At 34.5% G+C, this 72,089-nt stretch overlaps 6 protein-coding genes across 7 annotated transcripts in view; 3 read left to right on the forward strand and 3 right to left on the reverse strand.

Moving 5' to 3' along the window:
- The first annotated feature begins 16,132 nt into the window (after window positions 1-16,132).
- On the forward strand, window positions 16,133-22,569 carry LOC105166445 (alpha/beta-Hydrolases superfamily protein). The gene is made up of 3 exons (XM_088882434.1): window positions 16,133-16,479; window positions 17,033-17,203; window positions 21,987-22,569. The coding sequence occupies exons 1-3, from the start codon at window positions 16,271-16,273 to the stop codon at window positions 22,411-22,413; spliced, it is 807 nt and encodes a 268-aa protein (XP_088738560.1). The 5' UTR covers window positions 16,133-16,270; the 3' UTR covers window positions 22,414-22,569.
- A 9,851-nt stretch (window positions 22,570-32,420) lies between these two features.
- On the forward strand, window positions 32,421-33,965 carry LOC105166504 (pathogen-related protein). Its single transcript, XM_011085883.3, has 4 exons — window positions 32,421-32,615; window positions 32,705-32,837; window positions 33,135-33,436; window positions 33,734-33,965. The coding sequence occupies exons 1-4, from the start codon at window positions 32,478-32,480 to the stop codon at window positions 33,863-33,865; spliced, it is 705 nt and encodes a 234-aa protein (XP_011084185.1). The 5' UTR covers window positions 32,421-32,477; the 3' UTR covers window positions 33,866-33,965.
- A 2,265-nt stretch (window positions 33,966-36,230) lies between these two features.
- On the reverse strand, window positions 36,231-37,937 carry LOC105166447 (Protein kinase superfamily protein). The gene has a single exon (XM_011085798.3). It carries the CDS (start codon window positions 37,710-37,712, stop codon window positions 36,360-36,362), a length of 1,353 nt encoding a protein of 450 aa, XP_011084100.2. The 5' UTR covers window positions 37,713-37,937; the 3' UTR covers window positions 36,231-36,359.
- An 8,762-nt stretch (window positions 37,938-46,699) lies between these two features.
- LOC105166448 (blue copper protein) lies at window positions 46,700-48,922 on the forward strand. Its single transcript, XM_011085799.3, has 3 exons — window positions 46,700-47,168; window positions 47,302-47,745; window positions 48,349-48,922. The coding sequence occupies exons 1-3, from the start codon at window positions 46,985-46,987 to the stop codon at window positions 48,801-48,803; spliced, it is 1,083 nt and encodes a 360-aa protein (XP_011084101.1). The 5' UTR covers window positions 46,700-46,984; the 3' UTR covers window positions 48,804-48,922.
- Window positions 48,923-55,386: 6,464 nt separating this feature from the next.
- On the reverse strand, window positions 55,387-57,609 carry LOC105166449 (uncharacterized). The gene is made up of 4 exons (XM_088882347.1): window positions 56,933-57,609; window positions 56,741-56,855; window positions 56,530-56,644; window positions 55,387-56,393 (listed from the first exon to the last, which is right to left on the reverse strand). Exons 1-4 carry the CDS (start codon window positions 57,031-57,033, stop codon window positions 55,468-55,470), a joined length of 1,257 nt encoding a protein of 418 aa, XP_088738473.1. The 5' UTR covers window positions 57,034-57,609; the 3' UTR covers window positions 55,387-55,467.
- An 11,377-nt stretch (window positions 57,610-68,986) lies between these two features.
- The window catches only part of ARP6 (actin-related protein 6), a 4,211-nt gene continuing 1,108 nt past the window's right edge, over window positions 68,987-72,089 (reverse strand). For both annotated transcript variants that reach the window (XM_020695500.2, XM_020695499.2), the window contains exons 2-9: window positions 72,072-72,089; window positions 70,758-70,974; window positions 70,616-70,679; window positions 70,282-70,366; window positions 70,126-70,176; window positions 69,988-70,050; window positions 69,759-69,904; window positions 68,987-69,310 (exon numbers count right to left, since the gene is read on the reverse strand). The exon at window positions 72,072-72,089 is cut by the window's right edge and continues 760 nt beyond it. In XM_020695500.2, coding sequence (XP_020551159.1) covers window positions 69,775-69,904; window positions 69,988-70,050; window positions 70,126-70,176; window positions 70,282-70,366; window positions 70,616-70,679; window positions 70,758-70,974; window positions 72,072-72,089 — 628 coding nt within the window. In that variant the 3' untranslated portion in view covers window positions 68,987-69,310; window positions 69,759-69,774. The remainder of the gene's footprint in view (window positions 69,311-69,758; window positions 69,905-69,987; window positions 70,051-70,125; window positions 70,177-70,281; window positions 70,367-70,615; window positions 70,680-70,757; window positions 70,975-72,071) is intronic.

Raw genomic sequence — 72,089 nt, forward strand, 5'->3', positions numbered from 1 at the left:
ATTGAATTATGATACATTGAACAAAGACTGCATAAGTTTTTTAGAATCCTTAGAGAAAAGCTACAAAAGGACGTAAGCCATCATTCTTAAATCTCGAGTTAGATTAAGAGATCTATATGGAAGAACCTGAAGATTTTGTCGTTCCTGGCCAAGGTAAAAAAAGGTCTACGAAGTTGTTGTATAGGCTTAAACAAGCTCCTAAATAATGGCATGAAAAATGTTACAAAACAATATTGAAAAATGATTTCGAGGTCAATGAGTGTAATAAATGTGTCTATGTTAAAGGCACTTCTAGTTTCTTTGTCATAGTATGTCTATATGTTGATGACAGGTTGACATAGAGAAAATAATAATGTTTTGGCTACCAAGAAAGCATTGATAAAAATATTTGGATATGAAAGACATAAGGCTTAATTGACGCAGTATTAACGATTAAGATCTCTAAAACGACGGATAAACTTGTATCTTAGCGTTATTGTGTTGAGCTTGTACTTAAAAAAATCAATATTTATGACAATCCACCTGCTAAGACTCCTATGGATTGAAATCTACACTTAACAAAGAACCAAGGTGAACATGAATGTCAAGTTGAATATTCAAGAACGATTGGTAGATTAATGGAAATCTTGAAATACACTTATTATGATAATGCCTATTCAGTCAAAAAACTAATGACAAATTGGATATTTGACACTAAAAACACTAAGTCCTCAAATGGTTATGTATTTACCATTGGAAGTGGTGCAGTGTCTTGAAAGTTCTCAAAATAAACTTGTATAGCTCGTTTCAATATAGAATGAGAGTTTAAAGTTTTAAATAAAGTTGTAGAATAAGTTGATTGGCTTCATAATTTATGGGAGGACATTCCTTATTGGACAAAGCAAGTGCCTGCAATTGTAATATATTGTGATAGTCAGTCGACTATAGGAATGGCACAAAGCAAGAGTATAATGACAAATCTAAACATATACATTGAGAATATAATACCATAAGACAGTAAATCTCTAATGGAATCATATTTATTGACTATATCAAGTCAAAAGAATCTAGTTGATTCATTAAAGAAAGACCTTTATAGAGATCAAGTATACTGTTTATTAAGCGGAATAGGATTAAAATCCGACAATTAAATCCTTATAGCGGTAACCTAACCTTGTTGGTTGGAGCTCCCAAGATCTTGGTTCAATGGGACAACTAAGTTATAAATATTGTAAAAAGCACTTAGAGTTTTACTCCTTCCTGTTCTTATGACGTTTTAGTATTGTTAGCTATAAAGGGTAGAGGGTATGCTATAAACTCTTAAATGATTCCTATACTCAGTCAAGTAAAGCATACGAGATCACCTATATAAGTTTGAAGACCGGCTGCTTCAAATGAAAAATACTTATGAATCCAAGATGATGCCCAAGGCCAAAATGGATTCAACCGTGAGAACCATAGATAGTGAAGAAGGTATTGTGGGGATATTATTGTCTTGGTTTACACCAACGGTTGAACAGTTCAAGACATCATGTTCATTGATTAGCTAGATAATCCCTACAATATTCCTCTGAGGAAGGTTCAAAGCGACAAGCTACCTATCCCGATGCAACGACGTCTTGTTTGAAACTCTCTTAAGTCTCTGCATGTCCATATGCATTTTTTTTTCATTTATGTGGGGGATTGTTGGAAAATGATGTATGATAAATAAAGAATAAATTTATTTAACAAATTTATTTCTATTAGATTAGAACGTGACAGATTAATCACGATGTGTGAGTCATAACAAGCTCATGATATGTGGATGATGGTTGATGGCGCTTAATCATCATGCGGCCGTGTTTAGTCAACCAAATAGGTATGTCATTTGGTGAAATAATGTGTTCATTGGATGAAACCCTTTGGTTGAAACGATACATTTATTTATGTAAAGTGGTATATCCTTTAGGTAAAATGATGTGTTATTCGGATGAAAAGTCATAATCTTTCGAATGCATCTTTTCTGAACGGATATGTCCATTCAATAATACTTTGCAACTTCAATAAATATATCCTCCCATTTCATTTCATTGATTAAAATTCATTTTATATAGCATTCTTAAGCAATTAAAAGCATTTTGCAAGTACAATTTTAGTAAGAGAGTTTCAAAATATTTTTTTGGTTCGTTGTGAGACGTTGTATCTTGGGAGACAAATTGCCGTTTCTATTAGCACCAAACCAGGGCAGCAATCGCCTTAAAAATAAAGAGTCTAATTCTTACCTCGACTTCATAATACACAAACACCGCATACTCCTAATTCTCCCCAACAATTTTACCTGTATAAAAAATTTATTATGCCCAACACCCTCACATCTTATAAAATAAGTATATATATATATAAAATCTTAAATCCAAACACTTCACCAATTTCTTTCTAAAATAAAATCCTACATTTCATAAGCTCCTAAAATATCTTGTAAGATATAATTAGAGCTTATAAATTGTTTTAAATACAATTGGCCAAACGCCGTATAAGGCAGCCAACATTTAATTAGAAGCGATTTGTATTTATTAATAAGCGTTGGGCAGACTGTGAGGGGTGATGATGGTAAGGAAAGGATAGGATTGTCGGGGAGGGGATATGGACTTGGCGGTAGCAAAGGGGTGGAGGCTGGGCGTACGGATAGAGAGAAAATTACAAAGAGAATATTATGTGGCCGGAAGATGGAGATGATGATATGCGGATCAAAACCCTAATCTTTTAAGCTTTAATTACTTAGTTTCCATTTACTTTTAATTATTTAATTGGATAAGTTATTCAATATATTTTTATAAAGTATTTATTTTTTATTATAAGGTCCAATTTTTATCTTAATTCTGGTATAAATTATTATTCCTCTTGAATAATTCAATCAAATTAAATTGTTGGGTGATAAATGACAATGGCGCTTTAGAATTCATAAATATGACGTCTATTTTAGTATAGAATTCGGATTACGCCATAAAAATACACTTCGAATTTTCCTGTAATGTGTTCTACAGAACAATACATTGTTGGAATCATATCAAGAAGGCGATGGTTGACTTAGATTGATTGTAAGGATTAAGTACTTGAGGTCGTTAGAAATAACAGCTAAAATTGTACTTGGGGCATGAAAAACAATTATTTATAAATTTCTTTCAATTGTATCATTTTACGTGAATCACATATATAAAGATAATGTAATAATTACTATGAGTATATCTATATTAGGGTTTTGGAGATTGTGCAGTAAAATTGTAACGACTTAAATTGATAATTCAAATTTAGAATTGACCTCATTGGGTTAAGCTCTTAACAGGACCTTTCTGTGATTTTGCATTATCTTTTTTTATTTTTTATGATTTTTTTATTATTAATTTTTGGATTCTATATTACTATTATGTATGAGATTCTTAGGGCTCAACCTTTTATACTTAGCAACAATAATTTTGATACTCCTGCACTGTGAGAGAATAAATAATCAAGCGTTTCAAACAATGATTGGACAGAATAAATACATCAATTTTTCGACAATTAAAAACAATTATATGTATAATTAAATATAATACAAAGTATTTTATAACTATTATATTATTTTTGCTTATTTATATTGATTAGTAAATAAAAATATAATATTTTAAAGTATTGTTTGCTTTAAACAATTGGGCATAATACATCTCGCGCCATGTGTTATTCGAAAATAATAATTTATCCTCTTGTATTATTTAAAAAATAATGATAACAATAATTTATTCTATTGTTTTATTAAAAAAGAATAAAATATCCTTCACGTGTGTGGTGTAATGCACGTGCCTATTTCTTTTTTTTTTTAATTCTTTATTTAAAATTTTATTTTACAACCGTTAGTTTTCAAATATGCATAGCATGTAATATTTTTTCAATGAAAAAATCAACAAAAAGATGGCCATATATGATAAAGTGCAAATTTTATAAAGTTGAGATGGTAAATTGACAAAAAAAAAATTCAATTACAAAGTATAAAAATGGGCATAATTCGAATGATAAAATATAATTTACCTTTAATAGTTAGAATTTGTACAGATCTCAAATGAAGAGTATTACACAATGATTTGCAATTTTTACCCTTAAGATTTATTTTTTATTAATTGGAATTATATATCTCAATAATGGCACAAAAATAATCCGCTTAGTAACACGAAAACAAACAAAAATCAAAAGATATACAGAAAGATAATATAATCAACAAAAAAATCACAAGTTTTTCCATAAAACTATATATTCGTCAAAGACATTTGGTAGAAAAAAAACTTAATAATTAAATTATAATTATTCATAAACCATATAATAATATTATATTAGAACTTCAATAAATAAATATTATTCATTATATTTTTCAAAAATAATTCAAAGTTTGTAAAATATCTATAATTTTCATAAGAAATTTTATTTTTAAAATAAAAAAATATTAATTGTCCACACGCAACGCGCGTGCACCTTACTTGTATTTGGAAAAAAAAAAAAAAAAGAAAGAAAGAATTGGGACTGATCCTGACCCGATCCAACAGTTGGGTCTGAAAGATTGGGCTTGGGTCCAAAGACCCAGTTTGGTAGGAAACTGGCAGACTGGGTACATCTTCTTCCTCTCAATAACATACAAAAATTGTGTAGTTTGTATAGCAAAATACAAAAAAGTAAATAGATTATAAATTAGTAACTTAGGAAAAGAGACTCGCTTGTCAGAAAAGTGAACCTGTATCACATTGTAATGCAAGTTTCGTGTTTTTGAATTTATTGAAATAGGAAAAATATTATAAATAATTTTGAATTTAATCGAATATCTTGTGGTGTCGAATCTCTATTTGGAACCATTGATTCTTCATTTCACGAATGCGATATTTGATTTTGGTAACTTTGGAGGTGGAGTTCGATGATTTGATATCTTTCGATGTTGACTTGGGTCTTCAAAATTAATTCGAGGGTCTTTTGACTTATTCCTAGATTAAATGCTATAAACTTGGAATGCTTGACTTGAAGTTTGAGTATTCCTTGGTAGATTGGACACTTTGATATTTCCTCAAGCTGAATTTATGTCATGCTATGATGCATGGATATGTGGCAACACAGACACGATACTACACGGATACGGCGAGACAAAAAATGTAAAATGATTAGGACATGACATGACACTGACACGGCTATATATAATATATTTTTACTATATATATTCTTGATTTTTCATAAAATTAAAATATGTAATATAAAAAAATATTAAGATATAATATAAAATAATCATGTCTTACATCTGCTTTACTCGAGTGCGGCTTAAAAAATATACGTAATCAATTTATTTTTAAAAAAAGGCAATGAAAAATTTGTAATAATTTAAATTAGTTAAATTATCGTGAATATCTCTCCAATTTTTAGTAATTTTATCATAATATTTTTAATTCAAGAGGAGTGAATTATTTCTTTTTCCTTTTTTTACTAAACCTAAAACTAATTTCTTTCTTAAAGGCAACACAAAACTTTTTGAAATTATTAAAAAAAAATTCAAAAACTTGTCGAATTCTCCAACAGGCATCTACATGGCGTGTTCGATGCCGTGTTCCTTTTTTAATTTTCTTTTTATAATTTTTGGACACATCGATGCCGTATCCGATACGTGCCCGAGGTGTGTCCATGTCCGACATTGCATCGAGTAATTTTTCGAAGTGTCCATACATTATAAGTATCTTGACAATGTTAATTCGCGGATCTTTTGATTTTTTCACCAATCAAATGTTGACTTTGGAGGATTTCCGTGATGAATGCCTTGATTTTGCTTTGAACGCCATGGATTTTTCTTGATTTGCGCTTGAGAGGATTTTGAGACTTCTTGAATGCTCTCTTGCTTCTTTCTGTAATTGTCCCTTCAATTCTGCCTTGAGTGACCTCTTAACTCGTCTTCACTTTTGTCCTGTCTTATTTTTGTTGTAATTAACCCTTATTTTTATTGTATAATATCATATAAATCATTTCTGAGAAAAAAAAAAAGAACAAGTGATGGAAAAAAGATTAACTTCGAAAAGAAATGGTCTCCATTCCCAGAAAATGTTGAAGAAGGAACGAAACCAAAGAGAAGGATTGACATCCTTAAAAAAATTAAAGTACTGAAGAATGAAAGATTGACATTCTCATAAAAACAAGTACTAAAGAAAAAAAGAAATCAAAGGAGTAAAAGCTTTACTTACCAAATCGACGCGGATGTAGCGAATCACTGAAATGGCCCTTACCAACCATGTAACAGAGATAGGCGAGGGACAAAGTAGTACTTTACGCTTACCTACCTATCGCAGATTGTATAAGTATAAATGTCCATCCATCATTAAGAAAAGGGAGGAGAAAAAATAACAGAAAAGGAAATCTGTCCTATATTCTAGTATAATTATGCTAAAGTGCATAACCGACTAATAAAAGTTTAATCAATCTCATTTTTGTATCATCAATTTGGCGCCGTCTGTGAAAACAGCCTGGATTGTTGAGATGCAAACTGGATTATTTTGTGGGCCAAGTGTTATTTTCCGATAGCCCAAACACACTTGTCTCTGCTTTTAAACTGTTGTTGGGTCATCAATTCTTTCTCAAAATCAGGGGTTGATGTTCTCTTTTAATATCAAAAGTAGCCCACATGGATTTATTGCACCACGGACCACACCAAATCCACATGGGTTTCTTTCCTTTCCCTGTCATTCTGGTTTGGAAATAGGGTAATCGGTACCTGTGTTTGTATAATTCAGTAAAAAAACTCTATTTCATTTATTTTTTATTGCACGAGGAATTTCGACTAAATCTTTTAGTTTTCTAGGAAACTTTTTATTTTGCTATTTAATAATATATTTATTTCATACTTTTAGTTATAAATATGTAAATTCTTATATATGTCATATAATGATAATTGATTTAATATTGCGCTAAATTAGTAATGTTATATGTACTTATCAATGAAAATAAAGAAGCAAATAATATTTTTTGTCCCGTAACTTATGGTCATTTCACTTTTGGTACCATTAGTTAAGAAGTTCTTATTTGATTCCATAATTTTATAAAAGTTGCAATTTTGATCCCATTGACATCTCCCAATGAAAAAAGTTTGTGGCCGTTAAGTGCATGAGACCAAAAGTGAGAATTTAGTAATTAGTGGGACCAAAAGTATAATTTTTTAAAATTTATGGGACCAAAAATGAGAACTTAGTAATCAGTGGGACCAAAAGTGTAAATGTCTTAATGGCCATGTGCCATTTTCCGTCAAAATATCTAATGAAAAGATGCCTTGAAACAAAAAGTTTTGTTTTTTAGAAGTTACAGAACCAAAAGTGAGAATCTCATAGTCACGTGGACCAAAAGTGGAGACTATAAATTACGAGACAGAAAGTGTTATTTTTCGTAAATAAAGGCATTTTTATAACACATAATTTAAATATAATCACAATATTCTTGTTTAGTTTCAAAAGCAACTTATTGAAATAATAACTTCGAATATATAATTTTATTATATGAAAATAAATTATTGTTGTTGTTACAAATGGTAGGAAAATAAGACAGATATGATTGAATCAAAAAGAGAAAGATAATATTTTCAAATTTTATTTTTATGACTATTATCTTGTTTATAGTATTACGAGAATGTATTTTTTTAAAGGTTCTTAATATTTATTTAGGAAAATTACGTCTAATTTTTTTTTTGACGTGATTGAATTAATTCTAAAAGAATAAATTAATTAAATTAATTTATGAAGAATATAAAATAATTTGATCATCATCAGGATCAGTCCATTTGATGGATGACTCAAATTTAATTAATTGGATTAATTAAATTTAAGCTTAACCTTTTAAATAAGTATTAGATTAATTTAAATAAAACTTTGATTAATTAATTAGTTGTTGTGTTTGTCTCAATTGGACTTGATTAGTTAATAAATTAAATTTATTAATCAAGTGTTGTTAGGATCATATCTTTTTAATTGGATTAAATAGACAATCTAATGAGTTGAAAATTAATTGAATTAATCAAATAGTCTTTGAATTTTAGTTGAATTTAATTTAATTTATTGGATAAATTAAACAAACCCGATTCGTCACCAACATAAAGACTGAGTCAAATGTGAAAAGTTGGTGACCGAAAGGACTGTTGGAGAGACCCACTCGACCACATTGGGAAATTGCAATTTCAAGAATTGGAGAAGTTGAATTGCACTAAGAGTATATTATGTAGCGCACAGCACGCCTGCGCACTGGGCAGGCTCGTGCCTGCATGGCGAGCCGGTCGTTGGCGATCGACCGACTGCTTTATGCCGTTTTTCTTTTAAAAAAAAATAAATTTTTATGATTTTTGGTTCATTGAAAAAATTTAATTTTAGCTAATTTTATTTTGATTGAATTGAATTTTTTTGAAATTAAATCCGCCTTAGATTAATTTACAAATGTATTCTGAACAAAAAAACAACATATTTTGTACATTTAATGTATGGTTAGATATTCATTTTTTCATTGTAGTTATTAATGTGTATTTTTTGCACATAATTGTGTTTTAATTAATGATATTGAATATCATGGTTTAATGCGTTTTGATGTATTATTTATGAGCATGTTTATATTATATTTAATGTAATTATGTTTTAATTGTTTATTTGATAAACAATGGATGATTTCAAAGCCCAATGGACCCGTGTGGATGGTTTTATTTTATTGTTAGGTGATGCTTGCGTTTCTCTTTATTTTTTGAATCTCTATTATTTTTAGCTTTGAACACTAAACAAATATAAAACAAGTTTGGAATAAAACAATTTTATATTTTTCACCTTTTGTACTCCCCCAACTTAAGATTGGAGTTTTGGTTTTTACTTGTAATGAATATAGTTAGGGTTGAGGCTTTTAATTTTTCTCTTTGAAATAAATGTAAACCATGAAGACGGAGGCCCATGAAGAGGTCTATAGAGATGAGGCCCATTGGATGGAGCCCGTGATGGAGAACGCAAAGATCAAAGAAAGACTACAAAGGTCTATTAGCTTGATAACGGGTCTGGAATTTTTTAGAGCCGTGAATCTACTACGGGTCTCTCTATTAGAACCATTTGTCTATTGCAAGCTTAGTGGAACGCATAGGTACATAATTGTGATCATTCAATAGGAGCGTCATACACCAAAAACAGGGCCCTTTCTGTAGACCCTATTCTTGGAATGCGGCTTAACCAAAATCATAACAATAATATGTTCACTAAATGATAACCTTACAATCAGAACACTTACAAGCCCTAATCATTCAACCCCCTTTTCAACCACCTCGATTTCTTTCCTAGGCCGGCTAAATCCTGAGTTGTTCAATTTAGCACCTATATTTGGAAGAAAGAGTTTAAATTACGTAAGCAAAAGTTTAGTGAGACCACGAGCGGGTGCACGTGGAAGAAAATAGTCAATAATTGAAAAATCGATTAAAATATTTCAAACATATCATAATGACTGGCAACAATATCAATCAAGCCTGTAAAGACCATGTCAAGTAATGACCGAATCACATGAGCACCACCTTCTGTCTCCCGAAAGACCTTTTACTATCTTATCATCAATGCGGGGAGGGGCCCCACCGCATAGAACTGACCATGTCTAGGTACATGGCGGCGCCAATCACACACAGGCAACCTCCAGTCTGCCTGTGAAAGGACATCTAAGTGAGAACTGAACGGTGAAGCCTTAATTGGTAGCGCAATGTTACCCCAATGTGCCCTGCGAACTGTCCAGTCCTGGGCCCATTAACCTCTTAGAAAGAACCACCTGAACAAATACAGAAAGCCATTCGAACAGTCTTATATAAAGGAAACTATTTCAAGACCACATGCATATCAAGTATTACAATGAACTGAACAATATCAAGATAAATTGGACCTTTTGGATACTCATATGGACTCTAGAGGTGGCTCTCAATGGACATTCATAACAAATACCAGAATACCAAATGATGATAATAATAATCCTATTGTAGCACTTAGCTCCATAAAGTTCCTAAGGCCCATTCAAATCCAGGTAGATAGTCAAATATCATATTCATTTTTGTTTATCAATGAACAATTTCAAGAAATATTTTACCCAAGTTCGTGACAAGAAAAGACCACTTTTGATACGTATATATATAACCTTGCACAATAACGTATAATATTCCTCCAACTTTGCAAATAACTTTATAATTTTAAATGGAACTCATCCACGTTACTACTGTTGGACTTATCCTGAAGTAATTGAACTGATGGTTCATCTGAAACCCTATCCTATTATTTTAATATATTTAAAACCATGAGCATGATAGCCAAAATAACAACCTAGGCTCTGATACTACCTTGTCGCACCTGCATCCTTTCTTTAAGCCATATTCTTAGGATGCGATAAACATTCAGGATAGGTATGGGAACCGTGATGATTATATTATTCAGATCCCTGCTACTAATGCTCTACCAAGCTTTTCGTCTAACTACTCTTTATGCTTCTATATGGCCTAGCTGGAGGTAGGGCTGGGATTTCCCATTCTTGATTATTGCTATTTAGATGTTGCTACATTGTATAATGTCCCCTTGAATCAATTGGTTCCTTATTTGTTTAATATGTTAACTTGGTTTTTCATTTTAGTGAGAAATATGGGGGAAACCCCTTCTACCTCTGAATTTCATTCCTTCTTCCTACTTGAGAGTAGGTCCTGGCCTTTTCTGCTTCAACTCCTGAGAAAAAGCTCAGTTTCTGCAAATTGAATCCTTAGTGAAGGAGCGAAAACGTAAACATTTCTTCATCTCATCCGCTATACAGTGGTTATTCCCTCTTATTTGGATCATCAACTCTCTTGAGCATTTTAAAGTATTCCGCCTATAATCTCCTTATTGCCTTTCAAAATTCGCTAAACTGCTTGAATGCTTTTACTCATGATCCTCGTAACTTGGCTGATCCTACCATCTCCATTGTTATGACTTGAGCCCTAAAATCATTTTTCTTAAATGTATAGTAAAATTATATTTAACCATCTTCAAGTTAATCTAATTACAAAAACACCACCTATCCTTTGCAAAATTAAAATTACAAAGACGACAAAACCTTACATAAACAACCCCATAAGTACATTACTCCAATACTCGAGAAAGTGTACATATAGTTAACAAAAAAGAAAGTAGAAAAAATTTGTATAATTAAATCTAACGTATCGGGTATTAATGTAGTTTATTCTTAAAAACATAGTATTAAACACATTAAACTCCACAGCTTCTTCGAATTAGAAAATGCGATTTTCAGCTTATATGATGATTATTATTTATTAAAATATGAATAATGTGTACATCGATCGAAAACGTGGTGGGGCCCAAGAGCAATAATAGAGAAAAGGTAGTTGTTGTAAGTTTGGCAACGGCAGCAATCAAAGAAAGAGGACAAAAGGCACCTTTTTGGTCTCTACATTGAAGAATACAAAGAATCACAAGTCTGAACATAATTTACAACACTTTCCCCCTCTGCCCCCTTTTCTCTATGTGGTTCTGTTTTCTTCTGGCCGACCCCCTCTTTATTATTATCCCCAACTCTCTCTCTCTCTCCTCTCTCTCTCTCTCTCTCTATATATATATATATATATATATGTATATTTGATTATGTCTATGTAATTTGCATTTTAGTAATTATTAAGTGATGAAGAGAATCAGGTTATGTTTGGATTAAATAATTTGAATTTGAAAAATAAATTTACAAGAATGATTTCACATGGCTTCACGTTAAAAGAATTTAAAATTTATAAATATTGAAAACAATAATTCAAATTTAAAGATGGAACATTTGAAATTCTTTAGAATTTAAATTATTCATATAATTTCAAAAAATAATTTCAAATCCGTACATTCAGTCTCTGAGAATATTTTATCGGACGGATTCTTGAGAATAATGTGCTAGTTATAACTATGCATACTCGACGCGTGTGCAGGACACAAAAAAAATAATATTTATATGTTTAATTATATTGATGTATTCATACGGAAAAATATATCATGTATTTTTGAAGTTTCAGTATTGCTTGTTAACTTTCATTGTATGTACCGATATTATGGTGTAGTTGCTTTATCTACAAATTGCGCACAATATTTTTGTTAAAAATATATACATACACCAAAAATGTACGTCCAATATCTGTGGATAATAATAATAATAAATAAAATAAATAAATAATAATGAAAAAATGATGTCATTTATTGAAGAAATTTTACAAAGAACGAAAGCAAAAATAAATTTCAAGAATGTAATTAATGTATAGAATATGATGTTTAAAACTACATATTTTTAAATTTAAGGAAGCTCGGGTTCTACGTTTTCATTTAATTCTTAAAAAGAAAAGGACATTTAAGACAAAACACTTCATTACCAAACTTGGTTATTTTGGGCTTCTCGCATTTAATTAACAGTACGTAACTACACATATATTATTTCCGTATGTATAAGGAAATATTTATTTAGAATAAAAGAAAAATATGGGGACGAAGGACGAAGATATAAAAGACTTTAAGGAACAGTCCAACGGTTCGGACAATGATGATTTTGTGTCCGATCATAAATATGTGGATGAATACGTCGGGCGAGTGTCTTAAAAAAAAAAAAAATGAAATGAAATGAGAACAGAACGATACTTAATGTGGGAAAGGCGCCCAACTAATGTGTGTGTGGTCCTGATATAGCATTGGTCAAGGCCAATAAATGATCCTAACTACCCTCAGTGCCACTGCTTCCTTTTGCTTCCACAAAGTCGTCACTTCAATTCCTTCATTAAATGTTGCCAGTTTCGTGGTATAATACTCTTTCTAATTAGTTGACAAATAAACACGACTTCTGCCCCCTTTTTTTTTAATATAATTATAGTTGTATTTTAATAAATTGAATAATATATTAATTTAATTTATATATATCAAAAAATGATTATACAAAAGTGCAGGATTTGAACATATAGTTTTGGACTTGTTCATGGGACCTTAATTTTAACTACTAAATCAGACATCATTGATAAGATGACACTGTTTTTAGGAGAAGGGGGTTTAATGCGATTTTTACTCCCCTGTGATATTATAAATAAATAAATTACCTCATTTATAAAAAAAAAACTAGCAATTTATCTTTTTGGATTTTTTAAAATAAAGTAATTTACGTTCCCGTCTAAGGAGATAAAAATTGCTGCATTAAAAAACATAGGAAGGTAATTTGTTATTTTTTTCATAAAGGATAATATGCTCGTGATTTGCAATAACGCGAGTTTTTCACTTTTTTTTTTTGTCTCAAATTCCTCATTTTTATATAAAATGATAATTCATTCCAACATACCATATGATTTAAGATCACTAAATCTTAGTAATTAATATTTTTTCAAAATAATATATATATATTTTATTATAATATCTTATGTTATTCCAAGTCAACTTTCATACTTAACTCCATCTCAATTATTTTCCACCTAATTATTTATTATGTCTTTAGAATTTTTTAATTATTTCATTAACTTTTAAGATAAGATTAGCTTTGAGATTTAGCACTTACATAATCAATTATAAAATCATGATTCCAAACACCATAATCACTTTTTCAAAATTAATTATTCTAAATCAAAATTTAAATTTAATTCCAAAATGTCAATAAGGGGGTAAACCTCGATTCCAGTTAAATTAATTATAAATTGTTAATCCGAACGTTACAATTATTTTTTAAAAAAATATTATTTTTAATTAAATTTAAATTTAATTTATAAAATATTTAATAAACGGGTAGAGATCCATTCCAGACGCAAACAATTAACCATAGGGAACGTTTGTGTTAACACATCAAACAAGACAATGCATTTGGAATCTTTATTTCAATCAGAAAAGCAGAAAAATGGAGCATTCGTTGCGGACAAAGAGGATATTTTCTTTCTCTTCAGCTGACAATTACTTCGCCCATCAAACAAAGGCACTATGCTCTCTCTACACAATGGTTGAGGTCAAAATTGTGCCGAGTGTCCGATCTAATGATTCGAGTATAAGACTTTTTTATTTGAGATATCGTATTTGAATTTTGGGTCTGTGAATATAAAACAAAATGGTAAGCTTGAAAAAAGCGCAAGTCAAATGCAAAAATTTGCAACTGATTAAAGATTTACTTAGCTGTTCGAGTACACTCAAATGTGTTTGTATAGTTTAAATATTTATTTTTTTATTTAATTATATATAAATAAAGAAAAAATTAAAACAAGTAACTTGTTATAATTACTGATGTTTTTCCTAAATAGTTTTTATTAACTTTTATTTAAATGTGAATGAATAGAATATTTTTAATAGAAAAAAATTTAACAAGAAATGGTCATTTTGTATAAAAATAAATATGCTTGGGGATTTTTTGGTCGGTATATATGTTATCAACAGAAGGTGATTACTCCAACCCCTCATACTTAATAAATAATATATATACATGTATATGTATATATGTATTTTTTCATTAATAATATTATTGATGCAGGAAAATAGATTTTTACGACGGGTTAATGAAATAATTGTCCGAGATTTTAATTTTCAAAGGGAACGTGTCTGTCCCAGCAAGTCCCATCGGATATTATTCTCGAAGATTTTCGATAAAATACAAATTGGTTGGAAGTAACTTTCGACGGATCGTTACATTCGTCAAAAACTACATCCTACAAATTAATAATGAAATCAGAGTATCGAAACGAATTTTTGGACGGATTCCATATTAACACTTGAAATTATTTTAATTGTAATTGATCATCCAATGCATGGCAAAATGACATTATTAAGAAGCATATGAGAAGTCCGTATCCCTCTTCAAATTAAGATTTTGCCAACCTTGCAACTTATCTTATTCAACATGACAAGTATTGACTTAGAAAGCATCTTATTAAGCTTATTTAAATATCTTATAAACTCTTACAATATTTCATAATATGTGCTAAAACTTGTAACATATTACATTTCATTTTTACATAAATGTTTGAAATATTTAATGTAATAGTTGATTAAGATAATGAAGCTTATAAATTGTTACTGATTTCACTTTCGTAATTAATATCAATGGGTAAATAATAACAAAATCAAACAGATTGACGTGAGCAGCGAAATACCAACTTTATAGATCTTTTGTAGGGCCTGAATTATAAATTGATCTCATCTGATATGCTTTGCACATCGAACGATTCTCAAAATTATTCGTCCGTCAAGAGAATTAGTCAACTAGTATCTTCTTCAGCGTCCACACTCTCAATTCTCAAAATTATTTTGTGGGTTTTTCACTAGATAATAAATAATATTTCGAGATGTATGATCTCCTGTATTTTTATGTGACTCAAAGAACATCACCACTTATATTATGTGGGCTCTCTATTTATAATAAAGTCACATTTTATAACCCACTTCAAACTCTTTTTTGACTCAGTCATTTTATTAGCAAATCATAAGATAAATTTGGGCCATGTTCTTATTTATATATGTGCATAAACAATCAATAGTTAAGAAACATCTACCAAAATTGTACTAATAAGTTATAAAATTTTCTTACCTTTTCTTTTAAAAAAATATAAACTCATGATATCTATACTATTATACGGAGAACTTTATTGTCGTACTAACTTTTAAGTATTTTAAATTTACCTTTTAATTTAATCCATCCCTTCAACAAAATATAGTTATAATAGCATGTAATTTCAATATTTTTTCAATAAACCAAAAATTCCAACTTTTTTCACTCTCACCTCACATCACGTTTCTTTTTTCTTTTCTCGTAAACTTCTTTCTTCTCAGATTTCTTTCTTTTTTTTTTCTCATCCCGTCATACCATGTTTGTTTCTTTTTCACAAGTTTCTTGGTCTCTTCATCCCACACCACTATTTTGCTTTTAATATGATCGTTGGGACTGCGTGCAGCAGGGGATAATTCAAGAAATTAAAATAGAATATTGCAAACTTGAAAACATACTACAAAGCTCACCTAAATATTAAATTCCTGAATATACTTTCACAAAAAATAAAAAATAAAAATAAAAAATTCCTGAATATACTGTTGAAAATTTAGACCAAAAAAAAAAAAAAAGGTATAATTTAAACTTAGCCTTCATCATCAGTTGCTTTCTATATAAGGGGAACGAAGACCACAGGATAACGGCACAAAACTAGCCAGCAACTAGTAGTAAATTAGCTTCAACACTATTGCTATTTATCCTTTTCTCTTGTCCTCTTCTTCCGCAGCTGCAAAAGCACAAAAACACAAGAAAGAAAGCAAGCAAGATGGTGATGAGAAAGGATCTGGGAACAGCCATGAACGCCAGAATTCTTGGTTCAGGCCAGGAAACAATAGTTCTGGCGCATGGCTACGGCGGCGACCAGTCGGTCTGGGACGAGATATTGCCCGACTTGACCGCTCGTTACACTGTTGTTCTTTTCGACTGGTGTTTTTCTGGTGCCGTCAAAGATCCAACGCTCTACGATCCGGTCAGGTACCTAAGCTCTATTAGTTCCGCGGCGAGGTTCAGTTTGTGTTTTTTCCTTGAAAGTCTGCAGTTTACCATTATGACAGTACTAATAATACTGCCGCAATAACTTCTGTTTCTGTAGTGGAAATACGTTATAAGTTAAGCACTGTTTTTGTAGTGGAAATACGCAGTAATAAAAGTTGGGAGTATTTAAAAATAAAAGTTAAAAGAAAGAATGAGTTGGAGTATTTACAGTTTTACTAATAAGTTACAGGAGTCGGTAAGAAGCTGCTTATAGTTTTTGACTTAAATCAGCTTAATTTAAGCAGTTCAGAGGTAGGAAACCTTTAATAGAGAGGCTTTTGCGTATAACCATTCTGTAATGCAAGTATAAAAGTGAAAAAAATGTTGAAGTTGGGGTGTCTGAAAATATTACAATCTTACTAAGATGCGAGAGTCGGTAGAAAGCTGTTTATGACTTTTGATTTCAACCAACTTAATTTAAGTAGCAAAAGGAGCGGCTTATGGGAATAATCATTGAATAATTTAAGTTGTAAAAATGGTGTGGTTGGTGCAGGTATTCTTCATATGATGGTTTTGCAGAGGACTTGATCTGTATAGCTGAAGAGATGAAGTTGAAAACATGTGTGTTTGTTGGGCACTCCATGTCTGGTATGATTGGATGCATTGCTTCCATAAAGAGGCCTCAACTCTTCAGCAGGATGGTACTGGTTGGACCTTCTCCCAGGTCAAATTTCTATATCCTTCTATCTACTATGCTTTTACTTCAACTTAGTCTCCCGCCAGCTCATCTCACTACAAAAAATTGAGTTTTCTCTACACTATAAATGATAAAGACTTAAAAATCATAATCGATCAATACTATAAATCACAGTTAAATAAAATCAAAGAAAAAAGTTAAAATTTTACAACGATTGATAAATAGTCTCCATGGCTGTCATGATTTTGGCCATGGCTAATGTTTTGACTACATTTACAAAAACAACGGCCAATGACCGTTGCAAAAGCCGTGTGGTTGCTTTGTATTTGCCACGATATTTTTTTTTCTTTTTTGGGCTGTAGTAATTAACCGCAGCACAAAATTATATTTTTTTTAGTGTTTTCAGTGTCTGAAATTTTAAGCTGCCAGAGAGAATAATTATTTAATCAACAAGATTCGAACTGGAACCACTTGTTTGACCTGACTTGGATCTTAAACGACAAAAACTATCGGCTTGAAAAATTAGACTTCTGGTGTTAATTTGGGTGTGGAGGAAAATTCGAAAGAAGAAAATTTGAATTGATGTCACTCCCACGTGTTTTGTATGCGATTCTATTTTTAAATTATGAATTTGAATTAAAAAAAGAATACGTATATATTAATAGCTCATCGATGAAGTTTGTGTGGCACGAGAGTGAAACAGAACATACACATCATATATATTTTTCTCAAATTGAATTTATTAACTCAATATAAAATAAGTAAAAAAATAAATATATATGTGTGTATATGCGTGCATGTCATGTCCGGGAAGCATCCAAATTTATTTCCGTTGGTTGGCTTGTTTTCTGCATTTCAAAATATTTTAATTATTTTAAAATATTTTTCATACATTTAATACTACGTAGAGACAATATTTGAGAATGTCCAAAATATTGAGATTAATAGCGGAAATAATACTTTTTTGACCTATAATTTACATCTTTTTTTATTTTTGATCTCATTGGCTCATGGAATTGTCACTTTTTGCCCCTTAACTTATAAAAAGTGGCACTTTTGGCCCCTGACGCCTTTTTGTCAAATATTTTAACAAAAAATATCACATGCTTAGCACGTAACCATGTGGATTTTTATACTTTTTTGGTTCCATTAGTTACAAAATTCTCACTTTTGGTCCTATTAGTTACGAAATTCTCATTTTCTGTCCCATACTTAACGGCCATTAGGCCTTTCCCGTCAAATATCTAATGGGGTCATGCACAAAAAGTGTTAGTTTTTAAAATTGCGGGACCAAAAGTGCGAATCCCGTAATCGATGGGATCAAAAGTGAAAAAACCCTATACCCAACAAAAAATATTATTTTCCCATATTACTAATCCCCTACTTATAAGACTGGAATTGCAATTTTTCCTAATAAAGCTATGAATTGGTGTGTTTTATTTATTAATTTACATACGTACTATCAATAAAACATTCCATAGCTCATTTACTTCTATATATACTATTGTATTATTTTGATATATAAATATTAACTTTGTTCATATTGATTCACAATAAAATTTTATAACAAAAACTATTCATTAAAAAATATACTAAAAAAAAGAATTTTAATTCTGTAAATATATTACATATAAAAAGACGCCACTTATACGAATTTTCACATGAAATGTTTTATTATATTACCATCTCCATGGTTACTTTTTTTTGTGTATATATTTAATTACATGTATAAAATCTTTTTAATCATTAATTGTATAGATGAATAATATAATTTCATAATGCTTTGATGACACTACTAACAACTACAAATCAATAAAAAAAATAATTATCAATTCATTTAAATAAAAAAATGTATACCATTTGATACCACTAACAATAAAAAAATAAAGCTATCATTTTATGAAATAAAATATACATTGATTTGCCACTATTAGCAAAAATATCATCAACTAATTAAAATATATTCTCATTTATATACGAATATTTCCACAAAGTTGAAAACGCACATTTTCCACTGAAAATTAAAAAATGAAAACAAAACCAAACATGGCACACCGAGGGTTTATAAACTTTGAGCTTCAACTCCATGAACTAGTAAAAGTCATTTGTTTTTTTTAATTAATATATCGATTTAGTCGTTACGTTAATATAATTAAAAATAATAATAAATTATAAAAATTTAATAATACACAAAAAATAAGATAAATATTCAGGAATTCGAACCCATAAATTTAAACTTGTTCGTAGGACATCAATCTTAATATGAACTGCCACGGTTATTCACCTGAATTCATGACAACAATTATACTATTAAGGAGATGATAAATACATTTTCAATAAGGTATTGAACAAGTATAGGAATAAAACTCCTCACAAGTTAGGATAAATTACATTTTGAGCTCATCTAAAGTTTGGTATAATTATGAATATCCTCTAAATTACATCGAAGAGAATGTTCAACACGTTGATGTTGGTTCTTTGCCTACACCTAGAGTTGTACATAGTTCGTCCCAAGGAGGAAATTATGACGGGGACCAAATTCGATCAAAGTTGAACTAATCATATAGTAAACATAAGACACTTTTCGTATAATTGATGTACAGTTAATAAAAAGTGACCAATCACATAGCAAGCAATGTAATTAATTTGGTCCGTCCAAATTTAATTTGGGCAAGAATTTTCCATTCGAAGGTTTGGTTGTTCGCCTGTTACAGCAATAAATAAGTTGGATTTAGAACATTATGAGACAATTCAGTTCACAACTGGTGTGGGTATTCAAGCATCATAAGGACTTTTTCCTAATATGAAGGACACACCTCTGCTATACAAATTTTCATCCGTATAGTAGACCTTGGGTGGCCAAATACAAAGCAGATAACACTGAAAGCATCTAGGTAGTAAGCGCACTCCAAGATGTGTGTTCTCCTATTTCAACATGCCCAGATCTCCTAATAGCCTAGTTGCTAGTGATGAGTCCTCAGAACTTGGTAGGAAACAACAAGATGAGTTATTTATCATTATAATAGTTGTTAAGTAGAAGTACACTGATGTATGTAGCTAAGACGCGCGTTCTAATAGACTGTCAGATATGAACGTCCTTCCAACATAACTTGATTAACTCAGTATCTTACTGATCAGAGATCCAAAATTTTAATTTAATAGAACTCTTAAATTCTAAAAATTTCAAAAGGAGTATTTGGGAGTTAACTCCAATCCATTTCTATTATAAATAAGTTCGAATGCATACCATCCCCTTATGATATAAGAAATGTACAAAATATCTCTCTGTAAAATAAATGTTAAATTATTCTCCTGTATTATAAAAATAAAGTAATTTAGTCCCCTGGTAGTGTATTATACAGGCTTTAGATGCGATTTTGATTGATTTTTAAGAAAAAAAATTTATTTTATATTTAGATATAATATATACTAGTGTTATTATATATAATATTTATAATTAATATATGTTTTTATGTTAATAAAATAAAATAAAATAGAAAACACCAAACCCACCCCCTTCCCCCCACTCGCCCCCCACCTTTCCCCCCTTCCTTCCTCGTTGCTACCCTCGTCCGGAGCCTCCCCAGCCAACCTGTTGTCTCCCCTTTCACCCTTCGATTTGTTGGCCCTCCCCGTCCAGTCCAGTCCCCGTTGGTCTCGCCTTCTTTCGTCCAGCTCCCTCCTCTCTCTCTCTCCCTATATATATATATATTCATATATATGATTTTAACTAATAAAAATATTTCATACCTATATTTTTAATTAAATTTTATGTAATACATATTATGTAAATATATGCTTTTAATCTGGCTAGTAGATTAGATTTAGTAGAATCTGAACTATTAATCAGATCCAAAGGCTATTAATAAGAATATAAATGTAATTTTATAACTAAAAATTAAAAAATTAAAATATTTAAAAATTGCTCTTGAATGGCACGAAACTACGTTGGGGGCTTTCTTACTTTATTATGAAAAAAATAAGGGGATAATTTACTATTTTTTCTTTACAAAAGGATAATTTGCTTATTTCATCTATCATAGGGATGGTTTGTATTTAACTCGTTATACTTCTAACATTTTCCAAATCGAAAAAGTTGGGTGTTATTGGATACCCTTGACAGGAGATTACCTACATAGGTAGGTGATGTGTGTTGACCATCTCTCCAATTAACACTTGAGAACATTAGGAGTTGTCCAGGACCAAAAAAAGAACACAACTAAGAGAATCGGAAGTGTTAGAAATTTAGAGTGTGGATATCGCTGCGCTGGTTTACCAAACAATTTAATAGCTCATGACATCATGCTCGGTGATCAGTCGAGAGGTATCAGAATATTCCACTTACAAAGGTTCAAAGCCATTCCATTTCCTAATTAGTCCCATTAATTCGTTACGAAATTCTTATTAATAACCCCATAAAAAATTCACGTTTAGACATTTCATCATATTTTATTAGTATTTTAGATAACGACCAGGTGCATAGCGTGTATTTTCCTCCAAATACTGAGGGAATCTAAAGAAATGATCAAAAGTGAGAAATTTTTGAACTTAAAGGACCATCAATTAATAAGAATCCCATTATCAACAGAACGAAAGTGTACCGATCCTAAAATACGTACAAAACGTAAAATGCAATTTCCCCTATATATATTTCAAGTAATGGTAAATTTCATTTTGCAACATTACATCTATATATATTTTATGAAGGATGCGACATATAATTTTTATAAACATAATAGCAACGCATTTACTTTGGTCATATATATATTTATTGATAAAAAAATATATTGAGTAATAACTTGTGGTACAGGTTTTTAAACATGGAAGAGTATGAAGGGGGTTTCTCCATGTCACAAATAGAGCAACTGTTTTCAAGCATAGAATCCAACTTTGAGGAGTGGGCTTCTTGCTTTGCTTCTCTTGTGGTGGATGCAAGTGACCCTCTTTCCATAGTCAAGTTTGGGAATTGTCTGAAAAGAATGAGGCCTGAAGTTGCACTGTCCTTGGCCAAGACTGTGTTCTTGAGTGACTACAGAGACATTCTTGACAAAGTTGTGATCCCTTGTGATATCATCCATACCAGAAACGACATTGTTGTCCCAAACTCCGTCCCAAAGTACATGCAGACCAAAATCAAGGGGAAATGCGAGGTCAACATTATTGATACAGAGGGTCACTTTCCTCAGCTCACAGCACGCGCCCAATTTGTCGAGGTGCTTGCTAGAATTTTAGGGTAAAGTTAGGTTTTGTTTCAGTTTGCAACATGCATGTTTTTGTTTGATTTGCTTCTTTCTTTCTTTCTTTTTTTTCTTTAATTGGTTGTAAAATAATCAATGCTATTTGAGTATTAACGTTGTGGATGATTGGAATATAAATACTTTAGCCGGGCTTAATTTCGATCTATTTGATTGAAATAATTAATAAAATGAGAATAGAACTCTAATGAACTTGTTAATGAGGCCTAGCTCATTTGATGAAATTGAAGCCCCATAATCTTAGAGGTCATGGGTTCGAATTTTGTGGGTATTGTTTTACTGCATAATAAGTATCGTCTACTATAAGAGTAGGTACAAGAATGATTGTAATCAAGTTATTTCAATTAATAATAGTCCATCACTTCAAAAAAACAAAAATCCAATGAACTCAAAATCACGCTTCAACATATACAGCACAACAACATATATATATATATATATATATATGACGAGGGTGATTTATCATTAGACAAATATGCCCCTCATACCGGATATTAATAGGGAATGTCTTCTAGAAGGATTACAAATCCCACTAAATGCTCTTAAGGAGGGATTTTAGACCGCAATAATCATGGGGTATCAATTAGCTATAATGTGGGGCGCATAACTTAAGCTAAGCGATTAAATGTCAGCATTTACCAATTGTATCTTAAAGAGGGATATAAAGGTCACGGATGGAGCTCATTACAGGGTAATGTCTACCTGCTTTCAATAATATACTCACTTATACGCATATCCTTTGAATTAGAACTGACTTGAGCGTCGGAGAGCCTTCGTCGGGAACATACCCGACTGATTTAACCGTTTCTTGTGTTATCAGGAAATTCACTGTTCGAGGGACTGAGCCGGATCGCGGGTCGAGAACATCGATCTACAACTGAATTGGATAGTATCCCTTTGATCAGTGCAATATATATATATATTTGTTTTTTGAATAAAAGTTAAGATAGCTTTTGTTGTAGCGAAAAGTTTACATTACAATGGGAAGTTGTGGATCTATAAGTGATATGATTTCACATCTGTTGAATTTGGCACAAAACATCAAAGTTGATACAGCCATTAAAACAGGGGAATGGAAGAATCCCTGAAATCTGATTTAGTAAAAGTTGGAGAAGATGATAACCGCTGGGTTCGAACCCATGCTTAAATACAAACAAGCCAACTAATCCCAAACTACCAGTAACTAACTAACCACCTCACCCATGACATGGACCAATGAGAAGTTGAATAAATGACGAGTGCGCCACATCAGTTATACAACAATAGAGCAACAAAAACAGAATACAAAATTGCATTTCTAAAATGCGACTTGTCTATCCAGCATCAAACACATAGCCATCTTCATCTTCAACTAGCTGACGTTGTGGAAGAATAGCAGCAGCAGCAGAAACACCTCCAAGCTCAGCAGAAAGATCAGTGGTGGCAGCAGCAGAAACACCTCCAAGCTCAACAGCCCCCCCACAAGTGGGACGGGGATGCAAAGCAGCAAGGCCCAACTTGTCAAGTAGAAAAGCAAACGTCTTCAGCGGTAGAGATTTAGTGAAAAGATCGGCAAGTTGCAAAGAACTACGAATGTGCATAGGAGCCAGGAAACCATCCTTGTAAGCTGAACGAACCACATGACAGTCAATCTCGATATGCTTCGTGCGCTCATGGAAGACGGGGTTAGCCATGATGTGCAAAGCCGCCTGATTATCACAAAATAAACGAACAGGAAGATGCAAAGAAATATCGAAGTCAGATAACAAATAAGACAGCCATTTTAGTTCACAAACTGTAGCAGCCATGCTCCGATATTCCGCTTCGGCAGTGGAACGAGAAACAGTAGATTGTTTCTTGGTCTTCCACGAGACTAAAGCAGCACCCAAGAAAATACAATATCCAGTAAGCGAGCGACGAGTATCAGTACAAGACGCCCAGTCGGCGTCGCAATAAGCAGTCAATTCAAAGTTGCAAGCAGCAGGAAAGAAGAGACCTTAGAAGGTCCACCCTTGAGATACCGAACCACATGCAACGCTGCGTTCCAGTGAGCTACACACGGATGATTGAGGAATTGACTCAATTGTTGCACCGAATGCGATATGTCGGGGCGAGTAAAACCCAAGTATAACAAGCGACCAATCAGACGACGATACTGGTCAGGTTGTTGAAGCCGTGCACCAGAATCATTAGTGAGTTTGAGGCCCAAAGGAAACGGTGTACTAACGGATTTAGCAGACGACATTCCAGTGTCACTTATGATGTCACGAACATATTTCGTCTGAGCTAGATAGAGACCATCAGAGCCTCGCGCAATCTCAAGGCCGAGAAAATACCGTGCATCACCAAGATCTTTAATGGTGAAAAGTGCATGCAAGTAGTCCTTCACAGATTGAATCAGCGCCAAAGAGGGAGCTGTAACCACAATATCGTCGACGTAGACGAGGAGAGCAAGAAGACCATCATCTGTCCTCTTTGTGAAAAGACAACGATCGAAGGCAGATTGCGTGAAACCAAACTCCGTGAGCTTAAGTGTGAGCTCGACATTCCACTGTCGAGAGGCTTGCTTCAAGCCGTAAATGGATCGTTCCAGTTTGCACACTAATCCCAGTTGAACAGAGTAGCCTTCGGGCGGATCCATATACAAGTCTTCCTCCAAATAGCCGTGTAAAAAAGCGTTATTGACATCCATCTGTTGCAAAGGCCAGTTATGAGCAGCAGCTATGGATAGAAACACACGAACTGTGACTGGCTTGGCGACAGGCGAAAAGTTGTCCATATAATCCACCCCCGCAATTTGAGTGAAACCTTTTGCCACCAAGCGTGCTTTGTAGCGCTCCACAGAACCATCCGCACGGAGCTTTGTTTTGAATACCCATTTGCAGCCAATGGGCTTTTTCCCAGCCGGCAAAGGAGTAAGAATCCAAGTGTGATTATCCTCCAAGGCAGCAAGCTCGGCCTTCATAGCATCAATCCACTCCTGATGTTGCGTAGCTTCTTGAAACGACTTGGGTTCCTGCAAAATTGACAAAGGAGCTACAAAAGATGTATATGCAACATTACAAGGATGAACAAGATGAGGGTTAGATGTGACAGATACAAAATCCTCAAGCCATATAGGCTTGCGGGTAACTCTGTTAGAACGACGAACTACAGGAGTGGGTGATCTTGTAGGTGTAGGAACAGGAGTTAAGGTGGGATTGGGAGCATGAGAAGTAGTTTCAGACATAGTATGTTGAGGAATATCCAAAGAGGATTGAAAGGGAACAGTAGCATCTAATGAAACCATGGGTAAAGGTAGGGGAGAAACAGACTCTGCAGGCACCTTAGAGAACGGAAAAACATCTTCATAAAATTGCACATCTCTAGAAAACAAAACAGAGTGGGATTCTATATCAAATAGCTTGTAAGCCTTTTGATGCATCGAGTATCCAATGAGAATACATTTCAAGGCTCTAGGATGAAATTTTGATTTGTGGGGATTGATATTGGTAGCAAAACATAGTGAACCGAAAGTGCGTAAATGATCAAACTGGGGAGGATGTCCATATAACAATTCGAACGGTGTTTTCCATTCCAACAATCTGCTTGGGGTTCTATTAATCAGAAATGTGGCAGTAAGAATCGCATCACCCCAGAATTTTATAGGAAGAGATGCTTGGAAAAGAAGGGCTCTAGCTACATTTAATAAATGTCTATGTTTCCTCTCGACACGGCCGTTTTGTTGAGGAGAATATGTGCAAGAAGATTGATGAATGATACCCAATTCGGAACAGAGGGATTGACACTCATGATTTATGAACTCTGACCCGTTGTCAGAACGCAAGGTTTTAATTCTCCTATCAAACTGGTTAGAAACTAAGGAACAAAAACGTTTCAATGTTGCAGGAACTTGAGATTTCTGTTTGAGGATGAATGTCCAAAGGCACCTTGAGTAGTCGTCTAATATGGTTAAGACATACGTTCCCCCCAATAGGTTGAATGCAGTGTAAGGACCCCATATGTCCATGTGAACGAGTTCAAACGGAATACAAGAATGAGACACGCTAGTGGGAAAAGGAAGACGAGTTTGCATTGCTTTATGACACACTTCACAAAGAGTTTGAGTAGCATCAGTATCAATGTCAACTAGATGTTTAATGGCTTGTAATGAGGCATGTCCTAGGCGTTTATGCCACAAGCTCGAAGTGCAATTTACAGAAGCGAGATTATTTCCAACAACAGTTACAGTAGAGGTGAATGAAGGAGATTGTTGTCTAAAAGTATAGAGGTTCTTGAAGAGATGGGCTACGACCTTGCTTGTCTTATTTTCCAGGTCCTGCAAGAAGCAATTTTCCTTAGTAAAATGAAGTTGGTAAAGTGTATGGTTGCAAAGCTGACTAACAGAAATTAGATTGACCGAAAACTGTGGAACAAAGAAGACATTGTGCAATGTGATATCGTCATTCAATTGGACAATACCCACATATTGAACAGATTTCTTGGAACCGTCTGGTAAGTAGATAAAATGAGGATTAACAGGTTTGGTAAAGGAATGAAATAATGCAATGTTAGCGCATACATGATTGGTAGCTCCCGTGTCAATAATCCAAGTATTCAAATCGATGCAAGAGGGCTTAGCAATGTTACCTGCAAACTCTTCTTCAAATTGTGCGAAGTTTGCGTGAGTGGTAATGGGGTCTGAAGAAACATTCACCTTCTTTAGCAGCTTAAGCAACTGACTCATCATTTCTGTAGCATTGCCTTGCATATCATCACTTTTGACATCAACAGAAGCTGCAAAAGAACGCCCCTTTTTCTTTCGATCATTGAGTGAATTGTACCAATCAGGTACTCCATGTAATTGGAAGCAAGTTTCTTGCCCATGCCCCGGTTTGTGACAGTGAGAACACATCAAGTTCCGTTTGTCTATGATAAGCTTCTTTTTCTGTGCATATCTGTCATCCTCCTTTTTGCTCCCTTTCGAAATAAACTGATACGCCATATTGCTGGAATTCATGTCAATTGAAGTATGGATGGCCTTTTGTTGCTCAACACTGAAAATCATCGAAAACGCCTTCTCCACACTAGGCAGTGGATCAAGCATGAGGATTTGGTTTCGTTCATTATTGAAGACTTCATGAAGACCCATTAAAAATTGCATCAACTGTGTTGACGAAGCAAGTGAGTCGACTTCCTCGTTAATTCCACAACTGCAGCCTCCACATTTGCACTTTGGTGGAGGCGCCAAACAGTTAAGCTCATTCCAGAGCTTTGTCATCTTGTTCAAGTATGCGGTAAGACTCAAATCTTGTTGTGCCGCTGAACATAACTCCCTCTGTAATTGATAGATTAGAGGTCCATTACTCCGTCCATACCTTGCCTGGATTGCAAGCCAAAGTTCTCGTGATGTATTGCAGTACATAAAAGATTCCACTATGTCTTTAGACATAGAATTCCATAGCCAAGAGGTAACCGTCAAATCGACACGCCTCCATTGCTCGAAAGTCGTCGAACCAGGAACTGGTTTAGGGAAAGAGCCATCTATGAAGCCAAGCTTCATCTTAGTCCCCAAGGAAACATAGACCGCTCGCCGCCATATTAAGAAATTACTACCATCTAAAGGAGATGAAGTTAGTGATAGTTGTGAATGTTCAGAAGGATGGATGAATAACACATCCCTCTCGTACTGCGACGCCACTTCTTCAGCTCTCTGTCCCATTGTTGATGAAGCTATCTCATCTGCCATAGCTCGAGAGATGAAGGTAAATCAGCGCAGCGAATTACACAGAGACCTCACGAATGAGGCTCTGATACCATGTTGAATTTGGCACAAAACATCAAAGTTGATACAGCCATTAAAACAGGGGAATGGAAGAATCCCTGAAATCTGATTTAGTAAAAGTTGGAGAAGATGATAACCGCTGGGTTCGAACCCATGCTTAAATACAAACAAGCCAACTAATCCCAAACTACCAGTAACTAACTAACCACCTCACCCATGACATGGACCAATGAGAAGTTGAATAAATGACGAGTGCGCCACATCAGTTATACAACAATAGAGCAACAAAAACAGAATACAAAATTGCATTTCTAAAATGCGACTTGTCTATCCAGCATCAAACACATAGCGATCTTCATCTTCAACTAGCTGACGTTGTGGAAGAATAGCAGCAGCAGCAGAAACACCTCCAAGCTCAGCAGAAAGATCAGTGGTGGCAGCAGTAGAAACACCTCCAAGCTCAACAACATCTTGCAGTAGAAAAGAGTACAAAAAGCTGGGACATGTATACCATACAAAATTAGCCAAAGAAGACGTTGCCCCGTATTTGACAAGGATATCAGCTACACCATTTGCCTCCCAGGCCAACAGCAAAAGGTGATGCGAGCTTCCGCAAGATTAGTCAATGTCTTCCAAGAATCCTATACCAGGATGAGTTTCTTCTGTGGAGGCCTCATCCTGCACATATACTTAATCTTAATGTCCAAGTATCCCACATAATCCATGGAGTTACATGGAAAAGCAAGGAGAAAATATCTTGCGCACAATCTTGGGAAAAATTTATCTTTCATCTCATAAAAACCGGATGAATTGCAGTTATAGAGCATTGCTTAAATAGTTACAGAAAGAAAGAAGAAGAAGAAAATAACTAACAAAACTAACTAGCAGCTGACTAACAATTCTAGGAGACGTCAACAACTTAAGTGAAAATGCGACAAGGTAGAAAATGTAAAGGCAAAAATTGGACTATAATTGAGAACAACTTGTTTCTTCTTCATCTTCAGAGTCTGCTGCAGCTTAATCTGCCAACATTCTTCATCCCCCCCTCAAGAAGGATTTGGGGAAGGGATATCAAACCCATCTTGGACAATAGACTCGAGAACTGAGAACCAGGAAGAGACTTTGTGAAGATGTCAGTGAGCTGGTTGGAGCTGGAAGTGTGAAGGGGAAGGATAAAACCAGTTTTGAATTTCTCATGAACTAGACAACAATCGATTTCAAGGCGCTTTGTGCCTTTGTGGAAGATAGGATTGATGAAAATATGAAGTGCAACTTGATTGTCGCAGTATAGTGAAATAGGAAGAGGAACAGGGACCTGTAAATCGTGCATCAAATATGAAATCCACTGTAGTTCACAGACAGTGGTGACCAAGCTTCTATATTCCACCTCTGCAGTTGAGCGAGCAATAATTGTTTATTTCTTGGTCTTCCAAGAGATCAAGGTTTTTCCCAAAAAGATGCAGTAGAGTGTGAGGAACGACGAGAATCAACACAACTAGGCCAATCCACGTCCCAATAAGCCGTAAGAGTCAGAGAATTGGACGTTGGGAAAAATAGACCACACTCTGGACATCCCTTCAAATATCGAGCCAAATGAAGTGCAACATTCTTATGAACAGAGCAAGGGGCATGGACAAATTGGCTGAGTTGTTGAGCCCCAAAGGCAATATCAGGACATGTGAAGGAGAGGTAGAGACGACGACCTAGTCTGTAAGGCTCTAGATCAGATAGAGCTGGAGTATAATGTGCGGACTGTTTTAGAAGATGTTGGTCGTGCTGAAAAAAGACCTGAATCAAGGATGATGTGTCTAATGAATTTGTGTTGGATGATACAAGTCCCTACAGTAGAACGAGCAATTTTCAGACCAAGAAAATACTTGGCATGGCCAAGGTCCTTAAGTGTAAGCATATCATGTAAAAATTGTTTGACTTCTGCAATCTTCTATTCTGAGGAACATGTGATCAAAGCATCATCCACATAAACTATTAAGGCAAGCATACTTGTGTTAGTTTGCTGTGTGAATAAGCAATGGTCTTGATGATTGGAGAAAACCAAAAGATAGTAACTTATTTGTGAATTCCAAATTCCATTGGCTAGAAGCTTGTTTCAAACTGTAGAGAGATCATTTCAGTTTGCAAACTTTATTAGGTTCAACATAATAGCCATCAAGAGCATGCACATATATATATATATATATACATATCTTTATCAAGAAAACATGGAGAAATGCATTATTAATACCAACTTGATGGATGGGCCAAGTTATAACTAGAATGCAACAGCTAAGAAAGTACATACGGTGAATGCAACAGTTATAACTATTCGTTGTCAAATCATACTCAATTTATTTTTCTTATTTCATATATAATAAATATATATTTAATAAATAATTTTTGCACATTAGTGTGGGGATAAAATTTTGTAAAGGATGTTCTTTTTGGACTATTTCATAACATATTTGATGAATTTAATTAAAATTTTTAAATTAAAAAGTGTTGTATAAATCGTAAGCTATTCCATACAATTATATGCCATTTAGAGTAAATTTGTTTTAATGGTTAAAAAAATAAGATATTTTAAATACAATAGTAATACGCGTAAAAGAATTGAATACATTTGAGTTGGATGGTAAATTACTATCAATCAAAGTATGTTCTTTACGAGTACAAGTTTAGTTCGAACGCATATATTGACAAATATTTAATCATCACAGACTCATGTTCCCGTCATCCCTTAATGTTATAAGTTTGCCACATATGAAGTACAATTTAAAGAAGCATAATTAATGCATTCAAGTATGCGCCTAAGAACCATCACGACGGTCCTATCGCGGTCCACATGGGTGGCGTGATCAAGCTGTACTATCCCCCTTACTAGTACTATGACGTCCATGGTCTGAATGAACTCCCAAATGAGGTGCTGATGACCTATTTCGCCCACCATCCACCACATGCATTGTCTGTCCCACTGCATCCCAGCTACCAACATGGGTATGCGACTGTACAGAAGGTCAGGGTATTGGAATCCGAGATGACAATGCGGGCTATGGAATCCAAAATGATAATGGGGGCACCTCGATCACCTCTTTGGTAACTACACACTGCGTTAATGCTGCCTTCGAAATTCATTTTATTCTTATTTAATTTTATTCCTATATACCAATCATAGTGGCAAACAAATATATCGACAATAATAATTTATTGACAAAACATTGTCATTATATATATATCACTAATTATCTTTAATGATAAACTTAGACATATTTCTTCTGTCACTAATTCTAAGTAACGACAATTTTCTCAAAATAATAGTCAATACTATTAAACTAATAAAATTTTATCAATAAATATGTATAACTATTGACAACCTTAAATTGTCACCTCATTTTTATTGTGGATAGTCTTCCCCTTTTTGGAGTGGGAGTTGCCAAGATGGATTTTGTAAATGTTCCGGAGGCTGCGGAATCATTCAACTCACCTGTTCAATAATTTCGAATTTTCCATTATATATGAGGGAAATATTATTTTTCCTGCTTTAGTTGACTATTATTAAGAAAAATAATATTTTTTTTATCCCATAACATATATCCTATTCATTTTCTATTATTAGTCGAGGAATTCTAATATTTTATCCTATAAACTTTTAAAAAGTCTCACTTTTAATCCTATGACAGCAGTCCATTAATTAATCGAAAGCCACGTACTTACCATCCAACCCAAAAAGTCAACAACTTGCATAGCAAGTGGGCTTTTTTGTCGGGATTAAACGTAATTTACTTTTTTGTGATATATATGTAAAATGAGTATATAAATCCTTATTAAAATAAAATTAGCAAATTAGTCCCTGTGTATAAAAAAATAAGCAAATTACCCCCAATCAATAGTTTAGATAGAGAGTTAATTTATTTTATTTTCGAAAACACAGGGGGTAATCTGTTATTTTATTTTTTATAGGGTTTTTTTTTCTCATTTCTCATATCACAGGGGAGTAAATTGCAATTTTTTTCCTTTTTCATCGTGTAGCTAATAGAAAATATGAACTATTTTTTTAAACTTGTGAGATCAAAAGTGAGAATCCCATAATTAATGAAATTAAAAGTGAGAATACCATAATTAATAAGACAAAAAAATATACGGACCCTAAATTATGGGAACGAAAAATCCAATTTCCCCACTATTATTATAATATGGACAAAATACAAGTTAGCTGGATGGATATTTTGGTTGTAGATGTATAAGAACCTTTGAATGAAAGCCTTTGCCTCAGCCATTCTGAGAACTATCGTCCTACTTAGCAGAAAACATGGCAACTCCCACTACTGTTAGTAAAGACAAATACAGATCCTACTTGAGTGAAGAGGAGCTCAAGAACACAAAATGGCGTGCTGGCCCTCCTAATTACGACCTCGTAAATAAGCTCTTTGAAGAAGGGCGAACCAAAGTATATATATATATGGAAACAGTTTTATTACATTCTCGTCATCATCTATTCTTAAAGTTTTCATCCTATTAGTGTTGGTTTTGTGGCAGATATGGGCTGCTGGATCACTGGAAGACCAAGTGCAGAATCTTGTCAAGACATGGGAAATGGAATCCATCCACAAGGCCAATCCAGATGACTACAAAACAGTTGATGCTAAGAAGTATGTTGTAGGCATCAATGGTAATACTAGAAGAAATTATTTAACATTTAATTGCCATGATTAAAAATAAATAGCCGTATTAAATTATCGTTGACTACGGCCACATAATGGTTGTTGGCCGTAGTTTTCATGGATGTGGCTTCGATTTTTGTTTAACCATGATTAATAATAAATATTTATCATGATTTAAGTTCATAGCCAGTAGTAAATTTTCTCTTTGGGTGTTTTTATGTTGTTCTCGAATTCTGTCGAGTTAGTTAAGAAAGTGAGAATGGTTGGACCATGAAGATGAATTACTTTGTATGTTAAAACTGCAGGCAAAAGGTACTTTACATTGGAGGAAGCGAGAAGGATAGGTGGAGGGTACAATGTTTTCTTACAGACATCTCTGCCACCAGCATTAAGGTCATATGATCCTGATCGAGAGACGTACGAATCGTCCCAAGCTGCTTTTAAAACAGTATTCCCTCGAGGATTCGCTCTTGAAGTTCTTCAAGTTTATTCGGGGCCTCCGGTGATTGCCTACAAGTTCAGGCACTGGGGTTACATGGAGGGCCCTTTCCAAGGACATGCTCCCACCGGGGAATTGGTTGAATTCTTCGGAACATCCATTATTCAGGTAGCCTTAGCCTTACTTCAATCTTGTAATGATGTCTTCTTGTCTTGCTCTTCAATTTTTGCCTTCTTTATGGATAAAATAGATTGATACCCTTGAGGTTAGGTTTAAATATACGAATACCCTTATTTTTTATAAAATTACAGATATATCATCTATGCATCTTAGCGGGTGTTTGTTTAAATTTTTGTCTCTGGAAAGACGGTGTACTTGTAATTACAACTACATTTTTTAAAAAAGACAAAGAGTGTTTATGATGGTGAATCTAAATATGGTTGGTTTGGTGTATTGTGTGAACAGATGGAGGATTCCAAGGTTGTGAAGGTTGAGTTCTTTTTTGACCGTGGAGAACTACTGGCACAGCTTATCAAGGGGGAAAAAATGGGTGAATGTGGAAGCAATGTGGCCTCAGCTTGCCCTTTCATGGCTTAACCATCATTATTTTTAGTTTTCTGTTGTTTTTACATGTACGTTTCCTTCTTCTTATGTAAGTTTGGAATAATTCTGAATGGGTAAAAAGCAATTTATTAAATGCGATTATTAGTAGTTGTTTCTATTTTTACATGTTGTTTTGTTGAATTTATCTTAACTATCTTCTCATCTCAATTATAAGCTTTTTTTTTAAATATATGGACATGCGTATCTTTAAACAATTAACTTAATAAAATAATATATGCTTTTGATAATGTATCACAATCAACCCCTAAGTTAATAACAAATACAATTATTAATTCTATTAATTCATATAAAAATGTATTAATTTGATCATTCCATTACCATTAAATAAGTTCGTCAGTGTATTCGCACGAAAATCTATATTATATATAAAAAGATGGTAAATTATTTTTTTAGTCTTATAAAATAAGAAAAGAATTTATTTTGGCATCACATGTATAGCAGGTGTCTCTTTTAGTACCATAAAACTAATAATCACGTATTTTTTTTTCAAAAAATTACGTGTGTTGTGGTATTCGGACTAAAAAAGGCCAAAAATAACATTTTTGGACTGAATGGGATTTTGAGTTTTATAGGACTAAAAGCGTCACATGCATAATTGTACCCTTATCTTATGAGACTAAAAATATTTTGCACATAAAAATATGAATCTATAAGCATTTATTTCTTATTGTGAAAGGACAAATATACCTCAATTAAATATTATTAATTATATTGTGGGATATTAAAATTCTAATGTTTTAGAACCTTAAATATTCTAATAAGCTTCACATAAAATTAAGATTAAGAAAACTGAAAGTCAACGACGGAAAATTCTTATTCGGATCAGGTCTGATCGAAACAAATCAATTACAGAATAAGTGTATTATACTTGCTATATAATTGATCACTTTAAGCCGTCCGAACTTGAAGGATATTTGACATCCTAAAATATAGAATCCTGAACCTGCATAAAATTAATTAGGCCAAAACTAGATACATAATACAATTTCAGGGAAGAAAATATACAGAAACATGTGGCTAGCAAAATACAAAATTTAATATTACACAATTATCATTTAAAAAGTTAAAAAAAAGAAATTCAAAGGAGAAGAAAACTCAATTTATTGATTTTTCCGACGCAATCGTAATTTAATTCAAATAAATTAATTATGGGTTTAGCTTGAAGTACATTAATATAATTTATAAATGTTATATTAGAAAAGTTAGAAATTAAATATAGTATGTAACCCACTCAAATAAAATTTCCGTCAATTATTTATTTCAGTATAACCTTCTCACATTTTGTTGCATTACAACGGCTAATGATGTATTACTTTTAGTGAAAATTGTTGGATTGCTTATATAGCTTGATTTGCAGATACTAGTTGGAATCGATGATTCGAATGTAGTGGCAGAAATTTTTTGACACACTAGATTATCGCCTCCAACTATGTTTGTCATCTACTTTTGTAAGGGAGTAATACTCCTTACTTATGCTTTTGTGATTTATTGTAAGGGAGTAGTACTCCTTATTTATACTTTTGGGATTTATTGTAAGGGAGTAGTACTTCTCGTTTATGCTTTTGGTGGTTATCTGTAAGGGAGTAGTACTCCCGATTTTACAATTTTTTTAGAAATGATAGGGAGTTAGCACTCTCCGTTGTAAATTTGCTCGTCTTTTAATCTTAATAAAGAAGGGTCGGGGACTCCAAAAAGCTCCCCCACCTTCGAGTAGTTAAAATTAAAAAAAAAAGAAAAAAGTTTCATTAGATGATTATTCCTCTCCGATGTTAACTTACGATTTTTGAACTTAAGTAATTTAAAAAAAAATCAGAATGAAATGCATGATGAACCTTCAAATTAGTTTAGAAATTAATATTTTATTATAGAAAAAATAGGACCACAACCAATAAATTCTAATAGGGGGTGGTTGTTCTATTTTAATTTATTTATTTTAATAGTAGATATTGATTAATTCAATTTTTTTATTGATGATCAGTAGATGAATTATCATAATTTTCAATTACTTAGTTTACGATGTAATTATGATTAATTTATTAAAAAAGATAATAATCGTACTTAATAACTCAGATAAAGAAAAGTGTATGTTGATCGGTCAAAATTTGTTATTTTAAATCATGTTGCATCTTCTATTCAATTTAACATATACACAATACATGTAAAAAATCGTTTCTTAGAAAAACTTAACAACTTAATCTTTACATACGTGGCATATATATTAAAAAAAATTATGTCCGTGTTAGATTTGATCGAACTAAACCAATCACAAAATATATCACACTTGTTGTATTGTAATTGGTCGCTTTCCCTAAATTGTATATCAATCACACGACAAGTGTATTGCAATTGTCATATAATTGATTGATTAAAATTTTGTTATATAAAATAAAAGATGCAAGATGATTTAGAATAAAAAATCAAATGGCATGTGGTGTGATGAGAAAATAAGCAAAATTTGCAGGTATAGCTATCGGCCCAAGAGCGATGAAAACGTAAAGGAGCAAGTGGACGTGGAGGGACTCTCACGATTCAATTGAGCGAGTGTGGGCTTGCGGCAATTGGTTGGGTTCCCATTTTGGTCGTCTTCGATGGATAGCAGATCGACCACAAGCATTTGGGTGTTGGGCGGATCTTCAACCGGAACACGCCCTTCCAGCATTTCGACCACCTGAGCCATGCTCGGCCGAAGCTTGGCCTTCTCTTGTATGCACCACAACGCTATCCCAATCATTCTCTTCAACTCTCCCTGGTGGACGCCCCCACCTACCAGCAGCCTCTCATCCACAATTTCCAGTGGTTTCCCATCTCTCAATTTCTCAATCACAGTTCTTGGAAAGAACTCGAACTTCTTCTTGGACGAGCCGTCCCCCTCTTCCAACACACTTATACTCCGTCGTCCGCCGATAATCTCCAGCAACACCATTCCGTAGCTATACACATCGCACTTCTCAGACACCCCGTTCTCCAATAGCCACTCGGGAGCCAAGTAGCCTCTGGTTCCCCGGATAGTGGTCACCACTCTGCTCTCTTCTCTTCCTTTGAGCTTGGATAGCCCGAAATCTGAGACAAGTGCCCGGAAATTCTCGTCGATCAGAATGTTCTCTGGCTTCACATCCAGGTGTAATATACACGAGCGGCAATCGTGGTGCAGATAGGAGAGCGCTTTGGCTACATCAAGAGCAACTCTGCATCTCAATTCCCACGACAAGATACCGCCCCTCTGCCGACCGCCACTTCTTGCTCTCGTCCTGGGAAAAATCCAGTTGTCCAATGACCCGTTGTGGATGAACTCGTAGACGAGAAACCGAGGCCCCGTGGATGAAATGCAATACCCCAGAAGCCTCACAAGATTTACATGTTGCACACTGGCGATTGCTGCAACTTCAGACTTGAATGCCTTGTCGCCGCGCTCTTCTCCATCGATCCGTTTCACAGCCACCGTCGTGCCGTCGCTGAGTATTCCTTTGAAGACGGAACCAGAAGCCCCCCTGCCTACAAGAGACCGAAACCCGTCGGTGGCTTCTTCCAGCTCCCTGTGCCGGAACTTCGTGGGCACTCCAGCGACTTTCCGGAGAAAACTGTACTCAATCCGAAGCTCACGGCCCTGGGAATCAAGCTGCCTCTCCAGCTGCTTCCGTCGGGTGGCGAAACGAGCACGGATTATCAGGATCATCAGAACTGCGAAGATTGCTGCAACATTAGCTCCGCATATGAGGAAAAAGGTCTTGGACAGATGGAGAGAGAGACGAGCAATGATGATGAAGCTGATGAGCAGTAGAACTATGAAAAGGGCAACCAGATTTGCTCTTCTGTCCTCCATATCAATACTGCACTGCGGCAAAGGGAGATCATGAGCTCTCCATTCCTTGCTTCTCGTTGACTTCCCAAGCCTGATATAAACTCCATCTTCTCTTCTACATTTGGTTGATTGCAACGCTATAATCTGAATTATAAAATTATGTGACGACTTTTCCTTTGTTTACCTGTTCTTCACATTCTTTTGGTTTTTTCTATTGCGGCGGGCGTTCACCTATTCACTCACTTCCACAACACGAGATTTGGACAGCAAATCAGTACATATGTACTATAAAAAAGTTAAAAAGAGTTCAAAAGACTTAGGTTTTTTAACAATACTTCTTGGAGAAAGAGTTAAAAATAATTGTGTTTTTTTAACAATAGTTCTTGAAAATTAATATGGGACTTCATTACTTCAGCCACCCCTCCTCAGATTTATAAAATTATAAATATTATTTCATTGTTTGGATATTATAAATACTCTCATCAAATAAAAAATAATTATGTAACTCTTAAACGATAAAGTGAAAATTGTTATTTTATCCTTACTGATTTTTTTAACAAATATTAAAAGAATTAGGATGGATAATAAATATTCTATAGGGAATATTAGTTCATAAAAATATTTTAAAAAATTTTAAAAAACATATAAGATTTTAGTTTATAATACAAAAGGGCATTTTGATCAATTCAACACAAAAATTGGATGGAAACCTGATGGAGCTAACAGAATGGGCTCAATGTTAGACAGACGTTAAAATTAGGAGGTTTTATAATTTTTCAAATAATAAAAAGACATTCATAATTATGCCAAATATCGAGAAAATGAGTGTAATTTACCCATAAATTATTGACCCAACGACAAGCGAGTTGGATTCTAAAGGGTTTCTCATCAATGAGCCGTGTTTGAAATTTAAGAACCACCACATTTTTCTTTATAGAAGGGTTTAATTATTTCGTTAAAAGTTCAACTTACTGAAAAAAGATTTAATTTTTCGTATGACGACAAATACGATTATTTTGAGGATGTTAGAGTATTACAAATTTAGAAGCAAAGAATATAATCAAATCCACATCCCTTCTCTTGGGATTAGAACGTGTAACTGGAATAGAAAAAGACTTCCAACTCTTGATTCTTACGATGAGCAAATTTTATTTTCATGGACCAACTTGTGAATGGTTCTTTCAGTTTCTTTTTTTATTATAAATAAATATTGCATTAATAGTGCATGAAACTCCGTGGTCCATATTTTCAAAACGACTTCATAAATGAGGCTATTAATTTGATCAATCAAACAGATCGAAAGAGCTGTCATTGATCTATTCTTGTCAATTTTTACATGGGTAGATAGATCAATATTTTTTGGATTATCTTAAGTTGTAGTTGCAAAAAATTAAATGCTTACTAGACAAAGTCATACTTTCTCAGAACAAGAAATAAATGAGTTTATGGAGATCAATGTCAATATAAATTTTATTTGTGGTTAAATATCATGGTTAAAGGCAAACTATTATAATTGATATTAATTAATTTTTGTTGCGGAACGGCTGTTAAAATTGTTTCTGCAAGTGGGGTAAAAATATTTGCTATAGTTAAATTATTATGGCAAATATTTTAGTCATATATAAAATTATAGCGCATATTAATTAGGGCAAAAGACAATTTTCGTCCCACAGCTATAGGCCATTTTCGTTTTAGTCGTGTAAGTATCTAGTGTTTCAATTTGGTCCCGTAAAATTGAAAAATTCGCAATTTCAGTCCAAATTTCGCCGGAAAATTTTGTGGGTCGCCGGAAAAAGTCACATGCGATGCATGTGACTTTTAAAATTGGGGGCTCGATCCTGATTGGCTGGAGAAGCTGATGTGGCGCATATGTGGAAATTAAAAAAAAAAAGAAAGAAAACGACTCACGTGGATTAAAAATCGCCTGCCAGTCGCGGCTACCTTCTCTCTTCAATTCCGCCGCCGTTACTTGAAATTTCTGGCCACCACATATACCATTCGATTCCCCATAGCAAGGAGAACAAAACCCTTCAACCAATTTTGAGATCCCACCACGACAACGATTGGGCTTTGAAATTGACCGCCGCGGACAATTCCCGTCGATTCGCCGGCGACAGGACGACCCACGATCGCGGATTGGTACCATTGGATTCGTCTCCTCACTGCGGTTTTAATGAGACTAGTCTCATACATTTTCATCAACTAGGTGCAAAGATCCATCATTTTGAAGATCTCGGTCGTCGTCCGCCGCGACTGCACCTTCCGCCGGCGTATTCTCCTTCGTTCCAACGAACCACCTGCTCGGAAGACCATCGTTGAACGCCTCTCGTTCTGGCGAATCTTTTGAGACCAACCCATCGATTTTGGTCACCTCTATGCAAAGATTTGACGAAAGCCATCCTCCGCCTTTGCCGACGGTCGCGAGCTCGATTTTCGTCATTTTTTTTTTTAATTTCCACGTATGCGCCACATATGCGCTACATCAACTTCTCCAGCCAATCAGGATTGAGCCCCCAATTTACAAAGTCACATGTATCGCATGTGACTTTTTCCGGCGACCCACAAAATTTTTCGGCGAAATTTGGACTGAAATTGCGCATTTTTCAGTTTTACGGGACCAAATTGAAACCCTAGATACTTACGGAACTAAAATGAAAATGGCCTATAGTTGTGGGACGAAAATTGTCTTTTGCCCTATTAATTAACATGGTCAAAATTTAAGTTGTCGGTTTTATCTGAATATTGATTTACTATGATTTTTTAGTCGTAGTGATTTATAGCGCAGTGATAATCAATTTTTTGGCTAGTTGAGATTTCAATTGAATCGTTCTCCTCTAAATCTTTTAATTTATTAGAGTTGTTGGCACATTTTAAACTTTTAACATATACAATTAAAAGTATATACAAATTTTTGTGTATAAAATCAAGCATATATCTTTTTAATATATCTATTGGATTATGATAAGTGAACAGGAACAACTGAGACTAATATGAAACAATGTAATTGAAAAGAAGAAAAGACAAACTCTATTGTGGGAATCATTCAAAATAAACTACCCTTTATTTGTTTTTTCAATATCGAGTTCTTAGAAAAATGGAGACAACTTATCCAATTATTTTTTACTTAATTGGTGGTATTACTTTTTGCTTTTTGTTTTTTGTTTTTTTGTTTTTAACTAACAACAAAAAAGTATTTATATATAATATATAAGGGATAATTACACGCCCCTTTCTTGAGGTTTGATATAATTATATGTAAGTCTTCTAAGGTTTGAAAAATTACATCTAGCACTCATGAGTTTGCTTCCGTTTAACAAATAACCTCCTATAATAGTTAAAAGTCACCGAATTTTCTAATATTAACAAAAGAATTAGAAAAAAATCAATATTTACCTTCGATTGACGTATACAGGTCAAATAAATATTTTTAATAAGCAAATTACCCTCATAGGTCTTCACGCGTTAATGAATGTGAGGAGGTACATTAAAGTTATAAGGGCAGTTTAGTCGGACCTAAATTATTTGACTTGTAATAAGTCAGTAATAAGGTAAATATCAATCATCATTCAATTTTTTTTGTTAATATTAGCAAATTTCGTGAATCTTTACTAGTGGAGAGACTTATTTAATAGACGAAAGTAAACCTCAAGGATGTTAGGTGTAATTTATTAAACTACAAAAAAATTATATGTAATTATACTAAATTTAAAAAAAGAAGAGTAATTATTCCTATATATAATTTTAACCAAGTCTAGTAGTATTACTAAAAATATCATCCCTTACTAAGGGAAACAAAAAAGGTTTGGCAACCATCAAAATTTGCTGACAAAACATTAAATGCCAAAAGATCTGATGGCTTGTTATCTTTTCTATACCAATGCTCCAAAATGGTTGAAGGTTTCTCATTTTCTCAAGCTCTTGATTGGTGGAGCTATAACAAAGGGAATATAGTATTTTTGGTCATATAAATTATATTTATTTTATTTTTTATTTTATTTATTATGGGGTTAGTATTTTTAACCTTATGACTTACAAAAATTAACATTTTTAGTTCTCTTTCACCTTTTGGTTAGTTTTTCAACGGGACGTGGCCCTCAAAAAATTTTTTGCTGGAGGACAAATTGACGCCTTTTCTAGCTATGTAATATTTTTTGGGAGAAAAATAACTATCATTGAGAGCAAAACACAAAAATTTAAGAAAACTAGGGCAAGAAAGGGGGATTTCTCTCCTCTCCAAAAATTCATTCTCATATTGTTGTAAGTTGAAGGGAAATAGAAGTTAAATAAAGAATCATGTTATACACAAGTGAATTAAGTGAGCCAAGTGGGAGGGGGTGGAGATTGCCATTCAACGTGGAGTCTCACAGACTCATCTCTTCAAAAAATCCTTGTTGTTTTCTTCGATTTCTTTGCAAGAATCTAGCTTTTGTTCATTTTGTTTAATTCTTGTATCGATTTTATCTAATCGTAGTTAAATATAATCATTTATAGGGATGGCAATCGGACTAGATCTTTCGGGGCCCCGCACCAGACGGGGCAGGTTCGGTACTCATATCATCGGGTTCGAGTCCTAAAATATTGTGGACCTTGCCAAGTACAGGGCGGGTTACGAATTTTATACCGGACCTATCTCGAACTCAGCCTGGTCTATCTTTTTATATTTTTTTTCTTTATTCGTATATAATACATTATTAATAAAAAAATTTATAGTATTATAGGTAAATCTATAGATAATTTTACACACATCCAACTCTATACATGAAACTCAAAAAAAAAAAAGTTGAATGTATTATTTTTATTATATAATTTATTTTAGATAAAACAATGCTTTGTTAAATTAACAATGATATTTAGTATCACTCTATAAAAAATTAGTTGAATATGTTATATGTATTACATAATTCATTTTAGATAAAAAAAAACTATATTAAATTATTAAATTTAAATTTACATTACTTAATTTAAAAAATAAAAATTTTAAATTGGGCAGGACGGGTTTGGTGGAGTAGGACAATTCAGACAGGGTGGCGGGGTAGGTCTCGAGTCCAGGCAAACTCGATCCAGACCCACTCCATTGTCATCACTAATAATTTACCATGATTTTTACTTATAATCACTAATATTGTAGCCAATAATATTTTTTGTTAATACTTTCGTTTTCATTACATATTCATAATTCAGTAGGGAACTCGTAAAAGGAAGACAACCTTGTAGCTCAATAGATCATCCTCTTCGATCTCAGTATTCTACACATCATTAAACAAAAAAGTTAAAAAAAAAATAAATAAGTTAAGGTCAAAATTTGTGAGCAAGCAACGGGAGATAATTAGCATTTAATATAAAACAATGAGATAAACATAAACGACATCCAAATCTTAAAACGGATGAAGAGAAATTGTGCAGAAATTACCTCCTTATTTGTTTAGCAAAAACAGCAACTCACCTTCCTTCCTCTACTTCAAAATCACCTGTGAAGTTGACCGAAATAGTGCCTAAAATTAAATGAGTTGATTGGCTGCAAGAAAATAATTTAATTGCTAGGGAAAAAAATCCAGAAATTCCCCATGTGATAATAGGAATGTTCAAAAACCCCTATAAAAATTAAAGTATCAAATATCCCCTATGATATAAAATAAAGTTTAAAAAACTCCCTCCGTACAAAATTTGAGCAACACGGGCTTTGACTGCGATTTTTCTATGAAAGTACCTCCTTTTTTTTTTACATTTGTACCCCTAACGTGGGGGTAGGTTTGAACCTTTGATAAGGGCAAGAAGGGGAAGAGGATGAGCGGGGAAGAAGATGGGGTGGGGGTGGGGGATTATAATTGTTATTTTTTAAATTTTTTATAAATTATAATTATATATTATAAATATATTTTAATAGTTATAAATTATATATATTAATAAGCCTAGTTTGACCAATTGACTAAAAGGGATATTTTAGTTATTATTTTTAAAAAAATAAACTCAAATTGATCAGGGACGGTGTGATTATTTATTTGTAACATATGGATTATTTTTTATATTAAAAATTTCATAGGAAATTTTTTTATATTACAGGAGGTCATGATGGATTTAACCCGAAAAAAAAATCTTGTTGAAAGTAAATTTTTATTGCTAATGAATTCAACGACGAATTGATTAAAATATATATTAAATAATATGAATTAATAATAAAATTTTTACTTGTTAATAGAAGAAAAAAGTCGAGCTAATATCCGGATTGAAGAAAAAAGTCGAGCGAATATCCGGACAAAACGGACTTTTCAAGTCCTTGTCCAGATCCCGACATTGGGCGATAGCTAAGGCGCTACAGTGATTAGTAGCGGGTTGTAACCAAAACCAAGCCCCATCCTCGTATGTAAACAAGCCACTGACGTTAATAATATTCTTATTCAGCCTAATAGGCCCAAGTAAATGGGCCTAAAATGGTGCAAAAGTTAGTATTTATTACCATATTAATTTATGCTTATCGTGTAACATTTCTAGAGAAACTACGTATACACATCAAGGTGCACAGTGAATCGGGCCATTTTAAAATTGATATGGACCAGCTCGAACAAGTCAATTCCAGCATCAGTCCACTACTGTTCATGGCCGGTCTTGGGGCAATCTTGGACCTTTGAGTGGGACTCAATTTGGTCCATTTTTGAATTCGGGCTCAACCTATAGACCGGCCCGATTCAGGCCCGCATCATGCATGTGCTTTTTTTTTTTAATGATATTAAAGTCTTCCTATAAATAATTATGTAAATTTATAATTATCTTATAAAATAAATAAATAATAAATTAAATCATACAAAAAATTATATATAACGAACATAAAAGAAAAAAGGCGCAATAGGCCCTCCCCAGGCCCAGGTAGCCCTGAGTCATTGGACTAGGCTGGTCCCAAATATTGATTCCTATGACTAACTCTCAAACCAGCTCAATTTTTTATTGATTCAATCCGGTCCTAAATTGAGTTAACCCCACTCGACTTACTGTGCATCTTGACATAAACAGATATACAGATATAAACATATATGCGTTTAGTAATACTAGGGAACAACACCACCTATGCGCGAAAAATGCCCAAGAAATTATGCATTTAAACAGAGCGACAATGTGGCATTTTTTAAGTTTAAAATTATTGATATATTTAAAAAACTTACAACACCCCTGACATAATTACTCGCACTTATATAATTCCAAATATAATATAATATATGAATTAAATCATACATAAAAACTATAATATAAATATATAATATATTATGACGAATTACCTTATTTCATTTTACATATGAACTCTATTGATGGATATTGAGTAAAAACTCGTGATCCAGACACATTTCATCCATCATAACTTACAATACTTCTTTCTTCAATTGGTCCAGATTAAAAGTTTCTTTTTGATAAATATAAATTTCATTAAATAAATGGTAGTACATCGGCACAATACAACATGAAAGGCTAGGCAATCACCTCGACAAGCCAAGGGATTCACCATAAACGAAAAAGTGCACAAGTATTAATAAAAGAAGGTAAATCAACACTAATTATCCGTTGTCAGACATCTTCAATATCTGACGGGTGTTGATAATACCTCAAGCAATTAATTTGGACATAATTTTCTTGCTAAGATAAGTCCAGTAATTAAATGTTTATTCAAAAATATGTAGGCTCCTTCCCTTAATGCTTTGGCGGAAATGGCTCTTATGCCCTTCATGTGGTTTTGTCCACCATCATCTACCATAATTCAAATTGATATGTAATCAACATCTAATCTAATGGGTGAGGACGGTTTTAAACCCACCAGTTCAAATGGATCTTAATACAAGACTGGCCTGACTTTGCTAAAATCGACTATTTACCAAGTAAAAGACCTAATTGGATAGATTGGGCCAAATATGACCCAGTCAGTACAAATAAACAAGGTGTAAGGGTATAAAATAAAGACTTCTTGCAATTCAAGAGTCTGGGCAACATATTTAAGAAAGAGAAGAAAAGAAAAAAGAAAAGAGAAGGGTGTGGGATTAGCAGCTTCAACTTAACTTCCATAGATTGGACCATTTCCACAAAAACAAACGTATCTCAAATATTACCTTCCCATAATACTTAGCTTTTTCCCACCTTGACGCGTTCTACATTTCTCAATTAACACTTTGATAACTACTGATTAATTAATATCATGGAATCATTTTTAGGACATCAAATAGTCGTTCTTTATATTAACGCGTTTAAATCTCTCTAGAAGAATGACAAAAACCATCTTAAAATATTGGGAGCTTATTTCAAATTAATATTCTCAATTTTTTTATTAACGTCATAACAATTTAAATTTCGTGTCTTTTTTTATGCGGGTCATATTGACTTGAACCCATATACCTAGTATTTGTAATGACCACATGATTGTCTCTTGATGAATGGTTCACGTGAAATCGTTTAACTCGAGAAATTTATGTATATTAACCTTATATGCTCGTCGTACTACTTTTAACACCGTAAATATTATTACAATCTTCATATTTCATTTTTTACAACCTTGTTGACTTAAGTATCGAAAACTATAATTAAAATCTTTTCGGTGTTATTCTCGCATTTCTTGTCTTGCAAAATAAGTTACAAAATCACCAACTTATCTAAACATATTCAAAGTATCTTCATATATTTCAATCAGATTTTAAATTTTCTAAATTCAGACAAGCATCACTTAAGCAATTAATATCTCTCTTTTTTTTTTTAATGAATAAACAAAAGTAAACTACGCGCAAAAGTATGAACTTTTCACCCTAAAACTTGTTAATTTATAAAACTTGTCCATAAAATTCCACGAAACCACAAAGTATGACTAAGTCAATGGCCTGAAGTCCAAGAAAGTGGGTTTCTGATTCATGGCTTCACACCTTCATTTCTAATGTCTATGGGCCCACCACCTCCTACTCCCGTTACATAAATCTTGCTCCAAATTGACTTTCCTTCACCAGAACTTTTCAATATTTGTTTCTTCTCACTTCTCATCCTTGTGAAGGTTCTATTGGTCAAATTCCAAACACCCCATGATGTGGGCTTAATGCCTAATTTTCTCCCAAAAAAAAAAAATGGAAAAAAAAAAAGGAAAGCAAGAAAGAAAAGACTTAGCTTACTTTGTTCTATAAATAGAAGAACACAACGATTGTGCCTATCCCACTCTATTACGTTCATTGTGTATCATTACAACTTAGACAGCATTGTCTGAACTGAAACCAAGAACACATTAATAGAGAAGGAGAAGGGGGCGACCTGAGATTGAAGACCATAGAACACCAAATATGGAAGGAAGATGGAAGGTGGTTGCGTTTATGACATTGGTTTTAGCTGCTATGCTGAATTCTTCTTCAGCACAAACCACACACGTGGTCGGTGACTCCTTGGGCTGGCTCGTTCCGCCCGGTGGAGAGGTAGCTTACCGGACTTGGGCGGCCTCCAGAACGTTCACCGTGGGAGATGTGCTCGGTGAGTTACGGTTTGGTGTAATATTTTTGTCTCTTGATTGCAATTTTTGTCTGATTTTAATAGGTTTACTTTGTCCTACGTACACTTGGATTGAAATCTTGTCTAATTTGTTGAATGTGAATGGATGTTGCAGTGTTCAACTTTACTACAGGAATTCATGATGCAGCTGAGGTGAGCAAAACAGCATATGATTCATGCAATTCCAGCAGCCCCATCTCCATGTACACCAATGGGCCAGCTACAATCACCTTGACAACAGCTGGGGAGCACCACTTCATTTGCACCTTCAACAGGCACTGTGATTTGGGTCAGAAACTGGCCATCAATGTCTCCGCAACCTCCACGCCACCCGCACCACAGCCCGCCACTCCACCGCCAGCGCCTTCACCGGAAACCACCCCATCACCAGCCGTGCCGACAACTCCTCCACCAGCAGCTACACCTGCACCCTCCCCCTCTAGGCCTGCCACGACATTCACTGTTGGAGACGGCCTCGGCTGGCTTGTGCCTCCTGGTGGTCCAATTGCATACGAGACCTGGGCTAGGGGCAAACCTTTCATGGTGGGAGACATCCTAGGTAAGTCTTCATCATAAATTTTCAATCCATTATTTTGATCACTTATTATCTAGGAACATTCAGTTGTTAGAGAAAACTTCTCCATATATTTTCTCCTATTTTTTGTCTATTTATTACTTTTTGGTTAGGAAATTTTGATTAACTGTTAGTTTAAGAGTTCTTAACAAAAAAAGTACATTACCTCAACATCTTTTAAAATTAAGTTTAACTACACAAATATTGGTTGCCCTTGATAAGATTATTTGTACACTTATTAGTCTAATATACCTTCTACGTCCTTTGTAAAAATAGAGGCGCACTCCTAAGAGGGTGTTAGTGTAATGTACTATAATATATGTAAAATTTTACCATCTAATAATGCGTGTACTTGTAATTACAACAACAACATCCTAAAGGGTATATTTGTAATTTTGCGAAAGGCATCAGACGTATGTGTAATTAAACTTATTCTAAGAAAAATTATATTTCTTTTTTTTAAAAAAAAAAAAGAATCTGTATCCAAGGACCAAAACTGTCCTTTATTTAATTAGGATGGAATTAATATTACTTTCTTTTTCTTGTGATCATATTTCTCATGATTATCATTATTACAATTGTACGCAGTGTTCAACTTCACAAATGGAGCCCACGACGTCGTAGAAGTGACAAGGGCAGAATTTGACTCATGCAACGTCAGCACCACCACCATCACCCCCATAACCACTAGTCCCGCCAGGATCACCCTCACTTCTGCCGGCGACCACTACTACATATGCACTTTTAGTCAGCATTGTAACTTCGGCCAAAAGCTAGCCATCAACGTCACCGCCGCCGGATCCACCGCCACCCCTCCATCAGGCTCAGCCCCAGCACCTTCCTCCGCCGCCACCCCTCCACCAGCTAGCTCCACAACTCCACCCCCCAGATCCTCTGGTCCCACACCGGCCACTCCTTCCACACCCTCGACCCAACCACCAGTTACAGCTCCTCCGCCACCAAGCAACTCCGCCCCATCTTTTGCTGGTGCTGCTTTACCATTCACCTTCTTGGCTGCTGCCGTGGCTTTCTTGTATAACTAGATATATAGCGTGATGCACAATTTTTTATGATATATTTTTTATTTCATGCAATTTCCTCATTATGTAGATTGTATTATTACTTCCTTGAGTACTAATAAAGCTGATTCTTTTCGGATTCATTGTATTTTGCATTGATCTGTATGCATATGATTATTTCTAATTTTTTTTTTTTGGAAATTTTTATATGAATTTCAATAAAACAATCTCAATGTATACTAATCATAGTCGGGCACATTTGATACGTGTGCAAATTACAAAAATGGAAGTATTGAATGCAATACTCTTTTCTTTTTATTTGAATAGCATACAAAATAAGTGTAACAAATATTTAAAAAAATAAAAATTGAAAGAAGTTAAATACTATCTTTTCTATGAAAGTACAGTTATAGGCTCATGGGATGTATATAAGTATATTAGAATAAGGATATTTTTGTAAATTTATTTAATGCATACCACACTACAAAATAGACTAATAGCCATGGATTTCATAAAAAATCCGTTGCGCAATTGATTTACCAGAGCCTTTTACAACGGAAAAGTTTTCTGTTGCTATAGATATCGTTGTTATATAGCCATGATTTTTTTTAATCGTTGCAAATATTTGACACTAATTCTATTCCGTTTATGTTGCTAAGAAATTTACCTAGTATATTACGATATTTCATGGCAAATTTTACAACGAGATATCTTACTGCAGCCTGTAGCAAAATTAGTTTTCAGTTACAACAAAAATCATTACAAAATTGCAATGCGTTTTTTACAACATCAGTCGGTTGAAAATTTTACAACGAAATACTTAGTTGCAATTCATTGCAAAATCATTTTTTTGTCAGAAACAGAGGGTGCTGAGCATGTCTTTCCACAGTGCCCCCTTGTGCTTTTGGTTTGGGAGTTATCAAACTTGCCTTTGCCAGTTATATTGCAAGAGGGCCTTATCAATGAAATGTGACTCCAGCATGCTTACGAGGAACTTGGAACGCAGGAATTTGCTTGGTTTCTCATGCTCTGTTATGGACTATATATGGCTGAATAGGAACAAAGGATTTCGGAAGGCTGGTGTATGGAGGTTGTGGCTCAGGCTCCCAGAACTCTCTTGGCAGCCGGGAGCCACCACAGTATGGGGTAGACCTGAATTAATTATATGGTAAGTATAATACACCATTGTGTAATTGATGTACACTTTAAGCAAAGCGACCAATCACATGACAAGTGTGATACATTTACTATACAATATGGTTTGAGTCGACAAACCCTGGTGCAAGGTTTATATGTGAGAGAGGCAAATCTTGTTATATGCATAATTAGTGTGAGTCACTACGTGTGACCTCTATTTCTTTCAGTAAATTTTGTAATTAACGCCAGTGTATTAGGCATATAATCTTTTTCATTAAAAACTTAATGTAATAAAAATTTTGGGAGATTTTTTGTGTACAGTCTTGGTGCCAGAAAAAGTTTGTATACTCCCGAGCTCATTGAGTAAGGCATCAGGAATTTCATAACAGCTCATGGCGTATGAAGAGATCGCATGAATCACCGATTTGATCAGAACCTCACACCCTTCTTGCGATAATTTCTTTATCGTCCAAAAAACCTTTTAGCAATTATGTGATGAATCAAAATATTATCGCTTTAGAGAATGAACACCTCCTTAAGGATGTCACATTTTAGTTAAGTTCCCATTCACTTCACATAAGCTCAACAAGTTCCCCTAGTGATCACACTGTCACGTTACAACAATGGTGTGGATCACATGAGTCAATTGAATCACTTAGAGATATCAACCTTTGTGTACTCTGACTAATGCAGATGATGTGTATATTTTCAAAACTAATCCCATACTAAGAAGGGCTATTAATGAATAGGGTCTGGCCCATAAAAAAAAAAATCTAATTTTCGTGCAAACAAATTTTTCGGCCCAGGCTCAAACCTAGGCCCAGACCTAAGACCATTAAAAATATAACTTAAGTTTGAGTTGGGTCTCTAACCATTTATACCATACTTACCAAAAAATTCAGTACCTTTAAATCTTAAGATCAAAGGATCTTAATAAATCAAATCCTGAATACAACCTCCCAACACCAAATGTTGTTTTAATCAATTTTCTCCCTCTCAAAATCTGATCCGACCCGTGTCGCCTCTTCGAGTCCGCTGCTGCCGTGACCTCCGCCGCCACAGCCAAGCTTGAAGATTGAAACTGAAAATTAAAACTTTGCCCACAAATTCCAATCTCCACCTCCACCATTTTTTTTCATTCTTTTTAATTGAAATCTTTGGTGTCTAGACAAGAGGTTTCGCGAACCCCTACCCATTTATTAATTCGAGAAACTTTTGTACAAAGCTATAATTAAAAATTAGGAGTAATTACTCCCTATACGTTACGGTTACCACCATCCTCTTCATTAATTTAACTTATTAACATTTGGTGCCCACTTCCTATATCTTGTATTTGATGCTTTTAGATAATTTATTTTCCTCTCACCTTCATAGTACACAACTGCATATTTGAGTCATTAGGTCAGATGTGCATATAATATAATATTCGCAGTTGTTTATAAAATTAATATTTAATTAGTTGCAACTCCCCTACGTTTTGTTTTGTTTTTTTTTTTTTTTTGTCAAATGTGCCAAAGTCGTTAGTAGCACTAACAACTTGGACATACTTTTTTTTAAGTTTTGTTAATTTATGTTTGTATTATATTTAATAATAATATATTAATTAGTTAGTAGTTATTATTTTTCATTTTACCATATATTGAATTTTTTATTTAATATTTTTAGAGTTGGTAGGACGGGTCTCGGGTTCACCCAAATCCATCCCATTGCTACCTCTAAATGCCAACATACTTATGGAATTGACGGTTGTTATTAGAATTTATAATTATCAGTAATTTTGTAACATACTTTTATTTTTAATGTACACAATCTAATATTATAAGTCGTATTTAATTAAAAAATACATTTATTAATTAATAATATTTATATTAAAAATAATTATAATTAAAAAATAATAACTAATTAATATTAAATATACATTAAATTAAGTATTATTTATTATTTAAAATTATAATAACAATTAATCAAAAGATACAAAAAAACAAATTAAAAAAAAAAAGAGTGGGCACGCACAAAATTGAAATAAAAAATTAATAAAACCCTCAAGCAGCTAAAGACTTGGGGGTATTTTTGCAAGTCTACCCCATTTTGAAGTAGACTTTGCAACTTATTTATTTTTTAATAATTTAAGTATAAATTGGTCAAAATATTCTCCCACATTGTTTGAGAAACAAAAATGATGCACATATTTGACTGTTTTATATTGAGACTTTTTACATATTTTTTTGTGTTAGATGATTATCAAGATCCGTATTGCTAGAACGCTACTATCCTATTTTTCTTTTTAAATCATTCTTGCCATTTTTGTTGTATTAAAGCCTTTTACGTACTTATGATGAATAATAATAATTATATTTTCTTTTTCAAGTTTTCTAATGTTGGCGTCTTATACTGAAATCTGACCTACCAACACCATTTCATAACTCAGTGGTGGCAATGGATAGGTGGTCTATTAATCTAGAGCCAATAAACAAAGCAATTCATTTTTGAATCAACACTTCACAAAGGCTGGAGGTGTAAATGATATCGTGCATACTACCCATGGTACCACTAATTTGGAAAAACACTTGAGCACTGCATGTCTAGAATTTAAGCTAGAATGTCGGAGGTATTTGAGTGGAAGACCTAATAGCGAGTTCAAATTTAATCGAATTAAAATTCAAATGGATTTGGAAATTGTTTGTATGAAGCACAAACATCCATTCAATATAGGTGAGCACGAATACTTTGAGATTTTTTTTTATGGACCCCAATTCAACAAGAAGAATTTTGTCTGATCAAGATAATAGACTAAAGTCATGGAAGTAGTTATTGTACGCCTTTTTCCAGCCGGATACAATTAACATAAGCATCCTTGCTAGCATTGCTTGGAGGGTAAGGTGTCATTTCCTGTGTACAATAAATTTGACATATCGTGTGAGTTGATGATCACAAAGTTATTGAAATTGAACTTGAACTGAATATTGTTTCGTCAACATATCAATATAGGTTGGGCTAGTGGTGTTCAACCTACTCAAGATAGGTGGGTAAGCAGGACTTAGGCCTACTATTTGAGCAAATCGGTCGTGCTCGTTGACATAATTTGAATTGTGTTGTTTTTGGACTTGAAAAATTAATATTCAACCATCACGTTCCTTAATTATCGCTTCTCTTTAATACTGATGTCGAAAATCATACTTCATAATGATAGCATATGATATGATATTGACTTGGGTAACATAATTTATACCATCTAAATCTTGCCATATCACTGTCCATTAAAAATCACTAAAATGGAGAAATGGGTGTTTTTTCAGCACTCATCATTAAAATCTAGCAATCTCATATAGATTAGGGGCAACTCCATCCATCCAACAATCTCAGTCCCCTTGCAGTCCGCCCCAAAGTTGGAAAAGCAATAACACACCTCAATCCCCAAACAATAAATTTAAAAGAATAGAAATAAAATCAACAACAGGTATGAAAATTATGAGACACTAGAAATCCTCTAAAACTGAAGCTTCTTCATATTTGGCAAAAGAAACGTAAATGGAGTAAAAAAACAACTGTATTACCAGAATCTGTAACATGAAATCCCTGCCCACAAATACATGTTTACACCTTTCCAGACTTGCTTACCAGTCTCAAATGATAATTATATAGGTTAAAAATCAGTAGCAGAAATGCTTTACATTTCAAGTTTTACTATTTTTGGTCCAAGTATCACTTTTAGGTGCTACTAAGAATGAGTAAAGGACGATGGTTCATAGTGTAGGTATAATTTGTTCAAAATTTTTGATATTCTTCACTTTTATTTATCTTTACTTGCATTTTTCTGAAAACAGCCAAAATCCAATAATAGCATCACAGAATAAGAGAGAGCAAGAGGAAAAGGATAAATGAGCTGGGAGCCATTATCATGAAAACCACCTCTGCTGCCAAATGTAATGTTGGGTTGCATTTGGGAACATGAATTGACATTCAAAGACACATGCCAACCAACCTATTTGGAAAGGTCTGTGTGAATGAATGCTACTTTTCAGGACCACTGCCACTTCTGAGGCGACCATTGTGGTCAATAATTTCACCATTTAAAGCTACCTATCCAATTAAGCCACAACAGAATTTTACTTCTACTGTAACACTTGCTTCCTCATCAATACCTTCCTCCATTTGATATCTTCTCACCATCACTATGCTAGGGTTCAATACAAAACCTTCAACACTCCAACTACACCATGAGAAGCATTGAATGAGAAAGCAAAGAAATGGATCTCAATAGCTGAATAATACACTGTATAAACTCAATAGACAGTTAGAGGTGTTATCGAGAATACAGGGCTTAGAACAGTTATAAGCACAAGCATATCACAGCCGCTTTGTTGTATGTGCTTCATGTCAAACAGTCCTCAAATACCAAATTATTAAGAACTTAGAACTCTAGATCATGAAATTTGTGGGTCAATTTCCATGACGGTGTTTCACTTTCAGCTTTGCTGTAAAGATCATAGCCTGAAAGGCTTGAAGAACACTGACATATAAAAGAAAGAGAACCACCATGTTAGACATCATTTTTTGGCCAATGGAACCCTCCCTTCCATTTCATTTGAGAGTAGACACTGCAATATGCACTTACGAAAATCAAATGCAGGGCATTCACTAGATAAAGTGACCAACATAAACAGAAACATCTGCTACAATTCTTCCTAACTAATATACTGAGTAGTTTTAACAATAAAACTACATAAACTATTAAACAACATGTGAGTCCATGTGTCATAGAATTTACTTCTTGCACCATCCTTATTCAGAAGGATTCAACCAGGGGCAGTCCTTATCAAAGCACACGCAAGGAGTAGCCCTTTCTTGCTTCACAGCAAGCAGTTTACCTGGGCTCTAAACAAAAACATGGCGAGCAGTAATAGTATACCAAAGCACATATTCGAACAACTTTCAGATGTACCAGTTATTAGCAGGCCAATGAGGAACATTTGCTCTTCTTCTGAGACAATCTTGGTTCGGCATTATTTTTTCCAGCATCACATGAAATAGACATATCGCCAAGTAGCTAAAGAACAAGCTACTTAAAACTTGTATCAAATAATGTGAAATTTTCCAGGAACAAGGAACAGAGAGTTGTCTGACCATCTATTCTATAATATGAAATGATTAGCACACTTCAAAATTCTTATTCTGCATATTCTAATATGATTGAGTGCTGCAGGAAAAGCTGGAAACTGATGATTGTTGTATGTAAGATTTTGTTAACAATTCACTGCTGTCAGTGCTAGCAGATTCTAAATGGATTATAAACAGAATTTGAATTCTAAAACTAACAACCCTAAAATCATAGCATTACCAAAGTTCCATAAGGTGATATACAGCATCCATAGGACCTCTGATGCAGTGCAACTAATCCTTTCACGAATTGCTTGTGATACTCTCCATCGACAGCATGAGCATAAAGGTTAGCAAAAGGCACAACAAGAACTTCAAACACATACGACTGCATCTCCATTTTCTCCTCTCACTGGAAAAATATAATATGTAATACAATAAATTGAGCAATTTTCTACAAACCAGGTCTTCTCATTTGACCAGCCAAATGGTTAGAAGTTGAATCTTGTGACCAGAAAAATTGATCAGTTTCTATATCTGCACTAGTGGGAAGCTTACGTTTCCTAGAAGCTACTTCTGTGTTCTGATTCTCACCCTCTGAGTTCCACCTACTTTTATTCAACCAGGAGTGTTCATAGGCAGACTCCACAGGGAAGAAAGAAAACTCTTTTTCTTTGAGCCGGCCTTCAACCGGAACAACTCTATGACCAACTCTATCAGCTCCACAACCAGATTCCTTTTCCCTGCTTGAGTTTGAGTCAGAAAACAGACCCAACCTCAAGGACAAGTCAAAACCCATCTCGGATCCCTTCCCTTTGTAGTCTTTGGAAGCAGCTTCATAGGTTTCCTTTGCAACATTAATATCATCACCATAAGGGAATAGATTCTGCAAGCACCCAACTTCAGTAGTTTCAGCAACTGATGAGAATATTGGCACACCAACAATTATTGAATCAGACTTTTGAGGTTCCTGGAAGCCCAACTGAGGAACTTCAGGTTTGAAGCTTGTCCCATAGTACAAGGGATATACCGAGCCCCTGTTCAATGAAGTGTCATGATCGAATTCAATACTATTTCTATTGCCAATAGAAGGATGTCTATCACATGAAGAAGCAATTCGCTGAGTAGTATTTAGTGTAATATGCTTGTTACACTCCCAAACTGATCTAGCTGTATCTACATTTTGGGGCATCTTAAGCATTGAGCTTTTGGATATATGCAAAGGCATCAAAACAGAATTGCGGTCATTAGCTTTCTCATTGAGAACTTTTGGGGGCATATCACCACATTCTTGATGTGTTGGTCTGAGGTATGTTCGCGGATTATTGTGCCTTTGGCTTCTCGATGCTCTTACTGGAACACAACCCAAGTTAAGTGCAGCTGAAAACACAGTCCAATGCACATGATACAAATCAGAGTCCAGACTAACAATACATCTAAAACATAGAATAGCATCAGCACAGAATTTCAGTGCTCGAATTTAACTGACATATAGAAGTAGAGGATAAATGTGCACCTTCAACACATGGAGGCAAAAGCTCCCCACTCTCGGTGCGCTCATCCTTCCGAATTATCGTATCAACCGCTTCATTGACACGGTCCCATAGCGTTTCAGAATTCGAATATTCAGCCTACCCAACGTAAAATGAGACATAAACACAGACAAACGGATAACTGCATTGCCAAATTCAGCTCAACCAATTTCGAATATAAGATAAAGAATAAACCTCAGAGTTGGCTTTGGAGTACATGATTTCCTCCGCTCTCAACACCACAATAGGCAGCTTCTCTTGCCATTCTTTATTTTTTTTAGTTGCAGAAGGGTGATTATCATGTACAAGCCTGTTCAAATACATGGTTATAAACTCAACAAATTTCCTAGAAAACAAGTTCTCAACAAAAAAAAAAAGTACCAGTACCTGAAAATCTGTTGAATAATCAAGCCTCTCATGGGTTGGTGTCTTTCACTATGCCAAGCTCTTCTCACGCACTCATACGGTCTCGGTCCCGGTCTAGGCATCTTCTTTCAGTTAAACCCACCTTCAAACACCTGGTGTAATTATAAAGTACCCCAAGTATAACTGAAGAACTACTCAACAAAGAAGCAATTTCCGTAATACCACTCCGGGTTATACAGAAAATTAAACAAAACCTTTTTAAAAAAGAAACAACACTATATTGCTCCAATTTCTACTTCCACCACTTTCAACTCCTCCCAGAATCCCCCAAGCTGTACTTCCCGTTTGTAGTGTAGGGAGAAAGGAGAGATGCTGTGCTTTTTAACATTTCTTTGGTTTCTCCTTTCGGGTTCGAGTACAAATAATAATTGTTTGAGTGGGTTTTAGCGATGGGGCAGTGGGGTTGTTGTGCAATACGCCCCCCTCCCCCCACCCCACCCCAAGAAAATTGCGAAACCCACCCTCTACCAAAATGTCTGCACAAATTGCTTTTCCTTTGGAGGAGAGTGGGCCACAATGGGCATGAATATTGAATGGGAGTTGTGAAAGGGGGATTTGCGTTTGCCCTTTGCCCCCCAATCCCTAATCCTGCATGTTCCTAAGCGATGTCGATGTGTAAATGCAATGCTGGGGGAACAGCCTAATACCTTGTCTTTAATCGTCTACTAATGTTGTTTGTAGTAATTGTTGGAGTGTTTGCGAAAACTTTTGTTAGAGTGTTTTTAAGTGTTTGAAATATTAATTTTTTATTTTTGAAATGATTAAAATAGCATTTTTAGATATTATTAAAAAAACTAATTAACTAACTTCTAGCTGCTTTGTTTTTTTATAAATAATTTTAATTTTATTTTTGACTACTTTATCCTTATTATAAAATCTTTATTTAATTTTTATCATTTTTAATTTATTTTTATAATCGTATATTTAAAGCTGATATTGAAATTTTCAAATAATTTGAATTATTTAACAATAACCAAATTTATACTTTCACATATTTAATATTTTAAAATATTTATATTTTATTTTCTACATCGTCTAGTCTATTATTTCGTTAGTATATTAATAATTAATTAATTAATTAATTAAATATTTTTTTTGCAATCATGCATATTTAATTATTGCGTATGAATCAATAACTATATTAAGTAGTGTGAGTTTTATAAAATTAAGCATATTTTTTTAATATTTTTTAAAAATAAATATAAAATATACTAATCAAAATAAATTATTGACAAACAATAATTGAAATAATAAGCAAAAAATAGTATCTTTTTAACATATAGGAACAAAATGGGCTTTAATCAATTAAATTTATTTTAGAAGTGATTTTTTTTTCCAAACATTATCTAATTTAGCTTTTATCTGCTTTTCACCTTTTTTTACAAACACTACCCACTTTTGATTTTGGTACATCCAACTTTTTCTACAAAAATCACTTCTCTAAGAGCGAAAGATTTTACAAACACTCTCTATATTACAAAACAACTATAGCAAGGGGACTTTTGCAACTATTACAATGCAATAATTATATATATTTGATACGTGCAATTTTAGCACGGGCCCAGTGAGTTTGGATCTTGATAATGGACTTGGGCTGATTAAGTAAAAGAACTTGAAAAATAAGACCTGCAAAATAATACGTTAACACTTCGATACTCAAGTTAGTCCCGAACTTAGGAATAAGTAATTGTAAAAAGAAATCATAATGAGAAATTGAGATAGAAATAAGAAATTCATGAGACAAATATGGCTATAATGGGAGTAGATAGCTGCAACAAGAGCAGAGAAGCAATTTTCCTGATTATTGAAGGTGTTCCCGTTGGGGGATGGTGCCTGTAGTTGTAGAGGGGGCGTCCCCCTCCATAGGGACTCTGCACGTAATATGTATTTTTGGAAAAAAGGCAAAATTCTTGTGGATAAGGCATGATTTCATCTTATCTTTAGCTGATCAGCACGCCTTTGCTTGGGAGAGGATTTCTTTTACATGAAGACTCCTATTCTGCAGAGAGTCCTTTTAGGTGAAGGAGTCTTGAATCTTGGGGACACCTCTCTTCTCTTAGGCTGCGCTTGGAGGGCAGACTTATGGTGTGGGAGCACAGGTATCTAGATCTCCTCTTAGGGAAGAGGAGAGGAGATCTCACTAGTAGAGGAGGAAGAAGAGGATAGGGTACCCCAGTCACCGATAGACTAGGGGTCCTCTACTCCGAAGACCTCTTCCATAGATCAATTGCTTCAAGAATTTCATGTCCCTTCTTCCTTTATTGTGTATACTCCTCCTACAAGTCGTATGTTCCATCCTCCTCCTACAAGTCGTCCATTCTATCCTCCTCTGAATTGCTTGTGTTTTTTTGTAGCCCAGCTGCGTTCAGGTTTGCATTTTCCTGTTCCTATTTTTTATTCAGAGGTCGCTCATCTTTTTGAGGTCTCTCTTAACCAATTGGTCCCCAACTCTTTTAGTTTTGGCTTTTTTTTTTTTTTATGGTTCTTTGGACAACTCTTAATGGTACCCCTGTAACAGCACATGCCTTCGCTAAATGTTATCCCCTCAAGCAGGTTGAAAAAGGCTTGTTTTGCTTTGTCCCTCGAAAGGGGGTGTCCTTCTTATCGCCTCCCAATCCTCCCAAACACTGAAAAAATAGTTATTTTTATGTCCTCTCTCCCCATACCCGGTCTTTCCCTAGCCAATGGGTTCAAGAAATCGTGTCTCTTGTACATGTAGGGGAGAGAACAACAGATCTACCTTCGTTATTGGCTAGATTAAATGAGGCCCCCTATGACTACTGGTGGTTTTTGACGAGAGGTTATTAGGGTACTTGTGGCTCCTCAAACGGAACCTTTAGGGGATTTTTTGGGTATCTCTTTATTTTTTATTTGTTGGTACATATTTTTTCTTGTGCATTGTTGGGGTGCTAACTTCTTTTTTAATTTTAGCAGAAAACATCATGTTCAGCAAAACTCATGAGTGATCAGGTCTTGGTAGGTCATGCTGGAGGGACTGCTACTCCAAGATCTTCGAAGGGGACCCCCGCCTCAAATGAGTCAAAGGGTAAGCGCCCTCTTCCTCATTCTCTCCGGGTCCAGTAGCTAAGAGTTATTCTAAAAGGCTTCGTATAGGTTCCATGGGGACTCCCCCTTCACGTTCTTCATCTGTGCCTCCTCATGTCCTCTCCTCCAAAGAAGAGGTGGAGACTTCCCCTAGATCCTCACGTCCTTCTGATTGCCTTCACAATCGTCAATCCTTAGCAAGAAAGGGGGAGAAATCCCTTAGTGGCTGACTTGAGAAGGGGAGTTTTATCTCCTAGGAATAACCAACTTCTGGCCCCCTTTCTGAAGGAGAAACTTAAGGGGATGGGAGTTTATTATTTGTTCAAAGTATTGTTTCCTTGATATGTTTATTCTCTTTATGAAACGATATTTTGAAGCTCCATGTTTTCTGCAGGTGGCCTCTGTGTATAGAGAGCTTTCTTCTATTCCTCCAACCAACGCCCAGATGTGAAAGTTGGAGGTTAAAGTGGAATGCCTAGGGAATGAAAATGCTAAATTGAGGGAGGCGAAGAAGGAAGCCACAAGCCACTGCCAACAATTAGAGAAAGACTTTAGGAAGTTGTAGAAGGAGGTGGCCGTTAAAAGGGCGATGTAGAAGGCAGTATTGGATTTTCCCAATTAAGAGGAAAGCAAGAACTACTTAGAGGCTTATTGGGAGAGCCACTTTAAGGAGTTTAAGAAGTTTGAGGGGTATCAGCAAGAGGTGGTCAAGATAGCGGGACCCACTTCGAATATGACTTACAACCTGTAGGGACCAGTTTCAGGCTCAGAGGTTCCCCCTTCAGGAGAGGAGCCTATCTTCCTTGATCTTCCTACAGCTTTGTACAAATGTGCTTGATCCCTCTGCAAAGCCTTCCATTCCCAGGGATGGAAGCCCTGCCCTAGACTCAGGTTGATTTCCTCCTTTATCCTCCACTTATACTTCCTTTATGTTTTATACTGACTCTACAAGGTTTTGCAGAAGGAGATTTAGACCATTTACTAGGGGAGGTTGAGGCAGAGTGAGGAGTCCCTCTAATGAAACAACAATTGATTCTACAGCAGGGGATCTCCAAGGTGAAGGTGCCCCTGAATCAATCGAAGAAGATGCCTCATTGGCTGTCGATGTTGATCCTCCTGCCACTTATGTGATTGTTGTTGATGTCCCTCTTGACAAGGAGAAAGGAAGACCCCGCCTGTGGGAGAAAAATGATGATGCTGTTTGATTGGCTCTTTATGGATGTTGGCTGAAAATACTTTTAAGTTTCTTGATCTGTTTTTTCCCCCATTCGGAATGGGGATGAGACAATTTACATTTCTTTGCTTGTTGGGTGCTTCTTTTGCTCCACCCCTTGTCATGGTTTTAGGCTAGGGGCCAAAATTTTGATGCCTTTAGTTTTTTGCTTCACTTTGTGCTTGATGTTCGTCATTATGCTTACACCGCCTTCTTCAAATGATGGAATCCTTAGGCTTAGTTTAAAGTGACACAACGTGTGAGGGGCTTATCCTGGGGGATGCTTCCTTTGCCCTTCTTGTGGGAGGTCCCCTTGAGCTTTCTTGTTGGATGCCTCATTTGTCTTTCCTGTATCTAAGTATTCAAGCATGAAGTTATTGTCCATATTATATCATGAAATGTACTTATGCAAGAGGGAATGGATGATAGGCGTACGAGGGCTTAAAATGGAAGTCCTGGAGGCTCCCTTGATGATGGAGGATTATATGAATTTTGGCAGAGCTTACTCCTATGTTATTTTTGTGTCTTGCCTCAAGAAATACAATAAAACATACCTTTCATGGGGGATGCCCCCAACAGGAAAATTCTTCATGGAATAGCCGTCCATCAATGGTGATATGACTTTTGATGTCTGCAAGTATAGACTTTTTTAGGGTGCCCTTTAGGAGGACTTTTGTTAGAGGATGTCCTTTAGGAAGACATTTCTAAAGAGGGTCCTTCAGAAGGACTCATTAGAGGTTGTCCTTCGGAAGGACATTTTTAGAGGGGGTCCTTCAGGAGGACTCATTGGAGGATGTCCTTCGTGAGGACATTTTTAGAGGGAGTTCCTCAAGAGGACTTATTGGAGGATGTCCTTCAAAAGGACATTTTTAGATGGAATCCCTCAAGAGTACTTATTGGGAGGATGTCTTTCGGAAGGACATTTTTAGAGAGAGTACTTCAAGAGAACTTATTGGAGGATGTCATTCGAGAGAATATTTTTAGAGGGAGTCCCTCAAGAGGACTTTTTGGATGATGTCTTTCGTGAGGACATTTTTAGAGGGATCCTTTAAGAGGACTTACTGGAGGATTCTTTGAACGCAAAGGGGACGCCCTTCTTCATGCATAGTATTTCTTCAGGTTGTGTATATTCCAAGGACGTGATAGTGGACGTCCCTCAAGATCCTCTAAATCATATGCTCCTCGTCTATTACTCCTATGACTTTAAAGGGTCCTTCCCAAGTGGGGTCTAATTTTTCCACTGATTTCAATGTGTCCACCCATCTTAATACCAAATTTCCCCCCCAAAAACTTTATATTTTTACTTTTCTGTTGTGGGCATTAATCATAGTGTTCTTGTATCTTTCAATGTGAGAAAAGCTTTTTCTCTCAATTATTCAATAAGATCCAGATTTTTTTTTAACAATTCCTTATTGTTTTCTTCAAAAAAATGCAAAATTCTGTGGAAGGATACCCCCAGTTCAGCAGGGATGGTTGCCTCAGTTCCATAAACCATAGTAAGGGACTTTGTCCTATAGACCCTCAAGGGGTTGTGCAATATGCCCATAGGACACTAGTTAATTCTTTTGTTCAATTTTCACCAACTCGTTCTAATCTTCTCTTAATTCCTTGAATGAGGATTTGATCGGTAATCTCCACTTGCCCGTTGGATTGGGGGTGTGCCACTTATGTGAATCTTTATGTGATATATAGTTCTTTAGACCAATCTTGTATTTTATGGCCTTTGAACTGTCGGCCATTGTCTGAGATTATTTGATCTTCCAACCACTTGATCTTCGAGGAATAAGTACTTGTAAAAATATATCGTAATGAGAAATTGAGATAGAAATAAGAAATTCGTGAGAGAAATATAATTATAATGCCAGTAGATAGTTGCAGCAAGAGCAAAGTAGCAATTTTTTTATTATTGAAGGTGTCCCCGTTGGGGGATGATGCCCGTAATTATAGAGGGGGCATCCCCCTCCATAAGAACTCTACACGTTACCTGTATTTTCAGAAAAAGGAGCAAAATACCTGTGAATAAAGCATGATTTCATCTCATTTTTAGTTGATCAGCATGTCTTTGCTTGGGAGAGGATTTCTTTTACATGAGGACTCCAATTCTATAGGAGGTCCTTCTAGGTCAAGGAGTCCTCAATTTTGGGGACGTCTCCCTTCTCCTGGGTTGGGCTTGGAGGACATATCTGTGGTCTGGCAAGCCTTTTACAGGGTTTTCATCTTGGGTCGAGTCTGGTAATCCTCCAGTGGGCCATCTTCATCATGGGCTGATGATCCTGGCTTGGACTTCATGACCTCTTTAGGGCCAAGTGCTTTTAGGTCGCACACATCAATGCATATGTATGTATATCCTATCTTAACTATCATAATTCGACGTTTCATTTCATTTCAGTGAAAAAATTGGAAATAAATGAACTTGGTTTAGATTTTCTTTTAATATCGGATCGATTGTGAGATAAACGTATAATGATGATAGTTCATGTAATGAGTAAAACGTGCTAGGCAAACGAGAATATTTAATAATTATAGTTGATATTATATATTTTTCTTGAAAGTAATAAATCGGTTGAGATATTGTTTTATGAGATGAGATGCATTTTCCTACAACCAACCATATATTTTGTTAACAAATGTGTCACATTCTATAGATGTGCATAATTTTTAAAAATATTTAAAATAGAATATTTATATAAATGATATTATTTATTTTTGTAGAGGTAAAAATTACCTAAATCCATATGTATATGTAAGATAGTAAATAATATAAATATTTTGATTTATAAAACAAAGATTTATAAAAGAAGATAATTTGTAAATTGGAGACATAAAAAAATATATATGAGGGGAAAGGAAAAATAAAAACCTACCAAAGGGTAGTTATGGAAGATCAAAATGAGTTGGAAAATTAATAATTAATTTAATTTTTTTAAAAATAGACCGAAATTATTTTGAACATCAAGAAAATTATCTCCGATAATATATAGTATAGATTTCACATATATTAACACTCGACCAATATCTTATTTTTCTTAATCCAACATCAGCAACAACGATGCCTTGAGAGTTATAATATGATTAAACTCAAATATAGGTAGAAACAAATGCATAATTTTTAAATACTTATTCAAAATTATTAACTCATATATATAAATAAACTACATATATGGGAGCTCCAACTATACCAACTCCATAAATCATTTTATAGATTTTTTTTATATAGAGCAATATTTACATAATTATATTAATATTTTAATAAATTAAATAGTGTATTAAGTAATACGACAAAAAAATATTATAACAAATTAGAATACCCCACGACCTCCGGAGTCATTGACCTGCGGGTCGTACAAAAGTTGTTACAAGCATAAGAAGAAACGCAGTAAAATGGTACAAGGACTCTAGCAAGTGTAATGCGACTTAACAGGCAGAAGATGTGAGCAAGCCAACACGCTTCTTTTATCAGTTGTCAATAAAATGGGGAAAAAATGTATAACTGTATTTTGAAAAGTCGGCTAAAATCTCATTTTTATTTTAAGAATTAGCTAAAAACATTCATGCGTTTTGTAAAACACAGCAACAAACACTCATTCCATTAGTAATTAACGAAAAGTGTATTACATGCGCTCTTTGTGCATGTGGGGGTTATTTTTAACTGTTTTTTACCTTTTTTCTTAGGTATTTTTTACTAAAATGCCCTTTTTATTTTTATTTTATTTTTATATAATTTAAATTGAAATATTAAGTTATATTTAATTTATTTAATATTAAATATTAAATTACATTATATTTAAATTCAAATAATTTTATAATTGTTAATTGTTAAATCTAAAATTATTTTTAATTAATTAAAATATATGTTTAATTACAATAATTACTCTTAATTACCTAAAATATTTTAATTATTATAATTATTTAAAATATTCTTAATTAACTAAATATATTTTAATTATATAATTAAAATTAATTAAAATTTTAAAAAAAATGGGCCAATTCTGTCGGGGCTCCGATGGCCACTTCTGATCGGAGAGGCATGTTCACCCTAGCGAGGCGAGGCCAACGGTGGTCCTCCGCCTGCAAACGGCCGTCAGACATTGAAGGAACGGCAGCGCGATCGACAGCAGCTTGTTGAGGCTCAAGATTTTGAGATCTATGCATAGAGTTGATGAAAATCGGTAGAAGGGGGCTCATTCGATTCGCAAGGAGGAGGCGAAGCGATTGGTGGTGGTCCACGACCGTAGGTCGCTCTGATGACGACGAATCGACGACAGAAAGCTTGTGGTTGTGGTGGTAGCCCAACGTTTATGGTTGATGAAATCCCAAATTATTTGAGGGAATATGTTCGCCTCATCAAGGAGAGTCGAATGGTATGTGGTGTGGTAGGAAACTCGCAGTGACGGCACTGAAATTTTAGAGAGAAGGTGGCGACGAAATGTTAGACGAAACAGCAAATTTCAAAAGGGTCGTGGCGGCGTGTGCGGAGGAATTTCAGGACGCGTACCATGGCTGGACCAGTCGTGAAACAGCGAGTCGAACGAGGTGGTCGTGATGGGAGACACACCGACGCAGTTTTCCAGCGACCGGCCGATGGCGGCAGGGTTAAGGGGGTGGGGGTGGGGTAGTTACTTTTTTTTTTATATATATAATAATAATAATAATATATTTTTAAATTTTAAATTATTTATATATAATATAAGTTAAATAATTTATTGAATTTAGATCTTTCATTTTTTAAAAATCTAATGGTTTGTGATTAATTGATTAGACTTAATGGTCTATATTTGGTCAAAAAAGATCCCCATCTGAATGTGAAGGTCCCTCACCATCCCCATCTGAAAAGTGGATGTGAAGGTCCCTCACCATCCCCATCTGAATCCCTTTTCTCATCTAATTCCCTGTCATTATCCACCACATCAACTTCTTCACTAGACTCCCCATCCTCTTCATCACTATCATTTTCCCCTTCCACCCTCCCACTTTCCCTTTCAACCCCCACATTTTCACCACCAACTTCTAATTCACCCTCAACTCCCTCATAATCGCTATCTACCAAGTCATCTCCCTCAACACCCTCACCCTCACCTTCAGCACCCACACCCTCACCTTCAGCACCCTCACCTTCATTCACTTCAGCCCCCAAAAAAGTAAAGGGCTCCTCACCCCCTTCACCCATTTCAGTTTCAGCAACCCCTGTCCCCTCCTCAACAGCCCCTTCACCCACCATAACTTCAACATAAATCATCATCTCTCTATCATTCTTCCTAATTCTCCTCCATGCCCTCATCATATCATTATTATCAATCAACAACTTAAAGCCTTTATTCACAATTATGTAAAATGCCCTATCCTTCCCTAACCCAAGACTATCACAAAACAGGTTTAGAGTTTCAATATTGATCTCTTGGGGTGATACATAATCGTATTTAGACACCCTACCCCCCACATACACAGCTTCAGGTATATGTCTAGCCACACCATTATAATGTAGAGATAGTGTTATGGAATCAGTGTCGGGGTCTGTTTAAAACAAAAAAAAAACACAAAGCAACAAAAGCAGGTTCAGTTGTAGGGGACCACACCATTAAAAACATAAAACAAACAAATAAAAGCACCATGCTCGACAGTTGGCCGACAATGACAAAACACAAATAATAAAAAACCCGACAAGGGTCCACAAAATAGATAATAAACAAAAATAACCCGGCAAGGGTCCACATAAACAACAATTAACAAAACCCGGCAATGGTCAATTTATCTCTATAAAAAACGAGGAGTGAAAATGGAGAATACTTACGGTATTGAGGAGGAGGCATATTCATATGCCTATCCTGCCGAACGAACACCATTTTCGCTCCAAAGTGGCTTGATCTTGTTCGTCTTCACAAATGGTGGGGAGTAGATAGGTCTTCGCAGCTTGGGTTCGAAGGAGATTAGGGAAATTAGGGCTCGAGTTCGAAAGAATTGGGTGAATTAGGAATCGGGTTTGAAGGAGTTAGGGCGCGGGTTTGAAAGAATTAGGAGAATTAGGGAAAATCTTTGCCAGATGTTGTGTTTAAATCCTAGTCAGCAGCTGACGTGGATTAAAAATCCACGTCAGTCGTTTTTTTTTTTTAATTTACACCTATGCGCCACATATGCGCCACGTCAGTTTTTTCAGCCAATCAGGATCGAGCCCCCAATTTTAAAAGTCACATGCATCGCATGTGACTTTTTCCGGCGACCCACAAAATTTTCCGGCGAAATTTGGACTGAAATTGCGAATTTTTCAGTTTTACGGGACCAAATTGAAACCCTAGATACTTACGGGACTAAAACGAAAATGGCCTATAACTGTGGGACGAAAATTGTCTTTTGCCCTAAAAAATAATATATATTAAGTAAGGAGTATAACGGTCATTTTTTAAAAAAATGAATACGATTAGTTAGATTTAATTGAGAAGGGGCGATTAAGCTACATTGAATAAACACATAAAATTTTTTAACCTATTTTTAAAATAGAAAAAAAAATTTAGCGAAGAATTTTGTACATTTTGTCCCTATAAAATGCGATACACAAAAGGACACCGTATAAACCTCATTAGATAAATACTTAGTAGTAATGTCACTAACAACCCCTTGCAGAATTGGGCCAAAATTGTCCACACTCAGACCCACCCTAACAAGTTTATTTGTTTGTTGATTTTATAAGAATCCCGCCTCCGCCTCCGTCTTATGTGTTACATCCAAGTTTTTTTAATTATTTCATTTTTTATTTTTTTTATTGTCAATTTAAAATAAAATTTAATTTTTAATTTCAGGTTCAAATTTAATTTGATGGTATAGATAAAATATATACTTACACCACGATACTAATTTTTAAATTGATCAAAAATGGCTTTATATATTTTTAACCAACCCTACTCAAATTCTTCTTCTCATCTAATTATTATCTGTCTATACTAATATGAAAATTTCACCCACACTTATTTATAAATGTGATGTGGGTCAATTTATATATTTTATTTTTATTTATAACATATTTTAAAACTTAAACAATTATTTATTATATGCACGCAAAGAAGACGTATCATAACAACTAGTATATAATTACACGTAGACCTCCTGTGATTGGAAAATTACATCTAGCCCATGAAGCTTGCTTCTGCCCAACAAATAAATCTCTCCAAAATTATCTAAATTTATTGATATTAATAAAAAAAAAATTGAATGAAAATTAATATTTACCCTCGAATGACTTATTAATGACTTATTGCAAATCAAATCATATTTCTCAAAGAAGTATGAGAGTAATTTGATCATAAAGAAATTCATTTGATCTATAATAAATTAGTGCTAAATCAATCGAGGATAAATATAATTTTTTTTTTAATTTTTTATTGATATCAACACATTCGATGAATTTTAACTAACAGAGGAACTTATTTGTTATATAAAAACAAACCTCAGAGGTGCTAGATATAATTTTCCAAACCCACAAGAAATCTAAGTGTAATTACACCAAACCCCAAGAAAGAGGAGTATAATTATTCCTTACATGTATAGCTAGATTTAAGTTTAGACTTTAGATTAGTGTTTTATTTATTATTCATTTATTGTTTATTTTAAATTTAATGTGCCATAATAAATTAATTTTCTGGTAAAATAAATAAGATTTCACAACAGGAAACAAACGCTTGTGGATTCATACTTTTATATATAGAAATAAAGAAAGTGGGTTGGTGGAAAAGTAAAGATATTTGATGAAAACTGAAATGCACACAAGATGGAGAAATCTTACACTCCATTCTTATTCACTGAAAAGCTTTAGAGAAGAAAAGAACAGACGGCCGTTTGGCCTAAAATCAAGTCGAGTCACAATGAGCATAACAACAATCTCAGAATGCAAATCCAACAACTCAAGAAAATCAATGCAGGTGGAATAGAAGGAAAAGTAGTACAGTAATAATGCCCTTTTTCTGCACTCCTCGACTCCCATCTTTAGATGGGCTCCTGATTGCTTTCAGGCTTCGAGCTCGCATCCGGGATCAGTTAATCAGTAATCAATATGGCTTTTAGACCTCATAGAGAAAGAGACTTGGAGATCTCAACTGGCACAGAAAGATAGTATTTCTTGAATAAAGTAAAAGTAATTTCCTAATGGATATAGAAAGCACATCTTTCATTCAGAGCTTTCCCCCTATCCCTGTGCTCCGGTCAAGAACGGTGAAAGCTACGCTTACCCCATTCTTTGCCTCAAACCGGAGGACAATGGAGTGAACAGCAGATAGAGAAGAGGGAAAAGGGAATTAAGAAAGATTTACAGATTACTTCTTTAATAGTGTACTTCCATAAGAAGTTTAGTCTTTGCAATCTTGTTGTACATCATAAATTAGTACTTATTCTAAATAAGCAAGGATACTTAGCGCAGGCTATATTTGTCTTTCACAATGGGAACAAGCACATGTTTTTTATACTCCCATACAAGTATAGAGTACATGTATGAAGTCAATCCACAAGAAGGGGAGGTGAGAAGGAAAAGGATCCCTTCAGCATTACCTTAAAAGATCTGCTACTAGTGCAAGAATCTCCTGCGACACCTAGCAGATCCCAGCTCCTCGTACTCAGCCTTGGTTACACACATTGCTTCAAAATCAGGACTAGATGCTAAAAGTGATCCTCCTCGCCAAACGCCTAAAATTGGACTGTGGAAGCAAGCAAATAAGTATCAATGAGGAGTAAAAATAAAATCTTCAGAAGAAAGTTTTCAGATGAAAGAAGATCTAACTCTTCTTGAGCTGTTATCTTCACTTGGAATTCATCCGGGACAAGAGGTCTAAGCTCTTTTTCTCTGGTGACATGAAAGTATTAGTAGTAGACAAAGCTGCAAGAGAAAGAAACTGTGAACGAAGAGAATGATGCTTACAGTCTTTCAGCAAATCGAGGAAATAATGTGCTTCCACCAGTCAAAATAATACTGCACAACAAAGATTAATGAGGATTAGAGTAGATTCAGAGGATAATTTAGGTCCAACCATAATTAGAGCAGACGTATCTACAGCTGACATTCCAAGATCATCACCTTTCATATAGCACCGGGTGGAGATGAGGATGGCAAGAATTTACAGATCGAACAATGCATTCCGCAAGTCCTGCCTGGTTCATTCCTACATAACATTTCCACAACCTATCTAAATCAGCATAACGACCGTTACAATAAATTTTACACCTGAGGGTACTTAACTTCATGAGCTAGTAACACACGCACAAGAAGAGGTCGCAAACTGCTGCGTGCTTAATATGAAATTATAAGATCCAATATCAAATATAATTCATGGCAAAGATTTTAACTGAGACCTGTCTAGGAGTAAAAGAAGAAAATAGGAAACCATTTGAATATGGACTGGTATACAAACCCAAATCAGCTGGTCGAAATATCATCTCAGGAACAAGGAACCGCTCATTTGTCAAGGTAAATTCCTGCAGGATAGGTAAACTGCTATAAGTTGGAAACTCCAAAAGGGCAATGAACAATTTAACTAGATGGAACAGTAATACATTTTTTGTCAGGTCAACGCTTCTCCTGTCCTGGGGTTTGTCGTTGACAACCTGCTGCTCCACATACTCCTTTTCTCCGGCTGGGGAAGAAGGATCACTGGCATCCAAGGCCAAGTATCTGTTTGCTTCATTGGGATCTTTCACAAAACCCTTCATATAAGTGACACCATCAGGAAGCACGTAAGTGCACCTAAACATATTGTCTTTTCCAGGTTTCCTGAAACTCATTTTCAAGGGAACTAAGCAAAATATTTACAAGAAAATAGCAGTTCCGAAGGCATAAAAGCACAATGCAGTGCATATATGACAGTTCGCATTGGTATTATAAAGTTATACTTTGATCTGCATAACTATGGAGGACAAGATAGTGAAAGTTTACATACATGATATGTAATCTTCAGCAACATATGCAGCGATATTGTCAGGCTGTCAGCATTCTAGACTGTTAACAACTTCACCAAGCATAATTGCAAGGTATGATTTACTGTACCATTTATAATGTCTCCTTAAATGTCTAAACCATAGATTAAAAGCACCTACAACTACGACATGATTTCCATCATATAATTATGTAGAAGGAAGGCTCAGAGTCAAATCTACAACATAACCAAACAACTAAAAGAGTTGCAGATAAAATACATGACAACAATATAAGTGGTCGATAATTCTTATTTAATCAAGAATACAAGATATTCAATGCCATACTTGGAAATACTTTTCAGACTAACTTCATAAGTGCCTGTCAATCACAAGCATCCTACAAGCATAAACTGCCACAGAATGATAAAGCTAAGAAATTTTCTATTTTTCTATAACTCTATATGAGTAAGATTAAGCACGAACCAATTGCATCCATACCCACACCATCTTTCCCTTCTTTCAGTGGTTAACAGCACAATACCAGGTGTGAATTATTGTAGTACTTGAAGTAACATTTTTTATGTATTGCAAATATGCCTTACAAAATTAGATTCTAGCATTTCACCATTCTAGCAGTCAGCTTTAAATTGTCTGTCCAAGTATACTCATTACAATAGTAGCAGGTTCGAAAAGAAACATGAACGCCGTATTAGTTTCCACAAGACAATAGTATACTCCATTATTTAAGTGACTGGCTAAGCCAAGTTTACATTTCCAGTCTCTTGCAGAAAATCTGCTTTTGGTTGGTTTTGTAATTACAAAACACTCAATCATCGAATATTAGCCCATATCACAGAATGAAAATTCCAAAAACAAAGCAGCAAAATATCCCAAGTAAATCCAATAATACCAGAACCCAAAAAGATGATATGAAACAAGATATGGAACATGCACCTCGCAATCTTCAGGTCT

Source organism: Sesamum indicum, linkage group LG7 (genome assembly GCF_026168435.1).
Source record: "Sesamum indicum cultivar Baizhima isolate 11 linkage group LG7, ASM2616843v1, whole genome shotgun sequence".
Lineage (NCBI taxonomy): Eukaryota > Viridiplantae > Streptophyta > Magnoliopsida > Lamiales > Pedaliaceae > Sesamum > Sesamum indicum.

Excerpts from the sequence above, each read along its gene's own strand:
- LOC105166447 (XM_011085798.3), bottom strand. The coding sequence starts at position 37,712 with ATGGAGGACAGAAGAGCAAATCTGGTTGCCCTTTTCATAGTTCTACTG.
- LOC105166449 (XM_088882347.1), bottom strand. The coding sequence starts at position 57,033 with ATGCCTAGACCGGGACCGAGACCGTATGAGTGCGTGAGAAGAGCTTGG. Across the intron at positions 56,856-56,932 it reads ATTATTCAACAGATTTTCAG|GCTTGTACATGATAATCACC; the intron begins GTACTGGTACTT and ends GTATTTGAACAG. Across the intron at positions 56,645-56,740 it reads ACTCCAAAGCCAACTCTGAG|GCTGAATATTCGAATTCTGA; the intron begins GTTTATTCTTTA and ends TACGTTGGGTAG.
- LOC105166445 (XM_088882434.1), top strand. The coding sequence starts at position 16,271 with ATGGTGATGAGAAAGGATCTGGGAACAGCCATGAACGCCAGAATTCTT. Across the intron at positions 16,480-17,032 it reads ACGCTCTACGATCCGGTCAG|GTATTCTTCATATGATGGTT; the intron begins GTACCTAAGCTC and ends TGGTTGGTGCAG. Across the intron at positions 17,204-21,986 it reads CTGGTTGGACCTTCTCCCAG|GTTTTTAAACATGGAAGAGT; the intron begins GTCAAATTTCTA and ends CTTGTGGTACAG.
- LOC105166448 (XM_011085799.3), top strand. The coding sequence starts at position 46,985 with ATGGAAGGAAGATGGAAGGTGGTTGCGTTTATGACATTGGTTTTAGCT. Across the intron at positions 47,169-47,301 it reads CACCGTGGGAGATGTGCTCG|TGTTCAACTTTACTACAGGA; the intron begins GTGAGTTACGGT and ends TGGATGTTGCAG. Across the intron at positions 47,746-48,348 it reads CATGGTGGGAGACATCCTAG|TGTTCAACTTCACAAATGGA; the intron begins GTAAGTCTTCAT and ends AATTGTACGCAG.
- LOC105166504 (XM_011085883.3), top strand. The coding sequence starts at position 32,478 with ATGGCAACTCCCACTACTGTTAGTAAAGACAAATACAGATCCTACTTG. Across the intron at positions 32,838-33,134 it reads GTATGTTGTAGGCATCAATG|GCAAAAGGTACTTTACATTG; the intron begins GTAATACTAGAA and ends TTAAAACTGCAG. Across the intron at positions 33,437-33,733 it reads TCGGAACATCCATTATTCAG|ATGGAGGATTCCAAGGTTGT; the intron begins GTAGCCTTAGCC and ends TTGTGTGAACAG.